The 72,089-nt window shown below is 46.2% G+C and overlaps 1 protein-coding gene across 1 annotated transcript; it reads right to left on the reverse strand.

The window, feature by feature from the left end:
* Positions 1-5,041: 5,041 nt before the first annotated feature.
* Positions 5,042-39,516, reverse strand: ENDOD1 (endonuclease domain containing 1). The gene is made up of 2 exons (XM_004016534.5): positions 39,149-39,516; positions 5,042-9,179 (listed from the first exon to the last, which is right to left on the reverse strand). The coding sequence occupies exons 1-2, from the start codon at positions 39,446-39,448 to the stop codon at positions 7,977-7,979; spliced, it is 1,503 nt and encodes a 500-aa protein (XP_004016583.3). The 5' UTR covers positions 39,449-39,516; the 3' UTR covers positions 5,042-7,976.
* Between the last annotated feature and the right edge of the window lie 32,573 nt (positions 39,517-72,089).

A 72,089-nucleotide genomic window follows, 5' to 3' on the forward strand; every position in this document is an offset into this window, starting at 1 on the left:
TATCACATGGCTGTTAAGCAGTGAAGCCTGGACTGGAGCCTCAGTCACTGACTCTGGGGCCTGGGCTCTTACATTAGGCAACACACCCTCCAGGAATGACCTTGTTCCTCTGCTGAGAGCGTCTCATCATGAACACCGACTGAATGGCACACAATCAACAAAGACAAGTGGTCTCAGTGTTTTCTGTGTTGAAATTTAAGCTTAAAAATAATGTTTTATTTGAAATGGGTTACCAGCGAGGACCTACTGCATAGCACAGGGAACTCTGCTCAGTGGTACATGACGACCTGGATGGGAGGGGAGTTTAGGGGAGAATGGATACGGGTACATGTATGGCTGAGTCCCTTTGCTGACCTCCTGAAACTATCACCACACGGTTATATATGTATAATCTATTTACTTGATTGTTTTCGGCTGTGCTGGGTCTTCGTTGCTGTGAGGGCTTTTGTCTAGTTGCAGCAGCAGGGGCTCCCCTCTAGTTGCGGTGTGCAAGCTTCTCATCATGGTGGCTTTTCCCGGTGCAGAGTACAGGCTCTAGGGCGAGGGTGCTTTGGTAGTTGCAGCATGTCGGCTCAGTAGTTGCGGTTCCTGGGCTCTAGAGTGCAGGCTAAGTAGTTGTGGAGCACAGGATTAGTCGCTCCCTGGCATGTGGGATCTTCCCAGATCAGGGATTAAATTCACATCCCTTGCATTGGCAGGTGGATTCTTCACCACTGAGCCAGCAGGCAAGCCCCCTATCACAACATTATTAATGAGCTACGACAGTTCAGTTCAGTCGCTCAGTCGTGTCGACTCTTTGTGACCCCATGAATTGCAGCACTCCAGGCCTCCCTGCCTGTCCATCACCATCTCCCGGAGTTCACTCAGACTCACGTCCATCGAGTCAGTGATGCCATCCAGTCATCTCATCCTTTGTCGTCTCCTTCTCCTCCTGCCCCCAATCCCTCCCTGCATCAGAGTCATTTCCAATGAGTCAACTCTTCGCATGAGGTGGCCAAAGTACTGGAGTTTCAGCCTTAGCATCATTCCTTCCAAAGAACACCCAGGGCTGATCTCCTTGCAGTCCAAGGGTCTCTCAAGAGTCTTCTCTAATAACACAGTTCAAAAGCATCAATTCTTCGGCGCTCAGCCTTCTTCACAGTCTAACTCTCACATCCATACATGACCACGGGAAAAACCATAGCCTTGACTAGACAGACCTTAGTCAGCAAAGTAATGTCTCTGCTTTTTAACATGCTAACTAGGTTCGTCATAACTTTTCTTCCAAGGAGTAAGCATCTTTTAATTTCATGGCTGCAGTCACCATCTGCAGTGATTTTGGAGCCCAAAAAACAGTCTGACACTGTTTCCACTGTTTCCCCATCTATTTCCCATGAAGTGATGGGACCGGATGCCATGATCTTTGTTTTCTGAATGTTGAGTTTTAAGCCAACTTTTTCACTCTCCTCTTTCACTTTCATCAAGAGGCTTTTTAGCTCCTCTTCACTGTCTGCCATAAGGGTGGTGTCATCTGCATATCCGAGGTTATTGATAATTCCCCCGGCAATCTTGATTCCAGCTTGTGTTTCTTCCAGTCCAGCGTTTCTCATGATGTACTGTGCATATAAGTTAAATAAGCAGGGTGATAATATACAGCCTTGACATACTCCTTTTCCTATTTGGAACCAGTCTGTTGTTCCATGTCCAGTTCTAACTCTTGCTTCCTGACCTGCATACAGATTTCTCAAGCGACTGGTCAGGTGGTCTGGTATTCCCATCTCTTTCAGAATTTTCCACAGTTAATTGTGATCCACACAGTCAAAGGCTTTGGCATAGTAAATAAAGCAGAAATAGATGTTTTTCTGGAACTCTCTTGCTTTTTCCATGATCCAGTGGATGTTGGCAATTTGATCTCTGGTTCCTCTGCCTTTTCTAAAACCAGCTTGAACATCAGGAAGTTCTCAGTTCACGTATTGCTGAAGCCTGGCTTGGAGAATTTTGAGCATTACTGTACTAGCATGTGAGATGAGTGCAATTGTGCGGTAGTGTGAGCATTCTTTGGCATTGCCTTTCTTTGGGATTGGAATGAAAACTGACCTTTTCCAGTCCTGTGGCCACTGCTGAGTTTTCCAAATTTGCTGGCATATTGAGTGCAGGACTTTCACTGCATCATCTTTTAGGATTTGAAATAGCTCCACCGGAATTCCATCACCTCCACTAGCTTTGTTCATAGTGATGCGTTCTAAGGCCCACTTGACTGCACATCCAAGATGTCTGGCTCTAGATGAGTGATCACACCATCGTGATTATCCGGGTCATGAAGATCTTTTTTGTACAGTTCTTCCATGTATTCTTGCCACCTCTTAATATCTTCTGCTTCTGTTAGGTCAATACCATTTCTGTCCTTTATCGAGCCCATCTTTGCATGAAATGGTTCCCTTGGTATCTCTAATTTTCTTGAAGAGATCGCTAGTCTTTCCCATTCTGTTGTTTTCCTCTACTTCTTTGCATTGATCACTGAAGAAGGCTTTCTTATCTCTTCTTGCTATTCTTTGGAACTCTGCATTCAGATGCTTATATCTTTCCTTTTCTCCTTTGCTTTTCGCTGCTCTTCTTTGCACAGCTATTTGTAAGGCCTCCCCAGACAGCCATTTTGCTTTTTTTGCATTTCTTTTCCGTGGGGATGGTCTTGATCCCTGTCTCCTGTACAATGTCACGAACCTCATTCCATAGTTCATCAGGCACTCTATCTATCAGATCTAGGCCCTTAAATCTATTTCTCACTTCCACTGTATAATCATAAGGGATTTGATTTAGATCGTACCTCAATGGTCTAGCGGTTTTCCCTAGTTTCTTCAATTTAAGTCTGAATTTGGCAATAAGGAGTTCATGATCTGAGCCACAGTCAGCTCCTGGTCTTGTTTTTGCTGACTGTATAGAGCCTCTCCATCTTTGGCTGCAAAGAAATATAATCAATCTGATTTCGGTGTTGACCATCTGGTGATGTCCATGTGTAGAGTCTTCTCTTGTGTTGTTGGAAGAGGCTGTTTGCTATCACCAGTGCATTTTCTTGGCAAAACTCTATTAGTCTTTACCCTGCTTCATTCTGCATTCCAAGGCCAAATTTGCCTGTTACTCCAGGTGTTTCTTGACTTTCTACTTTTGCATTCCAGTCCCCTATAATGAAAAGGACATCTTTTTTGGGTGTTAGTTCTAAAAGGTCTTGTAGGTCTTCATAGAACCATTCAACTTCAGCTTCTTCAGCGTTACTGGTTGGGGCATAGACTTGGATTACCATGATATTGAATGGTTTGCCTTGGAGACAAACAGAGATCATTCTGTCGTTTTTGAGATTGCATCCAAGTACTGCATTTCAGACTCTTTTGTTGACCATGATGGCTACTCCATTTCTTCTGAGGGATTCCTGCCCACAGTAGTAGATATAATGGTCATCTGAGTTAAATTCACCCATTCCAGTCCATTTTAGTTTGCTGATTCCTAGAATGTCGACGTTCACTCTTGCCATCTCCTGTTTGACCACTTCCGATTTGCCTTGATTCATGGACCTGACATTCCAGGTTCCTATGCAATACTGCTCTTACAGCATTAGACCTCGCTTCTATCACCAGTCCCATCCACAGTTGGGTATTGTTTTTGCTTTGGCTCCATCCCTTCATTCTTTCTGGAGTTATTTCTCCACTGATCTCCAGTAGCATATTGGGCACGTACTGACCTGGGGAGTTCCTCTTTCAGTATCATATCATTTTGCCTTTTCATACTGTTCATGGGGTTCTCAAGGCAAGAATACTGAAGTGGTTTGCCATTCCCTTCTCCAGTGGACCACATTCTGTCAGACCTCTCCACCACGACCTGCCCGCCTTGGGTTGCCCCAAGAGCATGGCTTAGTTTCATTGAGTTAGACAAGGCTGTGGTCCTAGTGTGATTAGATTAGATTGACTAGTTTTCTGTGAGTATGGTTTCAGTGTGTCTGCCCTCTGATGCCCTCATGCAACACCTACCATCTTACTTGGGTTTCTCTTACCTTGGGCGTGGGGTGTCTCTCCACGGCTACTCCAGGAAATCGCAGCCGCTGCTCCTTACCTTGGATGAGGGGTATCTCCTCACCGCTGCCCTTCCTGACCTTCAACGTGGTATAGTTCCTCTAGGCCCTCCTGCGCCCGTGCAGCCACCGCTCCTTGGGTGTGTGGTTGCTCCTCCCAGCCGCTGCCCCTGGCCTCGGACATGGGGTAACTCCTCTTGGCCGCCACCCTTCGGGCATGGGGTCCTCCTGGCTTCTGCCCCTGACCTCGGACTTGGGGTAGATCCTCTCAGCCACGCTTAGTGTGCGGGTCACAGCCACCTGAGCTATTAATGAGCTATACTCAAAATTTAAAAAAAAAATGGTTTGGAATGTAATTATTAGAAATCAAGCCATGATCTGGGAGAAAATACTTAGAGAGAGAAACAACGAGAATTCTGAGAGCCCATTTACGAAGGCCAAGGAGTCCACACTACATGGCTTCTAGTGTTCACATTTTGAAACCTCAGTGGGTGACAAGTTTAGGTGAAATGCTGAACAAGACATCAAATCACACATAAGACCCGGCCCACACTGGGAAGGCAAGAGCTAATGCCATCTCCACCCCAGGGCTGAGTGCCCCACTAAAGGCCACAGAAGACTACCTCCCTCCGGAGACTGTGTGTCATATCTCACACTGGGGAGGGCGGGGGTGTTCCTAAGGAATAAAAAGTTAGAATGTTCCTATAACTTCCTACGTGATTCAGAAGCAGTGAAGCAGTAGGTTCCTGGGTGCTTCAAATATTTCATGTCCCAAATAGCTTTTCAGAGAAATAACGTGGAAAAGAAGGTTCAGGGCCTGTTTCACTGATCTAACCTGTTTTCTCATATATGATTAAAAAATTAAAACAAAAAATCCAGATGGGAGTGGAAATGGCTTGAGTTAATGTCAATCAAGAAGAAAATGGAAAAAAAAAAATCAAAGATAACCCTCCAAACCTCATTCCAAGATTCTCCCCTTTATATATTTTCCAGAACAGCTGATGAGTTGTCAACAGTTATTTTATTGAGCATTGCAAGGTGCACAGCATTGTACATAGCTTGAAAATGTCAGATTGACTCATCACATCCTTTATAAAGGCTTCCCCAACGTCCATGTTTTGTGGGTTTTCCTGCTGTGCTCCAGGGATGCTAGTACCATTGCAGGCTTACCACGATGTGGTCCATGGATCAGCTCACCACATCCTCCCCACTAGATATCTGAACTCCTCAAAGATGGGATGCACGTGTTGTCAGTCTCTGCAACTTAGATGTTCAAATGCACGTTGGATGGATGAATGACCAGTGTTTCGCTCTAGCTCCTTCTTCAGATCCCTTCGTCTGCATTTAGGGGCAAGTGCTGATGCTGAAGTGAACACTCACAAGGCACAGTGGAACAGAGGAGTGTCCACAGGCGTGGCTGATCCAGACTAGAAAGTCAGCTCTGCAGTGATGAAGAGCTGGCTGACCTCTCCAAGGGCCTGAGAACATAGCAGAGCCACAGAAAAACCTTCCAGCCAGAGACGGGGCTCATCAACTCAAACTTCCACCCCAAAGGCCAACGTGGCTCACTGGGGTGGGCCAGCGGTCTGGCCACCTTCTGGGGCTGGTGAGCCACAGGCACAAAGACCCACAGTCCAGAGTGGAGGCTCTCAGCCACCCAACCTTGGGGATTCGTTTTCCCTTTATTATCCCTTTCCAGATTTCAAAAAAGGCCACACCATAATAAATAAATAAGACACTAAACAACTAGAACTGAAAAGGAAGACATTTTTGAATGGTTCTCGAGAAAAGTTTAGATGCCCTGCTTCTTGCATGGTGCCAAGGGGCTCAAGCTGCCATGGATGGCCCCCGTGGGCCTTTCGGTATGCAGATAGGTACTCTGAGGGGACATTAATTCCACGGGAGGCAGCAAGCTTACTGGTGTGCATGGACGGCTAGTTGCCTCATCACATGGGCCAAACCCATTTAATTCATCAGAGTCCAGTTTGTTCGATGGATGATGGAGAAAAACTGGCCCTAGACCAGGGAGGCACAGATCTGACATCCAAGGTGTGGGATGTCACCTCGGATAGGACCCGAGCAGAAGACCTTGGCTCCCGGTCTACCATCAGTTGGCATCAGGCGTCAGCTTTCTCATCAGAGGCGGCTTTGGTCAGGCTGAGCTTGTCTCTGGCCAGACCATCTCTCTGGTCCCCTCTGAAATTCCCTTACTTTCATCTGCCAGGATTCTACCTGACCCATCAGTACAAAGGCACACTCTTCTCCTTCATGGCTCCTCACGCTACTGAAATGAAGGAAAGCCTGACTACAGATTTTTACGGTCACCAGCAGAAGTGTTGGTAAAATACTGCCTAAGAGTCTTAGATAATCTAGTGTATTACTTCCTATGACAGGTTCATGGTCTGGTGTCCCACTATCCTACCTCACGTAAGAAATTGGTCAGGATGGCAGCTTGCCGGCTGCCCTGGTACTTCGGGTCCAATTCCATTATTCTTCTGCAAAAAAAGTAACTCTCATCACACTCACATTTCTTGGGCATCAACTTGATGCCAATGGTTCGCCCATCCTTCTCTCCTCGTTGCCTTTCTGGACCCAGGTCTCTGCACTAAACTTTCAGATGCATGGTGGCCTGCACCCCCAAATCAGCAGTTTACACTGGGTCCTACTCTACCTCACAGGAACTCTTTAGAACACTCAGAAAAATCCAGATGATTCCCCCTCGGCGCTAGAAGGCAGAGCAAAGTTTGGGAGCTTCAGCTTCTTCCTGTTATCATTTTTCAGTGCAAGAATTAAAATGACAAGTGCTTGATCAATAAATTGGAGATTAGCTCTCATAAATAACTTGCTTTAATGGGAGAGTTATGTTTTCTAGCATCAAACACACTATAAAAATAATTTCCTGAGATAATGATTCTGAATCAAGACTATATACATATAAACTTAGATATATGTGTCTATGAATTTTTTTTCCAAGATGGCCAGAAGAGTTATAATTTTCTGACTATTTTTTTATACCTTTATACTAAAACCACCATTTAAGGACAGAGTCAGAACATTTTACTCTATTGGGTACTTGCTGGAAGTTTAAGAAAGACTGATCTAGTATTTTGCAGAATATGAATTTTTGTATCTTCTCAGCCAGAGATTTAATATATGTTGTTAATCCAAGCTTGGTTAAGGATATCCTCAGACCTACGGCACCTATTCAGAGCAGAGGTCTGATCTTTGCACTCCCTTTTTAATATCTGGGTAGCGTTCAAGGGGCAAACAATCTTAGCCCTTGCATTCAGAATTTGTTATGCCATATTTGCATATAATGCTTACCATTAACTCAAAGGAAAAATGCAGCAAAATTCAACTTTGGAGAAACAAAACAACCTTACAGATCCTTGGGAGTCATGGAAAGCTAAGGGACATAACAGATTCTATATCCTAAGAGAGCTGTTTCAACAAGGAAGTGGTCTGTACCTCACCAAGTCAGCTGAGCTGGGGAGAAAGAGAAGCAAAATGATAACAAATTGGCCAGGAATACTTACATCAGTTTTGTCTTGAGTCTCAGAGAGTAATAGCAGGAATAAATTCCTTTCTACTTTTCTCAGAGACAGTTTGGTTTAAAGTGGTCCTCTTCCAGATTCTTCTTCTGTAATTTTTACTGATCACAAATGAACACTAGCATATATCACAAGGTCTCCTGTATCAGAGGGACTAACTGAAGGGGACGGCTTGGAAGTTCACCCACATCCCAACAGGCAACCTACACATAATCCCACCCTGAACACGTCTCTTGGGTTAGGTTGGAACAGGCAGACACCCCCACCAAAGGCCAAAATATAATTGACAGTGAACAGAAAACCATAGTATAGACAAAATATTCCAGCTTTCTCTATTATAAAAAAAATCAAATTCACTGGGGCCGGGCACTCATTATTTTTTTTTTCTATAACTCCCCAGGATTGTCAAAAGTAATCTTGTAGCCAACCCGCTTGCAGACAGTAAAGATGACCTGAAATAGACCACCCATGGTGCCAAAAGCCGTGTCAAAGAGCAGAGAGAGGATGCCACCAAGGCCCATGGCAATGTCCCTGCAGACAATCGGAACTGCGCCTATGGTGTACACGGGGAACGTGGCCACGTCCACAAGCACCCGGACAGGGACACCCACGACGCGGCAGACCACCTTCAGCAGGCAACAAAGGATCCGGAGCACGGCCCTGGTGATCCTGACCGTGACTTTGAGGACCTTCCAGGGAATGCTGCCCAGTTCCTCCCCGATGGTCAAGAAGTAGGTGATGGTGGCTGACCCCAGGCGATAAAGGCAACTTTCTAGACCGTTAATCACCTGCTTGGTGACATACCAGAGGAAATACACAGTGTACTTCAGGATCCCAAAGGCAAGGTAATAAATTAACTGGCAGAGCTTGATCAACGGGGTAACGACAAAGCCCAGGAGTCTTCCCAGAAGACTACTCCCTTCCCCAGATGTCTCCGGAGGAGGCAGGGCAGACCTGGTTCCCCTCACGCTGGAGAGCATCTCGGAGCCGCCCTCAGAGTCCAGCCTCCGCTCCTCGTCCTGGACTTGGTTAACCACCTCCAGGATTTTTTTCATCTTCTCTGTGTCTTGGTCAGTTTCCCCACAGTTGTTCTGGAACAGCTGAAGGTGGAATGGAAGCAGCTTCTCCAGGTCCCTCAGCATCACATCCTCGATGACCTCCCGGTCACGGGTGTGCTTGACAAAGCCCATGGCCCAGCCTCCAGCAGGGACCGCGCAGCAGGCCGCCAGCCAAACAAACTCCGGGACGCTCACTCTGTCGCTGACCCTGAGGTCCGAGGGCACGGCACCTGTGATGATGTAGAGCTCGTCCCCACTGCCACACTGTGGGGTCAGAGCTCGCTCCATCAGGCTGTTGAGATTCATGTACCACCTTTCCTGGAAGGACGGGGTCATCGGAGCTGCGTTTGTGAGAGTGAAGGTGGCCGAGTGGGGGTCAGTGCTGAGAGAGAACGGGTAGAGCTGCCCGGTCCGGTAATCAGAACCCAGGAAATCTGCATTCAAGGCTTGGTTGCTTCCCAGCTTGCTCACAGACCTGACGGCCTCGGCCTCATCCGTCACCTCCTCCAGGCTGCTATTGGGGTCATCAATCTGAAAGGAGAGAGCGAGGTTGAGATGCGTCCCTGTTCACAGCAGACTGGGGGTCCTCGGACCATTCTGCCCAGACTCTAGTGAAGTCCCTACTATACAGACACTTCCAACGCTTTGGTCTGGAAGTACACACACACTTCGTCCTAATACCCCACAACCCTAGTGTCTGAAAGCATCTTTCAAGTTGGCTATATCCTCTTCCACTCTCTGTGTCTATTCCACTCTTGACCTACAGTAATGACCTATCCCACACTCACACAAATACACCATCAGAACACCAGTTTTCAATCTGCTGCGGTTTTATAAACGTCATGCCCTTTTCCGGGAATGTTTTTCCATGAGATTCAAACTGACTGCAAAAACGAAAGCAAGGGGAAAAGTAAATCTCAGCAGGCCTGTAAAAATCAGAACTTGAATTCAGATAATCAGCCACCAATGTGAGCTGCAATTTAAAGAACGTAGTCTTAAGTGAATTTTGCATATTTGGGGATATACAAAGAGCAATCAACTCTAATCAGAGAATTTAAATCAAATAGAGGGACATGTATAGATTATTGTCAGTTATATTAGATACTTCCCAGGCCAAGATAGAATTTGACCAGCTGCTCTTCGAACTTCATCTCCTCATAATATTTGCAATTATTAACAATGCATTTTCTGTCTAGGCCTATTGAGCTATTTGCTAAATATCAATAACTATATATATCTCCCTCTTAGTTCTGCTCTATTCATTTTAAATTCAGCAGTATAATATATATGTCACTTTGCCAATCTGAAAAGATGAAAGGAAAGAGCTCAGGACTGACCCCAAACTCTGTTTTTAGCTCCCAAATTAGACTATAAATTTCTTGACACCATGGATCCTGTACAAAGGACCCAGTCAAGGACTGACACATACTAGAATCTCAACTTGTTTTTTAGTCACTAAGTCATGTCCAACTCTTTGTGACTCATGGACTGTAGCCTGCCCAGCTCCTCTGTCCATGGGATTTTCCAGGAAAGAATACTGGAATAAGTTTCCATTTCCTTTTCCAGGGAATCTTCCCAACCCAGGAATCGAACTCATGTGTCCTGCATTGGCAGGGAGATTCGTTACCACTTGAGAATCTCAAGGCACTCTTGTTAATCTGAGATCAGTATTAACTGATCACTGCAGTATTTATAATGGCAGGAAGCTGAACCAACCTACATTTTCAAAAACCGGCAACAGTTAAATAAATGGTGTTATATCCATCAAGGAAATATCTCAAAGCCATTAAAAAGCACTTGTAGTGACAGGGAAATATGTGCTATAATTTTGAAAGGAAAAGGCAGATTATAAAATTAAATGATAACAATTTTTTAAGCCTAAAAATGAGCAAGAAAAAAGTTTGAAACACATGAAAATGTCCATTATGGCTGATCGACTCCTAAGGATACAAGCGATACATTTTTTCCCTTGTTTTCTTGTTTCTCTTGGTTCAGCTCTTACCTACATCAACCCACAGATGATTTATATGTTAGTTTCAAAAGGAAAAAAAGAAATGAATTAAAAGAAGTAAATTCTGACTAATTGATTCCCTAGAGTTGGTGCTACTCGCTAAACCCAAGAGGGCCAAGGCCATGTGGATTGCTGTACCTCACGTGGGAGGGCAACCCACTCTACATTTCTCCAGCTCTGCAACAGCAAAAGTAGGCATGCTCATGCACACACGTGTAGCATTAGTGAGGGCAACGAATGAGCAAGTTGGTGTGAAAGCAGGAATAGTCATGAAAGCTAATGGAGTATTCCATAGCCTCACCTTTCAAGGTCGTTCCATCCCTGCCCCCAGACTCAAATTAGAAATGATCCTGGATGGTCCCCACTCCCACCACACCCCTAGAGGACAGCGATAAGACGCTCACCCATTTTGTAAAGCTGCCCTTGCTCTCCTATAGCCAGAAGATACAACTCATGGAAATATCTGCCTCATTCCTGAATCATGAGATCAAGGTACGGCAGAGCCAAGATTGTAGAGTCTTGGGTGGAAGGCCAGGAATTTTAGGGTGCCTGTTTATTCTCCCTGCTTACTAGGGTACTGTGTCTGCATTTAGCTTGGTGTGGCTTCTTTATCCCATCTAGAGGAAACCTGGAGCTGGGTTTTGGGTTTTTTTTGTTCTTTTTTTTTACTGGTAGCCAGTGACAGAGCATAGGGCAACACACTGGTTCATCTTCTTTCCAAGAGCCACCCAGGGATGAAATAATGCCTGCAAGGACAGAAGGCAGGCTGGAACACAAACAGAGAAAAGAGATTCTTAGATAAAGAAGGGGAAGGAACCAAAAAGGGCCAGGCAGGGAAAGAAAAGGGGAGGGATAAAAGAGAGGGAGGAGAAAAGAAGAGAGTGAGATTGGGTGTGTGTGTGTGCATATGTGTGAGAGACAGCCTACAACATCCTGCTCTTAGAAACCAGAACTGTGGGTTGATTTACTCCCAAACTTCAGAGCGTGGTCTCCCGTGGCTAAGGTCAGAGGAGACTAAGGCAGGGGCTTCCACGTCCTCTCAGGCCACTTGAGTTCAATGGGCTCCAGGTATCTGCCATAATGGAGTCTCTCCTGCCCACAGCTCGCAGGTACATGGGAACCGGCCAGGATGAACCGAGGTGACTGCGGAGGTCGGGACCTAATTCCGCAGTGGGCCCTGTGCACCTCCCTGCCCTGAGCCTCTGCAGGCAAAGCAGAGACTAGACGATGTGGTCCAGATGCACAGGCAGGAGAGAGCACGTCTTCCTTTCCCTTTTCCTGGCCTTCTTCAGAACCTCACATCCATGTATTGTTATGAACCCCAAATTGGCCCTATGGTTTGATGACAGGGTAGAATATAGTGTTGGAAGTGAAGATAGAATGTCTGTATCCGGTACCTATATAGCAATACAGCAGGAGGTCAAGGACTAATTTTTCTTAACTACCAGTTAAATGATTTCAATATAATGTTACAGAAGGTCTTTTTTTTCTACCTGATTCTACAGGTGGGGAAACTAAAACACAGAAAGGTGAATTTTTCCAAAGTCATCCAAAAATTAGCAGGACAGAATTTGAACTGAGGTCAGTCATTTTATTCCTAAGGTACACATTCTTTATGACTAAGCCATGCTTTCCGCATATTAACGGACACTGCTGTACCAGTTTTCTATGCCAGAGAGTAGAAAACCAAACAGAAAAAGAAATCACAGTCTCCTTTTCTCTCTATGACACAGAATAAATGAAATTCCTTAAATGTACAGGGAGAGAAGCCGGTCTGAGCGCCCTGGGGTTGCAATCCCCAGAAAGAAGGGAGAGTGGAAAGGGGAAGGTGAATGGGCACACATGCAGACCAGCCCTCAGGCTTCCTTTCTGCCTTTGCCCAGAGCACACAGAAGCTCAGCCACCAGCTTCACAAGCCAAGGAAGGTGGCAGCTCAGGCAGGAGCAACCAGCCAGAGTAGTTTCCAGCTTGCACTTAGTCGCTCAGTCATGTCCGACTCTTGCGACTCTATACACTGTAGCCTGCCAGGCTCCTCTGTCCATGGGATTCTCCAGGCCAGAATACTGGAGTGGGCTGCCATTTCCTTCTGCAGGGGATCTTCCTGACCCAGGGATCGAACCCACGTCTCTTGCATTGCAGTCAGACTCTTTACCGACTGCGCTATGGAGGAAGCATACTACTACCCTTAAAAAGTGGGCAGCTGGCTGGTTTCCCGGAGACGTTGGTTCTATTAGCACCTTACTTGGCTACTTGCTTTCTTTCTCTACACCAGCAGCTATAACAGAGAACAGTAAGCACAGTGAAACGTCATGGAGAAAAACTGTCAGGCATTCTAGGATTGTCTTGTCTGGTCACAGTTCAATACAGTGATGTATATACTGTACATAAATCAGTGTGGATGCTACCAGTCAAAATCAAAATAGAAAATAATAGATTTCTCAAGGCTTACCTAACACAGTCTTACGAGGGAAGTTGCTCAGTCTGTCTCTTTGCAACCCCATGGACCATAGCCCACCAGGCTCCTCTGTCCATGGGATTTTCCAGGCAAGAGTACTGGAGTGGGGTGCCATTTCCTTCTCCAGGTGATATTCCCAACCCAGGGATCAAACCCAGGTGTTCCACATTGCAGGGTGATGCTTTACTGTCTGAGCCACCAGGGAACACAGTCTTAAATCTCTGACCAAAATACCAAAGAACGTTTTATGAGACCATATACTGATCTTCAATGAACTCTCTATTCTCTCCTCCGAGGATCCAATCACATCAAAGCCTCTCTTTCTGTCCTTTTTTTGTGACTTACGTTCTTTTTCATAGTGTTGTGCATTAGTCGTTCTGCCAGGTCTGACTCTGAGACCCCATGCACTGTAGCCCTCCAGGCTCCTCTATCTGTGGATGCCTCCAGGCAAAAAGACTGCAGTGGGTAGCCACTCCCTTCTCCAGAGGATCTTTCCAACCCAGGGACTGAAGCTGGGTCTCTTGCATTGCAGGCAGATTCTTTACCATATGAGCCATTTATATCTTATTAACTCTCTATATTGCCCTCCAGGTGAGTCCTTAGATCTATCTTCCAAGTCACTAAGTCTCTCCTTAGGTATGTTTAGTTTAATACCTACTTTGTTGAGGTGTTTTTCTTTTTTCCTTTTTGTTTCTCATTTCAATGACTCTTCTTTCTTTCCTAGCATTTCTATTTGGTTCTATTGAAAATTCTGTTGTTGTTTTTTTTTTCTCTTGAGAAATTTTTTTAATCTTTCTTAGATATTCTTAAATTCCCTTTAAGATCTGTCTATTTTATTTGGCTTCTCAGTTTATTTTGTTGCTCCTATTGCTTGACTTTAGGGTCATGTGTATACTTAAGTGCTCTGCAATTTTTGCCCATGAGCTTGTCTTCATAAAAGGTCCATGATGGTCTGTTGAAAACAAAAAAGACAAAAAATGGAAACAAAAACAAATCTAATAAGACTGCATTTGCAGTTGCTTCTTCTGTAGCTCTAAAGAGTTCAATGAATCTGGACTAGCTTCTGAGTTTTTTCATAGGTTAGGGTTTCCACATGGAGAAAGCAGTGCACATTTGGACCCATACAAAGGAAAAATAACAGCTTCAGGCTTACTTCTGGAGGTTGACTGTTTCCACTAATGACATGGTGTAGGCAGCTACTTCCTATAACAACTTACAAGTACCTTTCCTGCCTGGTTCACCAAAGCTGCAACAGTTTGCCAGCCCCTAGCTTTACCTGGAGAGCTCAGCTCCAGACCCACGGCATGGATAGGTTATGTAACCTTGACGTCTGTCCACAGGCAGTTTAGAGCCCTAGCCCCTAGCTTCCACGTGTCCTCCCACACACAGCTTTGGCTATTGATTTCTCATATATTTCTGGCACCTGAAAATTTCTTTTTTGCTGAAATATGAATTTAATTTAAATATATAGATAATTTTAAAATTCAATATTTCTATGTGGTTGCAGTGGAAGGTGAGGAACTGCACACCTGCCCAGGAACTTTGTCTAAGGTTATAAAGTTTCTGCTAAAACATGCCTTGTTTACTTTTATAACTCACTATAGATTTATCATCCCCAAATTTATTTACTTTGCTTAAATCTCCTTCTTTTCTATTTAGGCCACCTCCTGTGTGGTGTAAGCAGAACAGTACCTTCCCAGACCTTTCTCTGATGTGTCAAGAACTTTACAGGCTGAACTCTCTCACTAAGAATAAGACAGAAGGACTCCCAGCCCTTTGCCAAAACACACCAGCCAGCTTACAAACAACCTGTTTGGGTTTTGTTTATTTTTTACTAGTTCCTTTGCTTTATCTATTAGCTATAATTCTCTCATCTCTTCATATAGGTGTTTCTGTCTTATTCAAATTCATTTTCATTGATTTTGTATTTGCAATTTGGAGTCATTAAAAATGGATATTCCATTATGAAATCACTCTACCATCTCATCATAAAACATATTAAAACCCAGGGCCTTAAAACGGTCTGCTAACTGATCTCTACTGTAGTAGAGACATCGATCACGATTTCTACTTCCTGTCTTAAAGCTGCTTTAACTTATGACAAAAGTTGACCTGTCTTTGAATTATGACAAAACTTTGTTTTGATCTCAAGATAACTGTGGTTCTAATGTCATTTGTTAAAGAATCATCTGAAAGTCTAAATAAAATCAGTTCTAACAGCTTCCCCCATCATCATGCTTACTAAACTCTATGAAACAACCACTGTATCTTAGTAGGCTCTCACTTTCTGAAGGAACAGCCAAGTGTGTGTGTAACTAAAATCTCTGACTCATGTATGGGAAACTGTACTGAAAACAATAAGAATATTTGATTTAAAAGTCGAATGCATTCTTTGAGACACTGTCCCATAAAGGGCAGGTGTTTTTTGTTTTTTCCAGGCTCTCTGCAGACACAGTTTAATGAGCTGGTTACTGCAATTACAGTAAATTACCAACAACACTGCTCCCTAAAGACAAAAATACACCTATGATGTAAGAGGTAATTTCAGATTACAGTTTTTGGGCTGCCCTCGCCCTTTTGCAAGCACCACTAACCTTTCTCTTCGGTTTCTCAGCAGACTCCCTGGATGAAGGGACAGGTACAAAGCTCTCTGTGTAATCTACCTCCCTATTGACCTAGTCCTCCTGGGCTGCCAGTGTTATTTGATACAGCTTCTGGGTTTAATGGAATTTTTTTTTCCCTAATCACAACATGTTAGGTAAGTTTTAGAAGAATGAGCACTCCCCATCCACCAGCATCCTGCCCCATAAACAACTTTATAATAAATTCCTTTTCAAATTTAATGCCAAGAAAAAAACCTGTTTCTCTCAATGAGTTGGTCTGTTTGCTTTAGCAGACAGCCAAAGCTACTTAAACCCATGGGATTTTTTTTCCCCTCCTTTGGAATTAAATAAAAGGAGACTTTCAATTTTCCTGCTAATAGGCATGGAAGAAAAATAGATTAGGAGAAAATTGAGAAGGAGAACTGGAGGGGAAATAGACACCCATTCAACAATATGTATTGAGGCTATTTATGTGTGACTGCTACTGTAGGAGAAAACAGGAGGAATTTAATAACAATAATAACCAGCAACACTTAGTGAGCACCACATGGCAGGCGCTATTCTAAGAATTTCACATGTACTAAATCAGTAAGTAGCTGCACCAAGTACTCACTCATCTAAACCCACAAAAACTAGGTACTATTATTATCATTTTTTGACAGGTGGAGAAACTGAGGCACATCCAGATTAAGTAGCATACTCAAGGTCACACAGTTGGTGAGTGATGATGTCACAGCTGCTGCTCTGAATCCCTGCTTCACATACCTCCAAATGGCATCAAGAAACTCACCATCTACTTAGAGAAGCAAGACACAGACACATACAAAACTAAATAGGAAACCAAGGAAAAACCAGATAAAGTTAAGTGCCAAATAAATGTTATGAAGAAAAAGAGCAATCAGATTCCAGAGGAAGGAAGGACACCATAAACAGTCAGAGAAGATAAGATATCTTTAGCTTTTGGAGAAAACAAAAGTTAAGGCAGGGTTAGAAGGATATGCAAGGTTTTGATAAACCTAGAGAAACAGAAAGGTCAGTATGGCTTAAGGAGACATCTGCACAAAGGCTTGAGAGATGGGGAGTCTGTGAAAATGGGACTCTGAGAAAGGAAAAGCTTTAATTGGGAGCGATAGCAGGGGACCAGATTATAAATGATCTGATATACAGATAACTCCTCATAGAATAATTACAACTAAAGCTCACCAAGCACTCTCTAGGTAGTGAGCACCATGTAAGTGTGTTACAGGACACACCTTCTTAATCCTAACAGGATCCCTACTGCCTCCTCTGTAGAACGTGTAACGCAGGCTCAGTCACTGAGTAGCGTGTGGATATCACGCTGTCGGTGGGGGAGGCTGAGTTTGCAAACCCACGTGGTCTGACTTCAGCAACTATAAAGTGCTCCAGCTCCTCTCTGCTCTCTAGGTCCTTTCAATGCTGCGTTTCCGAGTCTGGACTTGATCTGTACATTCCCTAAGGCCAGAGCATCAGTCAGTTCAGTCACTCAGTCGTGTCCGATTCTTTGTAACCCCATGAACCGCAGCACGCCAGGCCTCTGTCTATCACCCACTCCCGGAGTTCACTCAGACTCGCGTCCATCAAGTCTGTGATGCCATCCAGCCATCTCATCCTCTGTCGTCCCCTTCTCCTCCTGCTCCCAATCTCTCCCAGCATCAGGGTCTTTTGCAATGAGTCAACTCTTCACATGAGGTGGCCAAAGTACTGGAGTTTCAGCTTTAGCATCATTCTTTCCAAAGAAATCCCAGGGTTGATCTTCAGAATGGACTGGTTGGATCTCCTTGCAGTCCAAGGGACTCTCAAGAGTCTTCTCCAATTCCACAGTTCAAAAGCATCAATTCTTCGGTGCTCAGCTTTCTTCACAGTCCAACTCTCACATCCATACATGACCACAGGAAAAACCATAGCCTTGACTAGACAGACCTTTGTTGGCAAAGTAATGTCTCTGCTTTTCAATATGCTATCTAGGTTGGTCATAACTTTCCTTCCAAGGAGTAAGCGTCTTTTAATTTCATGGCTGCAGTCACCATCTGCAGTGATTTTGGAGCCCCCCAAAATAAAGTCTGACACTGTTTCCACTGTTTCTCCATCTATTTGTCATGAAGTGATGGGACCAGATGCCATGATCTTCATTTTCTGAATGTTGAGCTTTAAGCCAACTTTTTCACTCTCCTCTTTCACTTTCATCAAGAGGCTTTTTAGTTCCTCTTCACTCTCTGCCATAAGGGTAGTGTCATCTGCATATCTGAGGTTATTGATATTTCTCCAGGCAGTGTTGATTCCAGCTTGTGCTTCTTCCAGCCCAGCGTTTCTCATGATATACTCTGCATATAAGCTAAGTAAGCAGGGTGACAATATACAGCCTTGACATACTCCTTTTCCTATTTGGAACCAGTCTGTTGTTCCATGTCCAGTTCTAACTGTTGCTTCGTTAGGAACATGTAATTCCAGGGAAATATACACTTACCCACACTGGGCAGGAAAGACCGCGAGGTAGCTGAGGAAATGGAAAGGAAAGGACATGTGCGTAACTCTGGAAGGAAGGTGCCCCAGGACGTGGAGGCAGACCCGGCAGGGTCCCTGGAAGGTGAAAGATGATGTCCAACTCTGGAGCCCAGGTCTCCCGAAAATGAAGGGCAATGGAGGGAAAGTGAACAGGCCGACCTCTAAAAGGGACCAAGCTGACAGGCAGAAACATTTTCTAGCAGGTGGAGATACAGAACTGGAGCTTGGGCATGAAAGCAAGGTTGGCCACAGAGAGATAAAGGTTCATCCTGGTGCACATGCATCCTGGGGTCGGAGTACTGGGGCATAACTCACGTGAGATTTGAAGGACAGTGCATGTAACTCTGTGGACAGCGAGAAGTGAACCAACAGATGCTTCTATTTTAATAGCTATGCATTAGTGTTTAATTTCTCCTGGGAAGATATAACCAGTAATTCCTACACACAATTTCACGATATGATTATTTAGGATAAGACTAAATTTGTTTTCCAATGATTTTATTTAAAGTCAATGTAAAGACCAGATCTCAAGTAAATAGCAGTACAAGCGGGACTCTGGCGAAGCAGGGGTGCAAATGACTATCATTTAGAAAACACTGCAGTGCAACAACCCATTGAGTTCAGTCCAGTCGCTCAGTCGTGTCCGACTCTTTGCAACCCCATGAACCGCAGCACGCCAGGCCTCCCTGTCCATCACCAACTCCCGGAGTCCACCCATACCTATGTCCATTGAGTCGGTGATGCCATTGAACCAGCTCATCTTCTGTCGTCCCCTTCTCCTCCTCCCCTCAATCTTTCCCAGCATCAGGGTTTTTTCAAATGAGTCATCAACCCATTGACTCTTGACAAAACCCCACCAGGTAACTAGTAGCATCATGTCCACTTTACACACAGAAAAACTAAAACTTGGGTAAGGGGCAGGTACAAGGCCACTCAATTTGTCAATGGCACAGCCAAGGCCATGCTGGGCATTCTCAGATTCAAAAGGTCCTAGCCCCACCCATCAGCAGCCCAGCCTCTAGGTGAGCAAGAGCAGTGAGGAAGGAGGCACTGGAGGATGGGATGGAGGGTGGACAGGAGGGGCAACTGGGAAACTGATGGAGCCACGGGGGAATCAACTGTCCAGTATCACATCGAAGTCAAGAGAGGACAGAGCTTTGGCTAGAGGAGGATCAGCCGTGCACGCCACCTGCACAGAGAGGAAAAGGAAGGATGGAGACAAGGGCCGAGGGCTGTGATGATGAGAGTCATTCATGAGGCTTCAGAGGGCAATTTCCCCAGTGGGCTCAGGAAGGAAGACAGGTGGTGGACGTGGCTGGGTTTGGGCAAGAAGAGGCTGCAGACAGACCTGCATTCGAGCAGTCTTCCCTCGTGGCTCAGAGGGTAAAGCAACTTCCTGCAATGCAGGAGACCTAGGTTCGATCCCTGGGTCGGGAAGACCCCCTGGAGAAGGAAATGGCAACCCACTCCAATATTCTTGCCTGGAGAATCCCATGGACAGAGGAGCCTGGTGGACCACAGTCCACGGGGTCACAAAGAGTCGGACACGACTGAGTGACTTTACTTTACATAAAGGCAGGGGAGGAACATGGCCTCAGCAGGAGAAGCAGGGCCCACAGGGGTGAGAAAAGATATTCCACCAGCCCCCTACAAACTCCCAAGGAAGAAAGGGCACTGGGAGTATGGGACAGCCTAGGTCTCCAGACATGCAGCACTGGGGAGCATCTCAGGGAGACGATAACAAAGCGATGGGCTAGAGGGGCAGAGGTTCCCTAAGCAGGGGCCCTGTCCCAGAGGGCTCCTGGGCTGTGAAGTCCAGGCAAGCTTCAGGGCACCGCTGCTGGGAGCACACAGAGCAGGAGCAGAGAGGAGTAGGGTGGGCTCAGGGACGGGGCAGGTGGGCCCATGGCTGATGGGGGCTGGCCAGAGTACAGACAGGGCTGAGGGGTGCGGGACACGAGGGAATCCGGTGCTGGGCAGGCTGACCCCAAGGACAACGTGGGGAACGGTCAGCCCAGGACACCAGGGAGACAGTTTCAACACGATGAAAGAATGATCTCCCGTGTGAGCCACAAATGCGCATAGGATGTCCTCGCAGACAAGGAAGGAGGGGCTCCAGGAAGAACGGATGGGCCTCTATCTCTGCTCCAGAATTTCTCTCTGGGAAAGCTGGTCGTGGAGAAGGATGATCAAAGGGGTGCTGGAGCTCCGCACTGATGCACCCTAGGAAGGCTGGAGTCTCCTTCCCCCACTCAGTCTCCATAAGCACACGCTGATAATGATTCACACCAGACTCTGGTCGCAAGCAACCTCGCCAACTCCTATCGAACTGTGGCCACAGGGACAGGACGTTTCCTCTGGGGGTTGTTTTGCTTTTCAACCAACGTTAGGTCCATGGATGAGCTGAACAGCACGAACTATGATACACGGACACAGATATTAAAGAAACGCGGTCACCCCACGGTCCATCAGCAGGTGGGTGGGAGGGCCCCCCCTCGCAAGAAACCGAGAGTGTAGCTGACCATCGGAACATCAGATAACCTTATCAGAGCTGGAGGCTGCTGACCGAGCCTCTGCACGCTCCCAGCGTCAGAATGAACTAGATCTGAGGACTCACCACGGAAAACACCCAGCTGGAGTTTCAGAAAAGCCGTGTTTCAAAAAAGAAGTGGAGGCCAGTGGGGCCACAAGAGGTGAGAAAGGATTTTTGAGGAGGAGTAAACCGCCAGGCCTTTCAGCTCCTCAGGAAAGGCATAAACAGCTGTGACCCACCCACTGCAGGAAAAAAAGAAATCCTCCCTGCTTGGCATCAAAAATCTTTATCCTCTTGGGAGTAGAAACAGCTTTAGAAGAATGAGAAGGATGCTTTTTCCTTTTTTTTTTTAGGGGATGAGAAATGCAGGGTTTTTCATTTCCTGAACAGCCTTCCTGCCCTGAGTCACCCTTCCTCCAGGCTGCCCACACTCCCCCCTGCCTTCGGGAAGAGCTGCCCCGGCACTGGGCACACTGTAGGCGCCTGGCACGCATCTGCGTCGGGGAAGCCGCGCAGACGCAAAGACATGCGCGACCTAGGAGTTCTACACTCCTAGGTCAGAAGACGGTGGGACAGGAGAGGGGAGGAAAGGATGGCGCCCTTGCATGTAAGACCTTCCTTTGTCTTCAAAATCTGAACAAATGCAAATAAAAGGGGCGGGGTGAAAAAAATGATCCAATCCTGAATTTGCTGTATGACTCAGGGAACTCAAATGGGGGGCTCTGTAATAATCTATAGGGGCAGGAGAGGGTGGAAGTCAGAAGAGAGATTCAAGAGGGAGGGGACCTAGGTATATTTGTGGTGAATTCATGTTGATGTGTGACAGAGATCAAACCAATATTGTAATCATTAATCAATTAAAAATAATTTTTTTTAAAAAGGAAAGAAAGTGGAAGAAAAAAAAGAGAAAGTGGAAGAAAAAGAAAAAAAGACCCAATCCTAAATTGGCACGGGGTGCAGGCAAGGGAGGCCTTGAGGGAAACTCCCGTGGGACGTCTCCCACCCCTTCCCTGGGAGCCTGAGACAGCCCCCTGCGCCTTTAAGGCCTCTCTAGACCTGTGGTACCTTCTCAGATTACAACACCCCTGGTCCTATTCCTCCTTACTCGATGAAGCCAGTTTTCCACTCCACTGTTGCTTTCTTTTCCAGCGCAATTATTTTTAGCATTTGACTATGTGCTACAGAATTCAGAAAAGTCAGTTAAATTGAGACATCCCCATTTCTCATTTTTTCCACCTTCGATGTGCAGACAAGATCAGAGGTTCTTAGAATCACCTGTGTGTGTGCTCCTTTCAATCCCAAGGACTGTAGCCCACCAGGCTCCTCTGCCCATGGGACTTCCCAGGCAAGAAGACTGGAGTGGGTTGCCATTTCCACCTCTGTCTCCAGAGGATCCTGTGACCCCAAGTTCAAACCCGCATCTTCGGTATTGGCAAGCAGATTCTTTACCACTAGCGCCACCTGGAAGCTTCAAAAAGCTTGAGTGGGGGGTGGTGCTTGGAGATTGGTTCAGGATTTTTTTTTTTTTAAGTTCTCCAGGTGATTCCGAACGGAGAATCCCTGTGCGAGATCACTATCAGATTCACGTTTGCTCTTTAATGGAAATAAGCCCCTCTCTATACAGCTTCTATAGGAAATTAGTGATGTTTCCTTAAATCAATACTTCTCAAAATTCAGCCTGTATTAGAAGCAACTTAAATCTTGTTTAAAATGCAGATTTCTGGGCTCCACACTGGAGATGCTTTCAGAAGGCCTCTGGTGGTTTCAGGATTGCATTTTTAACCACCACCCCCAGTAAGGCTGATGCCAGGACAGGGGTCCATGGACAACTCTGAGACACAAACGCTGACGAGGTCAGCTCTGGTGGTGGCCCAGCTGGGCTTGATTTTTTCACACCCTATTAATACTCTGTGAGAGGTGTTATCCTCAAATTGCAAGAGCTGGGATGGTAAAGCCGAGAAAGAGAATAAGTACTACAGGGCCATTCGGATCCTCCACTCATCAGAGCAGCTAATGTTCTGATCACAAAACCGGGTACACATGGATTTTGCGCCTTACTCACGTGTGAGGTGAGAAGCCTCTTTTTGCTATTTGTACTTTTTGGATCATGTCTCACTACTCTTTCTAACATCTTCTAGAGCATCCTGTACTTGCAGGTTAAATGACAAACTGACATAGTCATGACCACCCGCCCCCTCCAATGCCTCCTGCCAAATCTTCTCATACATCAACCAGAAAAGTACACTCACGTCCCCCAGCTGAGTCAGTTACGTGGTTAGGATGGAATCGCGGCCCTGCTTACCTCTGTGCTGCGGCCCCTGTCAGCACTGGCTGGGGTGCCTTCACCACTCCTCTCTGCTACCTATGTCCTATCTGGGGGCCCAGGCCCGGCTCTAACCTCACAGCTCCCGTGTGGGGTGCTCTTCTTTGGCCTCCAAGATCCATTCTCCACTCTCTTCCATGCCCTGTACCGTGTCCCAGGGACCTGATTTCTAGGGACCACATCATCTGTGCTCTCCTGCCCTCTGGCTTCTGACTGGAGCAGCCAATGGGAGGAGAGAAGACATGATTTATTCCCTTGCTCCCTCTAAACTCCAGGAGACAGTGAAGGACAGGGAAGCCTGGCTTGCTGCAGTCCATGGGGATGCAAGGAGCTGGACACAACTGAGTGACTGAACAACAACAACCTCCCCACCTGGCTGTTGCAGTTCTGACTCTAGCTGAGTTTCTCTGCAGTCACAGCTCTTACCAGGCCGCCTGCAGACCCCATAGGCCTGGGATGGTGAAAGCTTCCTGCAATAACCAGGCCCTGGGTACTTGATCGTATCTTAACGGCTTCCTTGTGTACATGCATGCATGCTTAGTTGCTCAGTCGTGTCTTACTCTGTGATCCACAGACTGTAGCCTTCCAGGCTCATCTGTCCAGGGGATTTCCCAGGCACAGATACTGGAGTGTGTAGCCATTGCCTTCTCCAGGGGATCTTCCTGACTCAGGGATTGAACCCAGGTCTCCTGAATTGCAGGCAGATTCTTTACCACGAGGGAGCCACAAGCCACCCTGTTGACTCCCTTAATTCTCTGCAGTTTCTTCATTCAATTCTTGCACTTAAACTACTTTGAAAGTTCTGTCTGTTTCCTTCCCAGACCCTGGCTGATACAGCCTCAGTAAGATCTTTCCCAAGAGCCCAACTCATGCAGTCCTAGGGGATCACACCCACCTCAAGGTCTTCTGGAGCATGGTTGGTACACAGGCCAGGCTGTGTTGAGTAACGAGGGGCCCTCAAGTAGGCACTCTCCCAGGCAACCTCTAGCTCTGCCAACCGTGTCAGCCAACATGCCACACTCAACTCTTAAGTCTAACTTAACCTAGTACTTATTTCTCATCACATGACCTCTCCCGCCCACCTCTTTACCAGGCATAACTAAACGATAGCCAATCTGGCTGGCAGCCTACCAGATGGCTTTCTTGGATTCTCGAGCCAAGAAGCTCAGAGCCCAACATCATCAGGGTGGGGAGGTTGCTAGATGGCCTTCAGGAAGGCCAGGCTGACCCACGGGAAAATGGAAGAGCTGGTTAAGAGAGAAAAGACAGAGGAGGGTGGGAGAGAGATCCTGAAGGCTCTGTGGGACCGCTGACTTTCCAGAAGTTTCCCGGCTCTGGATCCTTTGAAGTCTGTGTGTATCTCTGTTCCTGTACCTGTGAATTTACCAGTGATTTCTTACGACAGTCCTACCCTTCCCGCACATAAGCTTGGATAAGTTTGTGATTCATGCACCAACAAGCCTGAAACCTCGGGAGTCCTACTCTTACGAGAACCCTAGAGAATCAAGGCAGGGAGCTTGCAGACCAGGAACTTTCTAGATACCTGGATTAAGTCTTGGGCACAAAGGAAGAGACATGCCTTGGTTGCAGAAGTCTGGGAACAGATAAGAGGGGTACCCGGGGGACTGAGAGAAGGCACTCCTACTAAATTCTTCAACAGAGGAGAGCATCAGTGGGCAGAGGAATACAGAGGACAGAGCAGAAGAAGCTGAACCCAGAGGAAAAGCTGAGACCAGTCACTGGCAAGATGGCAATGAAGCAGGGCAGAGGGAGAAAAGGCATTTCAGCAGGAACATGGAGAGACGTGTTTCTGAAATGTCTGACCTCAGGGTCAGACCTAAGGACATGGGAACCCCCATCCCGGTTGTCTCCAAGGAAGGCATGGTCTGGGAAGCTAAGGTTCCTTATTCATCCCGCACGCTTAACATATGTGTACTGAGTATGCAGACACAACGCAGAGTCATCCTGAACCTTCCTAACTCACCCACAGGGTGGGAGTCTTAGTTGTTCAGTCGTGTCTGACTCTGTGACCTCATAACTGGCCAGGCTCCTCTGTCCATGAGATTCCCCAGGCAAGAATACTGGAGTGTGTTGCCATTTCCTTCTCCAGGGGATCTTCCCCACCCAGGGATCGAACCCTGGTCTCTTGCACTGCAGGCAGATCTTGACTGACTGAGCTACCAGGGAGGCCCTCATCCATAGGGTAGGGGTGATTTATGAGCTCTAGGCCACAGATGGGGACCCGGGCTCTCTGAGATCCAGTCACCCAGTCAGTAACTAACAGAGTCAGTTGTTGTTAAGCTGTGTTGTTCAGTCATGTCCGACTCTTTGCCACCCCCTGGATGGCAGCACGCCAGGCCTCGCTGTCCCTGCCATCTCCTGGACTTTGCCCAAGTTCATGTCCACTGAGTTGGTGACACTGGGACAGAGTTGGGACTCAGCCCAAATCATCTCACTACAAAACCCATCTTCTGAATGACTCCATATGCCCAGTCCTTGCCCCTTCCAGTGGGGCATTTCTTGCCTCTGATCCACCTTCTTCACTAGGTAAAAAGACGCCTGAGGGCAGGGACTAAGTCTCGTCCCAGGCCCACGTCATGGACTCCTATTTCTGGGCTTAGACCCCAAAACTCAATAAATGGTTGTGATGCGAACGATAATAAAGACACTACTAGGGTAATCAATCAGCAGCCTGATGTCTGGGGACTCTTCCTTCAAGACGCTAACATTCTCCCCCTGCTGCCCAGGAATGAAGAGATGAAGGTACAGATAACAAACAGGGTGAGCCTGTTTCTGCCACTGAAAGAAAGTGAAAGTGAACTCACTCAGTCCTGTCTGATTCTTTGTGACCTCATGGACTGTAGCCTACCAGGTTCCTCCGTCCATGGGATTTTCTAGGCAAGAGTACTGGAGTGGGTTGTCATGTCCTTCTCCAGGGGATCTTCCCGATCCTGGTCTCCCCCATTGTCCATATACACCCCAATTCATTCACAGGAAACAAACTGAAGATAATCTTTCATCCGTGATTGGCTGTGACCACATTTATTATATAAATGAGTGAGAGGAAACTCCCAGGCTCTGACTGGCCTGGGACAGGAATGGAGGAGCAGAAGGCCATCTCCAATATTGAGAGCAGAAAAGCAAGAGCAGCGATTAGCTGGGTCAGTGAGCTCCCCGGTGCAGAATTGCAGCCTGCAAGGTCCCACTGTCAACTCAATAATGTGTCACCTTCATCTGAAAACTGGGGAAGGCTCACAGCCAGTCTCCACACAAGACTATAACTATGAGATGGCCCCGCTCCAAAGCTAACAGGCAAAGTGCTATCTTTATCTTCAAGTTCATGAGGGAGGGGGACCTTGGGCCCTTTGCTCTCACATCAGTTCAATTCTGTCACTCAGTCGTGTCCGACTCTTTGGTACCCCATGGACTGCAGTATGCCAGGCCTCCTTGTCCATCACCAACTCCCAGAGTTCACTCAGACTCATGTCCATTGAGTCAGTGATGCCATCCAACCATCTCATCCTCTGTTGTCCCCTTCTCCTCCCGCCCTCAATCTTTCCTAGCATCAGGGTCTTTTCAAATGAGTCAGTTCTTCACATCAGGTGGCCAAAGTATTGGACTTTCAGCTTCACCATCACTCCTTCCAGTGAATATTCAGGACAGATTTCCTTTAGGATGGACTGGTTGGATCTCCTTGCTGTCCAAGGGACTCTCAAGAGTCTTCTCCAACACCACAGTTCAAACGCATCAATTCTTCAGTGCTCAGCCTTCTTCACAGTCCAACTCTCACATCCATACATGACTACAGGAAAAACCATAGCCTTGACTAGACGGACCTTTGTTGGTAAAGTAATGTCTCTGATTTTTAATATGCTGTATAGGTTGGTCATGCCTTTTCTTCCAAGGAGCAAGAGTCTTTTAATTTCATGGCTGCAGTCACCATCTGCAGTGATTTGGGAGCCCCCCAAAATAAAATCTCTCACTGTTTCCAGTGTTTCCCCATCTATTTGCCATGAAGTGATGGGACCAGATGCCATGATCTTCGTTTTCTGAATGTTGAATTTTAAGCCAACATTTTGACTCTCCTCTTTCACTTTCATCAAGAAGCTCTTTAGTTCTTCTTCACTTTCTGCCATGAAGTTGGTGTCATCTGCATATTTGAGGTTATTGATATTTCTCCCGGCAATCTTGATTCCAGCTTGTGTTTCCTCCAGTCCAGCATTTCTCATGATGTACTCTACATATAAATTAAATAAGCAAGGTGACAATACACATCCTTGACATACTACTTTCCTGATTTGGAACCAGTCTGTTGTTCCATGTCTAGTTCTAACTGTTGCTTCTTGACCTGCATACAGATTTCTCAGGAGGCAAGTTAGATGGACTGGTATTCCCATCTCTTTAAGAATTTTCCATAGTTTGTTCTGATCCACACAGTCAAAGGCTTTGGCATAGTCAATTAAGCAGAAACAGATGTTTTTCTGGAACTCTTGCTTTTTTGATGATCCAACGGATGTTGACAATTTGATCTCTGGTTCCTCTGCCTTTTCTAAAACCAGCTTGAACATCTGGAAGTTCACGTACTGCTGAAGCCTGGCTTGGACAATTTTGAGCATTACTTTGCAAGCATGTGAGATGAGTGCAATTGTGCAGTAGTTTGAGCATTCTTTGGTATTGCCTTTCTTTGGGATTGGAATGAAAACTGACCTTTTCCAGTCCTGTGGCCACTACTGAGTTTTCCAAATTTGCTGGCATATTGAGTGCAGCACCTTCACAGCATCATCTTTTAGGATTTGAAATAGCTCAACTGGAATTCCATCACCTCCACTAGCTTTGTTCATAGAGATGCTTCCTAAGGCTCACTTCGCTTTGCATTCTAGGATGTCTGGCTCTAGGTCTCATATCAGGAAATGATTTATTTGCATCCGATCTCAATCCTCCTCATGGAGAAGGAAATGGCAACCCACTCCAGTGTCCTTGCCTGGAAAATCTCATGGACAGAAGAGCCTGGTGGGCTGCAGTCCATGGGGTCGCACAGAGTCGGACACGACTGAAGTGACTTAGCAACAGCAGTAGGCAAAATCATTTCCCTTTCTTTGCCCTCTCCTCCAGGCTTTTGTGGGATTCCCTGGTGGCTCAGACAGTGAAGTGTCTGCCCACAATGCAGGAGACTGGGGTTCAAACCCTGAGTTGGGAAGATCCCCTGGAGAAGGAAATGGCAGCGCACTCCAGTACTCTTGCCTAGAAAATTCCATGGATGGAGGAGCCTGGTGGGCTAAAGTCCATGGGGTCACAAAGAGTCGGATATGACTTCACTTTCTTTTCTTTCCAGGCTTTTGTGAATGTGCTTTGCTTCAAGTTCCTCTAAAGGTGAGACTGTTCGGCAGCAGTGACGGAACACCGGGTTGGAAACGAGATCCCTTCAGCTCTGCACCTTACTGGCCTTGTGACTTCAGGCAGCCCAGGGTCGCCCCAGGCCCACTCTCTTCTTAATGTAGAGGATAACACTTCATCTACTCAGCAGGGCAAAGAAGGCATTATTTCAGGCCATCTGTCAGTTATACATGACTTTAAAGCTGTGAAAGAAGGCGATGAAATAGACTCTGCATTTCGAGTCCCCAGGCCTTCTAAATATTTATTACATGAAAGTGCTTCATGAGACAAACTGTTTATGCTTCTGTGCAAATTTGCTCAACAAAAGTCCCTTCTCTCTCCCACTCCATGGGGGTGCTGATTGTTTGAGAGGCTAGTTAAACGTGGCTTCACAGAATCCAAAAGGATGCTAATGCTTGACCAGAAGAAAGGATGTGAGAGTGCACACGTCTCTCTGTATGTGATGGAAATTTCTGGAATGTTACACACACACACTCATACACACAACCCATACACACAGACTATGAAGACTGGCTATCTGTTAGAAGAGGGATCTTTTTCTTTATATACTTCCAAAATGCTCAGAAATTTTTTTTTTACCCAGAAGCACATGATTACTTTTATCATCCCGCTGCTGCTGCTAAGTCGCTTCAGTTGTGTCTGACTCTGTGTGACCCCACAGATGGCAGCCCACCAGCCTCCACCATCCCTGGGATTCTCCAGGCAAGAACACTGGAGTGGGTTGCCATTTCCTTTTCCAATGAATGAAAGTGAAAAGTGAAAGTGAAGTCTCTCAGTCCTAAAAAGGCCTAACATAAAGAACCACCACCAGCACCACATTAAAAAAGTTCCTGGAAATTGACTGTACGTCTCAATCTAGGGCTGCCATGCCCTAAGAGGAATAAGGCTGCACAGTTTTCAGATTTCACTGCCAAGGCTCAACCCGTACCTGCTTAGTGCTCGATATTCAACAACATTGACTAGTAAGCACATACTCAGGGCTGGCATCGTGCTAGACCAGGAGTTGGCCAGCCACAGTCTGTGCGCCAAATCCAGCCCACCACCTGTTTCATAAATTTTTCTTGGAACATAGCCACGCTTACTCATTTATGCATTGTCTGTGGCTGCTTTGTGCTAGAAAAGCCAAGTTGAATAGTTGCAATAGAGACCAAATGGCCCCAAAGTCTGAACTATTTACTCTGTGGCCCTTTACAGAAAAGGTTACCAGCCCCTGTGTTAGGATGGTGAGCGTGACAGCCCTGTATCCTGCATGCATGGAACTCGGAGTCTAGTCAGGGGCACTTAGTCATACAAATAAATGTACATTTGTACCACACTAGCAAAGAAAGGTGTGTTTGGTGCCTTTAGAGAGTATTATTGGCAGCTGACGGCTTCCCTGGTGGCTCGGATGGTAACGAATCTGCTTGCAATGCAGGAGATCTGGGTTCAATCCCTGGGGTGAGAAGATTCCCCTGGAGAAGGAAATGGCAACCCACTCCAGTATTCTTGCCTGGAGAATCCCAAGGACAGAGGAGCCTGGCGGGCTACAGTCCATGGGGTCACAAAGAATTGGGCATGACTGAGTGACTAGCATCTCATTAGCAGCTGACATAGTTGGGAACATCATGGAAGACAAAAATGTCCAGTAGGTACAAAGTCTCTATGATGGGAGAGAACACAGAAATTAAAAACAACAACAAAAACAAAACAGCAAGAAGCCAAAGCGGACAGAGGTTAAGGCCTGGCAACGTGTGACAGCAGATAAGGCTGGGAGGGGACTGGGAGGCCGACCACACAGGACTCTGGAGACCCCGATAAGGACTGTGTCTGACGAGAAATGGGGACCCCTTGAAGGGTTTCCAGTGAGGTTGCTGGAGACAGGATGAATGTTATGAAAGACTTTCTCTGACTTTCTGGTGGAGGAAGGCTAAAGGAGACCCAGGTGGGATGGGTCAGCCAGTTGGGCAGCTGTTTTGCAGAGGCCTGGATGAAGATGGTGGCAGCTTGAACCTCGGGGTACAGATGGTAGGGCTTAGAGGGATGAAGTCTGTCAGGTGACGCACAGAAGCAAGGCCATCAACCATCCCAAACGGTCCCACCTGCCTGTGAAGGAGGCATCTGATGTCATCACGGGTTCCATGGTTTCAGATACAATAGAAATATTCAATAATGAGAAAAGATCTTTCTATAGTTCATAAGCCCAGTTTGCCTTTCTCTGTGCTTCCTGCATATTCTGAGACTGTGGTGGATGCCGAGCCTTTCAGATGCATAAATAGTGGCCATCTCCTCACATGGTCCCTGTTCCATCATGCCTCCTGGTCAATTCAATCACCCCTAAAATGAAGGTGCAAGCCAACTGGAACATGTAATTTATGTCTTCATACCCTAGTTCAGTCTATCTATTCACTGTGAAAAAGGAGAAGTACTCGTTTTTCAATTTTGATTAAAAATATAAAATGCCCTCATTTGACCTCCTTTGAATGAGCCACATGTCTGTCAGGCACTGGGTCAATAAAAGCATGACTGGAATACTAAATGGTGCTTCTATTTTGGGTTCACTCGAAGACTTGCTTTCTTTCCTATGTCTCCTGCCTTTCAATGGCCAAATCGCTATGTTAGTAGGCAATGAATTACTGCCACATATGTGTCAAGTTCTGTGGAAGCAACAGGCTACGGGACCACTCAGAAGATATGATACACAGTTGAAGGAAAAGACACTGTTGACCAAACAGGAATTCTGGGAGCAAGACCAGATCCCTGGCAATGAATACTACTGGCAAGTGGGAGTATTTATCTTCTCATATTTCCACTTGTAGAGTTGTCAGTTTGAAAGGAAGAGGAATTTGAAACCCAACAAATAAAATCTTTATTCCTCAAGGCAAGCTCCATTCAATCACCATGAATTGTAACTGAGATTTCCAGAACAGTGTGTTAGAAGCCCAGCCAGACAACATCCAAAGAACTGGATTAATTCAGTAAAATGAAAATAACACATCAGTCCATTGAAAATCTGGAGAGAAAATACTGACATTGTCATTGAAAGCAGCATGACAGAGCAAAAAGAGAGCTAAGAGCTTTGGAGTGAGGCAGCATAAGCAGCTGGCAAATTTAACCTTGGATAAGCTATTTAATGCTTCTGAACGTCAGTTTCCTAAACCACAAACCATGGATCATAAGACCTAGAGTTGTTCTATGAATGAGCTAATTTGTGAAGATCCTTGCACATAGTAGGGGATTAATAAATGATAGTTCCTTTCCCTAAACTGCCCAAATTCAATTCTGGACTGAAAGAATGGTATACAGATCCATCACACTGGACAATTCCAGGACAAAGAGTCACTCAAGTGTTCTGCCAGTTCAGGGCAAGCACCCTAACTTGCTCCTGAGAGCAACCACGAATCCGATGGAGACCCTAGATTCAAAGATGAAGAAAAAGCCAGAAAAGGAGAAAAAGGCAGCAAAGGGGAGAATGTGTGACTCCTGTTTTTACTACCTGCTAAGAAGAAATTGTGAGCAACTGACTGTGGAACCAGCCCTGTGAGTCAGGCGCTGCCCGGCACTCCTCGGGCTCGGCACAGGAGCCTGGAATGCAATTGCTCACTGTTTGCTTTATGACAATACATCTTCTGGTTGCTCAGGACAGGGAGGGTGGAGGCATCTCTGGACTCTGTTTTGTTTTGATTTTTCCAATCATCTATATCCATCCACCCATCCATCTATCTTCCATTCACTGTCTCTCACCGTATACCTTCTGAGCACCTATTATGTGACTGTGGGACACATACCAAGCATTTGAGAAGATACACAGGTGGATGTTTTAGGACAGACATGCAGGGTTGCGGGAGTTACCTATCTAATCCAGCATTCCATTCGTGTGCGTGTGCGTGTCTAACACCCATTAGAGGAAGACCTTAATAGTGTACACATTACTATTAAGACCTCACCATATTACAGGTTCTGTGCTACACGCTTATATGTGTTATCTTGTTTGTCATAACTACTTTATGAAGTCAACATTGTTATTATCTTTAATGGACAGATCAGAAAAATAGGACTGGAAGAATTTGATTACACAGCTTATAAATGGTAGAGCAAGGATCCAAAGTCAGGTTTCGTAATGAGGAAGAAAGAATCAGCAATGTCCCGTTTGCTGAGCCCCTTACCCAGAGATGTCAGTGTATATCTTCTTTGTATCTGTTCTCTGACACAATAAAAAGAGGGCTGGTGTTAGAATAAACAAAACAGTGCATCTAACAGCTTCAGAAGATATAAGCAAAAAGGTACTGATGGAAATGAAAGATTAAAGACTTAACTGAGGTTCTAGCTGTGACTGTTCATGTACATTTACTAAGATCTGAACCGTGACTTCACTGGGCCCTTTAGGAAAATACTTTTGCCACTGACCAAAATATCTTCTTTACTCTGGAGTCACTGACACCTAAACAACATTCACATGGCCACATACGTGCTCCCACTTGTCCTGTGATGGTGGGGAAAGAGAAGTGGGGTAGAAATTAAGATTCCCATGTGAAAGATGCACTGGCAGCTCAAGACAATAAAGAATCTGCCTGCAATGCAGGAGACCCAGGTTTGACCCCTGGGCCAGGAAGTTCCCCTGGAGAAGGGTATGGCTACCCACTCCAGTATTCTTGCCTGCACAATCCCACGGACAGAGGGGCCTGGTGGGCTACAGTCCACGGGGTCGCAGGAGTCGAACACAACTGAGCAACCACACTTCCACCTTTCATGGAAGATGAGAGTTAAAGTCATATGACCACTAAAGCAGTGGAACCACGGGAGGTCAAAAATCTCCACAGGAAAACAAAAGTGCTCCGGACTAGGAGCAACTAGTCATGAGTTTGAATCCAAGCTATGTGTCCTTGGGCACAACAGTTAATGAGCCCCTCTGGGCCAGTTGCCTCATATCTACAATGAAGAGAATAAGATCTACCTCACAGTATTTTTGTAAGTCTAAATAACTTTAGGCAGACCATAAAGCCAATTCCTTCCAACAGTCACATTTGTAAAATGACAAGGACTTCGGGACTTCCCTGCTGATCCAGTGGTTACTCTGGGCTCCCACTGCAGGGGCATGGGTTCGATCCCTGGTCAGGGAACTAAGATCCCACATGTTGCATGTCAAAAAAAAAATGTTTTAAAAAGAAAATGACAGGATCTTATACATTGGCTTCTACTGTAAATTGACAAGATCCTTTGCAAAGACATCACTAGTACGTTATCCAAAAATTCTTCCATTAAACGGAAATAAGTTGAGTGGCTAAAAGGTCGAGGCTCCCTGTGCTAAACCAGAACCCAGTCCTCAGTTTTGACTGCAAACCCTTCAGATCGTTTCCATCCTGCTAATAGGCACACACGCTATCCCGTCTCTTTCTTGCCCCTCCCCATTCTCAATTTAAAGGTGACCACATTCTACATAATACCCGCAACACCCCTCTGTCTTCTGTGCTTCATTCTGAAGTCCTCATTATGTCCCTCAGAAGGCCCCTCAAATGTGGGGCCCTGTTATATGACACCTGGTCGTGGTGGTTTAGTTGCTAAGTCTTGTCCCAGTCACTGGGACCCCATCGACTGTAGTCTGCCAGGCTCCTCTCTGTACCTGGGATATCCCAGGCAAGAATACTGGAGTGGGTTGCCATTTCCTTCTCCAGTTAGATGATGTTAAAGAGAGCTAAATCTTTTGAGGTAGTTCCAAACATCAGAGCTAGAACTGGTGGGGTGGATTTAGAGGAAGGTTCCAGCTCTGTGAAGGGAATATGCTTGGAACAGTGGTGGCTGGCCAGCTCGGAGGCAAGCTTCTAAAGCAGGCAGCTCTCCACCAAGAAAGCTCAGCAGAATATCTCACCTCCTGCTGCTTGACTGAACCTCCAAACATCACATGATTTTATCCAGAACTTACTGAGTGCTTTCTAATGTTCTAGGCATTAGAAATGCAAGTATGAGTAAAATGCAGCCCTCGGCTCTCAAAAGCTCACTGGAGAGACAAACTCATAAGCAGGTAGTTATAAAGCAATATGTATATGTGTGTGTGTGTGTCTGTGTGTGTGTCTGTGTGTGTGTGTGCACGCGCACGCATGCAGGCATGCTCAGCCATGTCCAACTCTTTGCAACCCTAAGGACTGCAGCCCCTCGGGCTCCTCTGTCCATGGGATTCTCTAGGCAAGAATACTGAGTGGGTTGCCATTTCCTTCTCCAAGGGATCTTCCCAACCCAGGGATCGAACCTGTGTCTGCTACGTTAGCAGGTGAATTCCTTCCCACCGAGCCACCAGGGAAAGTGAATGTCCCTCAGTCATGTCTTACTCTTTGAGACCCCATGGACTGTATAGTCCATGGAATTCTCCAGGCCAGAATACTGGAGTGGGTAGCCTTTCCCTTCTCCAGGGGATCTTCCTAACCCAGGGATTGAACCCAGGTCTCCTGCACTGCAGGTAATTCTTTACCAGCTGAGCCACAAGGGAAGCCCGAGCCACCCAGGAAGCCCTTTATAAAACAATGAGGTAAGTACAAAAATAGAGAAATTAGAGGGAATGCTGCGGGGTGGCCTAACTCAGGAGGTGGCCCTCACTCAGGTGGGCTGTTCTTTCTGGAGGAGGTGACACCAAACAGCCTTAAAGGATGGAGTAGGGGAAGCAGTGAAGGGTGAGATGGGGACAGTGTAGGATGGGTGTTCAGGGTGAAAGACTGAGCGTGAGCAAAGGAACAACCGTGACCAACAGAATGGTGTAGGAGAGGTCCTCCAGGCAGTTGGATAATGCTAGAACAGTCCACGGGAGTGGGGAGGGGTGGGAGACAGGCTGGAGCTGCAGACAGGAGCCTGGGGAACGGGGGCCTTGTAACGCGCATTCTGCAGCGTGAACTTTGTCCTAGAGGCAATGGGCAGCCCACACCCTAAAGGTTCTAAGCACACGGGTGACTAAGTTTCCATTACCTTGGATTTAGGAGGTTTTCTTTTCTTTTCCCAAAGGGAGACTGTAGGACAGCTTTGAGAACTGCTGCCTTGAACTCTGGGAGCCCCAGGGTCAGAACAGCCCTGCTTGACTCACCCGAAGGCAAACACCCAGTTCCTTTGGTCCTTGCCTCTTCCTCTTCTGTCTCCTGAGCCTCTTGGTAATGCTGACCTCACAAAAAAGTGACACGGGCACTAGGTGACTCAGCGTTACAGAGGGCTTGGAAGCGGCCGAAGTCCACGTTGAACCCTGAGCATCTTTCTGCAGCAGGCACGCTGGCGGGGAGGTAGGCTCGGGGAGGCAGGTTTGCTGCAGTGAGCTCCAGGGCCCGCCAGCCTTGTGATCTGGCAGCTTCTCCCCGCCTCTTGCCTTTCTTGCCTTCCACTTAATACCCGCTGGCTCCTGGCTGACTTGGCCAGACACCGGGGTGGGAAGGGACGGGCAGTACAAGCCCGCCTTGCAGATGAAAGCATCCTTCTGGCTGGGCTCTACCACCAGACCACTCCTACCTCCCCAGGAGGGGACCCTGGCCTCCTGGGCTTTTCTGAACTGCTGCACCTCCTACCTCTCAAGCTGCCCCCTCCCCAACCCTGGGCTTCCCTGATGGCTCGGCAGGTAAAGAATCTGCCTGCCAATGCAGGAGATGCAGGTTCGATCCCTCGGTCCGGCAGATCCCCCTGGAGAAGAGAATGGCAACCCACTCCAATATTCTTGCCTGGGAAATCCCAAGGACAGAGGACCCCAATGGGCTCTAGTTCACGGAGCTGCTAAGAGTTGGACACAACTTCATGACTAAACAACAACAACAACCTCCCACCCCACTGGCTCCTTCTTCCTTCCCCATCCTATTTCATCCCCCAGATCTATTCCTCACTTCCCAGGGCCCAGTGTCTCCACCGCCTCCCTGAAAATCCTGTCCATTTCTTCTCTCCTGAATGAGTCATGCTCCTTTGGGCTCCTTTATTAAGCGCCTAAATGCCCCCCGCCCCTCAAACTTCCTTGATCACTCCATTCCCAGCCCCTCCCTTCTACCACTCCCCTTCAGCCTGAGCACAGGCTGCCCCCTGGTACTGGTTCAGCTGCTCTGACCACTCCCTTCACACAAATCCCTGAATCAGCCACAGCTTCCCACTAAGCATATTCCCTCTGCTGGGAATGGCCTCATCCCTGTCTCCCTTCTGAATATCCTTCTGGGCACAGCACAAATGTCACTCTGACCCAAAGGCTTTCTCCTCTCATCTCCAAGACAGATTAAATCTAACAAGACTTTGCTTACCTTTTTAAACAGAGGGTGTTTGGCTTATGTTATAATAACAGCTAGGGCTGATGTATCAGGCACTTCTCAGAGAACCCTGTATAGAGTAATTCACTTAATTCTCAGATTCACCCTGTTATTACCTTCAAGTCAACCTGCCCGAGTTTACAGTGAGCCAGTGGGAGAACTGAGGCTTAAACTGAGGCTCTAATGAGAAGCAAAGCCACCTCTCCCACCCAGGAAGCCTTTGAATCTTGGAGTCTCACTCTGTTCCCCTGGCACACAGTGGGTGACTACTAAATGTGAGCGTTCTGGGTTTAACTGAACTTTGCTCAGCATGCATCCTGGTACCTTCCTCGCATGTATGTTCTGGCTCCCCAAGCAGTCCACGAGATCCTCAGGGAGACAGGACCAGGTCATCTATTTTCTTCACAGGCCTGCCATCACAAGCATAATGGGGAGCTGGGGGATCCTCAGAGAGCTCTAGGGGTGAAGATGGGGGCAAACTAACTTTGGATTAAGGCATGCCTTGAAGGGTGAAAGTGTTAGTCACTCAGTCGTGTCTGACTCTTTGTGACCCATGGACTGGAGCCTGCCAGGCTCCTCTGTGCATGGAATTCTCCAGGCAAGAATACTGCAATGGGTAGCTATTCCCTTCTCCAGGGGATCTTCCCGACCCAGGGATTGAACCCAGGTCTCCTGCCTTGCAGGCAGATTCTTTACCATCTGAGTCATCAGGGAAGCCCCAGTGTATGCCTTAGAGTATCTAATTTACCAAGGCTTTTTCACACGCCTGAGCTCATCAGCTGGATGTGGAGAAGGTAAAGAGGACAGAGGTGCAGATGGCCTGAGATTTGGTCAAGGTCTTAGAGCTAGAAATAGCTGAGTGAGATGATAGAAATTACAACCCAGGACTCTGAATAAAACAACAGAAACCCTGCTCATGGTGTGGTCCTGGGCAGCTGTGGCCATCAAGAAGGGGCAGGCTGATGTAAATCAACTATACTTCAATGAAAACATTGGAAAAAAAAAAAAAAAGATCAAGGTCAGCCAATTCTTTAAAAGAAAAAAAAATGGGTGGACTGCGTATTCAGCTACCCCCTCCCCCCATGGATGAAGTACCCTTGGTTGTTGGGAAGGGGAGCCTGACCCAGACTTCTAGACAGAGGCTGGCTGAGCTGATTAGGGCAGAATGTGTTAAGGCAGGTTCAGCAGGACCTCTGGGGACCTCTCGGAATGTTTGGTCACTCTCACCAGACAGAACTCAAACAAACCCCCTGAGAGACCACCTGATTTTCCAAGCGGTCTGATGATATATCAATAGAGACAAATAAAGAGTCAAGAAAAACTGGTTTGTCCCTCCCATTAGCTGGAGGCAGTAGGCAACCATTGGACTTTAGCCCACCAGGCTCCTCCATCCATGGAATTTTCTAGGCAAGAGTACTGGAGTGGGCTGCCATTTTCTTCTCCAGGGGATCTTCCCAACCCAGGGATCGAACCCCGGTCTCCCGCATTGTGGGCAGACGCTTTACTGTCTGAGCCACCAGGGAATCCGATAATATATCAATAGATATAAATAAAGAGTCAAGAAAAACTGGTTTGTCCCTCCCATTAGCTGGAGGCAGTCAATGGATGCCTACTACTTGTAACTCTCCCATCCCATTTCTAAAACATCTGTATCTTTATTTCACTGTCCTAAGCTCAGCAGGTGAAGAATACGCCTGCATTGCAGGCGGCACAGGTGACGCGGGTTCCATCCCTGGGTCGGGAAGATCCCCTAGCGAAGGAAATGACAACCCACTCCAGTATTTCTGTCTGGGAAAATTCCATGGACAGAGGAGCCTGGAGGGCTACAGTCCATGGGGTCGCAGAGTCGGACACGACTGCGCGCATGGCACAAGCCAACACAACTTCAGATGGGATTTACTCGATGTCTTGGGCAGAAGGGAAGGCTTTTCCGGCTCAGGTGGCTTCTGCAGAAGAAAAGCTTTTCCCTAGAAGGAAGACCGACCCCATCTTTCCGCCAGTTTGGCTGCCTCTCTGAGCCTTCATCTACCCACCCATCCCGCAGAATCGTGGCAACAACTTGTAAGCTCCCAGCCCCCGCGTCCTGCAGATCCGACTGATCTCCTGGGTCACCGTCTCACGCTCCTCACAGTTCAGGAAATGAATGAGACACTGCAGATGTCTACGCTGTAGAGCCACCGCCTACCGGGAACCTCGGACCCTTGTAGCTTCATATCAGGCTCGCAGATGGCCGAGCTCCGGCCCGAGGGGTCGACAGGGGACTAGGCAGGCTGTAATTCCGGGGGCGCGGCGGGGAAGGTCGGAAACGCGGGTCTCCGGACCCCGGCATCGAAGCCCGGGGTCGCCGTTCCCCTCCCGACCGCTCGCGGGAGCTGCCAAGCGCCCCGCGAAGCCAGTCCGGCCACCCGGCTCGGGAAGCGCCTGGCTTACCTGCGGCTCCACCAGCCAGCGCGGCTCCGCGCCCAGGGGCGCCGGGCGCGCGGCGCGGAACGCCGAGTACACGGGGATGCGGTGCTGGGTGCTGTACAGGGTGGCGAAGCGCTCGGCGCCCTCGGAACGCTGACAGATCCTCACGTGGGCAGCGGCCGCCGGCCCCGCGGGCGGGGTCCCGGCGTAGAAGAAGCGGTCGCACTCGCCGAAGCCGGCCTCCTCCCGGCGCACCAGCCGGCCTTCCAGCAGCCCGGCCAGGGCGAGCAGGCCGCCCAGCGCCAGGCAGCGCTCGGGGCCCATGGCGCGTCTGCGGGCCGGGCGGGCGGAGCGCGAGGCCGCACAGCCTCGCAGCCGGGAAGTCGGAAGCCAGGCGCGGCGCGGGTGGGGCGCGCTCGGCCGGCCGGGGTGGGCGGCCCCGGCGGCGGGGGCGGGCCCGCGTCCCGAAGCCGCGCCCCCCTCGCGCCCGCCTCTCCCAAGACGCCGGCGCCCGCCCGCCTCTGGCTGGGCGCGCGGGTTCGGGGATGCTAGCCGCGTCCCCCCCGCACGGAGGGCCCGCACTTGGCACCGCCTGGACTCTGCCGTCCGAGTTCACAGGCTCCGGGACGCGTGCTGCCCCGGCGGAAAGGGCTGAGCCAGGCCGGCTTCAGCCGGGGGTGCGGGGACCGTCCCCGGGGCGCGAGCCTAGAAGCCTCCGGAGACAGCGCGCCCCAGGGATCCTCAAGGATGCCAAAAGGCGGCGTGAGATGCCCACAGCAACTGTGGGTCTTTGGGGCGGATGGGCAGAGACCGCCCCCCGGTGAAATCCGACTCAAATCAGTCTCTCGCCTTCCCAGTGGAAGTCTTCCCATCCGCCCGCACATGGACATGACTCAGAGATGAAGTTTTAGCAGGTCAGAAGCGGGGACACCCAAGTTAAGATCTCCTGTTGTAGGAAATTCCTAACCTAGGTAGACAGTTCAGCTCCGGGGTTTACTTGGAATCAAAACCAAAACCAAGAAAGGAACAAGGCCGGCTGATTTCACTGGTTGGTAGGTCGGTTGGTTCATTATTCTCTTTTGAGTGTCTCTGTGCCAAGCTGGGTTCGGTGACAGCGTACAGTGGTAAACAAGAATAGGATCCCTGCGGTCTGGATGACGAAAGCTAGTGGGAAAGCTTGTCGTTAATCAAAGAAGCAGTCTATAAAAAGAATAATGAAACACGGAGCGTGGAGCTGTGAGAAACTGCCCCTCCGGGAGTGAGGGTGCGTTTGCCTGAAGAGTGTTGTCTGAAGTGAGATCAAGAGGATGTTAGGAGCTAGGCAAAGATGAAAGTACCATGTGCTAAGGGAGTCTCCCAGCAGAAAGGATATGTTGGAGTTATTTAAGGAGGGTAGAGAACACTCCCACTATGCCCACTGGGGTAGAGAACAGTGAACTAGATTATGAGAAATAGGGTTAAAGGAGGCAGGGGACATAGCATTCAGTGTCATAGGCTGGAGGCTGTCAACCATTTTCCAACAGGACTCATACTGAGAAAAATAAAAGCTGGGACTTCCCTGGTGGCTCAGATGGTAAAGAATGTGCTTCCAGTGCAGGAAACCTGGGTTCGATCTCTGGGTCAGGAAGATCCCCTGGAGGAGGGCGTGCAGTATCCTTGGCTGGAGAATCCCCATGGACAGCAGAGCCTGGCGTGCTGCAGTCCGTGGGGTCACAAAGAGTCGGACATGACTGAGTGAGTAAGCACACAGATGAGAGATGGTAGCTGGGACTGGGGTGGTTCTAGAGACAGTCAGAATGCCTACTAAGGCGCCTTCAGTCACATCTTACTGTTTAATTTGAGTTCTTAAGTGTGACACATGGGGAACTGGACCAGAGTGTTCTAATGCTTGCCTATGATGCCTGTGAGTGTGGAGACAGGTTTAATCCAGGCCTGTTTGCTTCCTAAGCCTGGCCTTTTCCTCGGCACATTGGTAAAGTGAGCCTGTAAAATAGGAGACAGATTGTCAGAACACATTTTGAAGCATCTTAACTGTTGTTCTTAACAAATTCCTATGGGCTTCAATATCTCAAAATGTTAGCTAGGTTTGGTCCCTGAAATGAAACCTAAACTTGTTTCTTACTTAAAAAAAAAAAAGACAAACACCTATAATGTGATGTCACAGAAATGGCTAGACTCAAAATCCCCTTTGATATGGAGTTGATGACGCTGGTCAAATGGGGCTTGTCCCTCAGCTAGGTCGTCTCCCCCTTGTACACCTCTACCATGCCCTCCATGGGAGGCTGTGAGAATAGGCTTCGTGGGATTTTTTAATATTTATATTAGTATACCGGATTATACATGTTCCCCAGTGGCGATTCGTGTTGTCAACTCTAACCACAATTAAACAACTAGAAATCAGTCCCTCTCCTCTCTGGGTTCTCTGTACCTGCTCACTATGCTGCTTAATCACATTAGACCAGCTGTCCCTAACCTTTTGGCACCAGGGACCAGTTTTGTGGAAGACAATGTTTCCATGGGGTTGGGGCGTTAGTTTCAGGATGATTCAAGTGCATTACTTTTATTGTACGTGCATGCCTCCGAAGTCGCTTTAGTCACATGTGACTCTTTGTGACCCTATGGACTGTAGTCCATTAGGCCCCTCTGTTCATGGGATTCTCCAGGCAAGAATACTGGAGTGGGTTGCCATGCCCTCTCCATGGGATCTTCCTGACCCAGGGATCAAGCCCGCATCTCTTACATCTCCTGCATTGGCAAGCGGATTCTATTCTCATTACATCAGCTCCACCTCTGATCATCAGGGATTAGATCCCAGCGGTTGGGGACCCCAGATTTTAGGGTATTAATCGTTCCCATGTCTGTCTTCTCTACTAGTCAGGTACTCCTGGGGACAGGCTTGTCCCTTCTTAGTCTCTTGGTCTCACTGGCTACCAGAGTCTGGAATAATAGATGTAATATGCAATTTTGTTGTATTTGAATAAATGCAGAATATAAAAATAAATTCTCAGTTTTATGACTAAGGCATTTATATGACCTTAATTCACTGTTTCTCAAACTTTCTTGATCCTTCCCCCCACCCCTCCAAGCATAACTATCTCTGCCACTACTCCTCCCCACCCTACAACAGATTCTAGTTTTCCTCCAGGCCCCGGTCAGGAACCAGCACACATAATACACAGAATATTTGCATATCCCACAGCTGGGGTAATTCTGTCTACTTTAGTATCTTTTAGTTTTATAGCATAAATAAGAGAGCTTCTTTTTCTTTGCCTGTTTTCCAAAGATAAAGTATACTATGGTATTGAATTTACTTTTGCAAATTACAAATGTCCACATGCCAAGATTCTGGAACATACTACATCGTGGGAGTACCTTGGTCTAATCGAAGTTTTTGCTGACAGCACATTCCAAGGGAAGACTGTCTTTCACAGCATCTTTATGAGTGATAATTCATTCTGTCCACTGGAGGTCCCTTTTCTTTGCCACTGACTCTTCTCACTGGGGTGAGGTTTCACAGCAGATTGTCTTAGAGCTCAACACTCACACCAGTGCCAATCCAGCATCTGTCAATGCGTGTTAGTTGCTCAGTCATGTCCGACTTTTTACAACTCCATGGACTATAGCCCTCCAGGTTCTTTAGTCCAGGCAAGAATACTGGAGTGGGTTGCCATGCCCTTCTCCAGGGGATCTTCCCAACCCAGGGATTGAACCTGGGTCTCCTGCATTGCAGGCAGGTTCTTTACCATGTGAGCCACCAGGGAAGCCCTGTCAATATCCTCCAGAAAGGCCCAAAGAGGAAAAGTAATGGTTGATGTGGAATAAAACGACATGCTACTTGACTTCAGTGATTCGGTTGATTCTGTTCCAGGCTGTCTGAAAACGTAAGCCACACTAGACCCTTCTCCAACTTTGCAGCCCCTACCACCTCACCTCTCATACCCAGTCTTTAATCTCTTCGCCTCCTCCAATTCATTCTGCAGCTGGAGTGGCTTCCTAAAAATAAACCTGATGATGTTATCCCACTCTCAAAGCCCATCAATCACTCTCCATCTGCCTTGGGGTAAAGCCTGACTCCCTACCTGACAACTGAGACCTGCCCCCCTTGGGTCTCACCTCTGACAGGTGCCACCTGGCCCTCTGTGCTCTGAGCAGTACTATTCAGCTTCTTGCAGTTTCTACAGCAGAGTTCCTATCTCTTCTCCCTGAGACTCTGCATCATAAAATACTTCCCTTGGCCTGGAATTCTCACCTTGTATTCCCATCCCTTCATCTCTTTCATTTAGCTTCTTTTAAAACACACTCCAGCTAAACATTACTTCCTCAAGTCATCCATCTAACAAGCATGTGCTCACCCCTTGCCCTCCTCCTGCACTATGCCCAGTTACAGGCCCTTTCTTTTCTTTTCTTTCTTTTTTTTTACAGGCCCTTTCTGATTGTGCCTTTTCTTTTTTTGGCCACACCACACAGCTTGTAGAATCTTAGTTCCCAACCAGGGACTGAACCCTGCAGTGGAAGCTCAGAATCCTAACCACTGGACCACCAGGAAATTCCCTGATTGTGCCTCTTCAACCTAGTTTTTCCCCCATATCTAATTGCTACCTCCCCACTCAGACATAAATACAGTGCCTGCTGTACAGTAGGTATTCAATACAATAAGTGAGTAAATGAAAGAGGAAAAATCCCTCCATGAAATTCCATTTGAAGTCTCGTGGCTCTAATTCATTCATTCATTTTCAAACTGGTTTTGAAATATCTGCCATGAAGATGAATGGATAAGGAAGCCGTAGTACATACACACGACGGAATATTACTCAGCTGTCAAAAGGAACGTATTTGAGTCAGTTCTAATGAGGTGGATGAACCTATTAGAGCCTATTGTATGGAATGAAGTAAGTCAGAAAGAGAAAGACAAACACCATATATTAACACATACAAATGGAATCTAGAAAGATGGTGCTGACTATCCTAAGGGCAAAGCAGCAAAGGAAACAAAGATGTAAAGAAGACACAGGCTTCTGGACTCAGTGGGAGAAGGAGAGGGTGGGATGATTTGAGAGAATAGCATTGAAACGTATATACTGCCATATGTGAAACAGATGAGCAGTGTGAAGATGATATATGACCTGGGGCGCGCAAAGCTGGTGCTCTGTGACCACCCGGAGGGGCAGGGCAGGGAGGGAGCTGGGAGGAGGGCTTAGGAGGAGGGGACACATGTCTACCTATGGCTAGTTCATACTGATGTATGGCAAAAGCCATCACAATACTGTAAAGTAATTATCTTCCAAGTAAAATAATTAACTTTTAAAAAATCTGCCTCGAGAACTGGCTTGATGCCGAGAATTCATGGAGGAACAAACTTAACCTTGGTCCCTGCTCTCACACCAGAACCACACAGGGCTCCATGGGTAATCAGAGCAGAAGGTAAAGGGTAAGTGATGCTCTGCTTTAGACAGGGAAGGCAGTGTTGGGGACCTTTCATGCCACTAATGAGTTCTGTAATGTAGACTTCACGCTGGGTCAGCTCTAGTCCAGGGCAAGACTGACACAGATCTTTGCACCACAGAACTCAAAGTAGGTAGGGAAGACAGACAGACAGACACACGAGCAATTACAATACAGTGTGAGAGTTGCTCTTTAAGGGAGCTGTGTGCTATGAGGGCAGAGAAGGGTTACTGAAGCTAATCTGGGAGAAGCACCTCCGTAAAGACAGTAGCAATGGTGTAAAATCTTACTTGACAAGATGTGTTGAAGCCGTGGCTCATAAATTAGAATAGTAACTAAATTTCTGGTTCCCTGAAGCTGCTTCTTCAACTCTCATCTCTGCTGATTGTCTAACACATATATGAAATTGACAAGTAATAAGAAAATTAATCCTACTTGGATTGCAAACAGAGGTGAGGAGGCTGAGGAGTAGCTCCTATTTGGGTGAGAATACATGAGTTATTTTCCTAAAAATCACTAAACCTAAGAAAGCATTCCCCACTCAACCCTCAAGTTGAGAGTCAGAAGGACTCAGAGTCAAAAGTGGTTAACACCCAAGCCAGTCAGAGGCTGAGTCATGCTCTCCTGAAACTGTGGGAAGAACAGTCTTCTTTCTAGCAAAGTTAAACCTTGGATGAGGTCTAGAAATAACACTAGACAACTTTATGGAAGAAGCCATGTGTTCACATGCATGCTCTCAACCCATGAGCCTGCAGTAAAAAAAGACTCATGGTCCATAGAACTCAGATTGCTTAGCCATCTTTTGGATACTAGAATAGAAAATTAGAGATACCAAGGGAATATTTCAAGCAAAGATGAGCATAATAAAGGACAGAAATGGTATAGACCATTGATGGACGTATAGCAGAGACAGTATGGAAGATATTAAGAAGACATGGGAAAAATACACTGAGGAACAATACAAAAAAGTTCATCAGGACCAAAATAATCACAATAGTGTGATCACTCACCTAGAGCCAGATATCTTGGAGTGCAAAGTCAAGAGGGCCTTAGGAAGCTTCACTATGAGCAAAGTTCACTGGAAAAGACTCTGATGCTGGGAGGGATTGGGGGCAGGAGGAGAAGGGGACGACCGAGGATGAGATGGCTGGATGGCATCACAGACTCGATGGACGTGAGTCTGAGTGAACTCTGGGAGATGGTGATGGACAGGGAGGCCTGGCGTGCTGCGATTCATGGGGTCGCGAAGAGTCGGACACGACTGAGCGACTGAACTGAACTGAGTGGAGGTGATGGAATTCCAGTTGAGCTACGTCAATCCTAAAAGATGATGCTGTGAAAGTGCTGCACTTAATATGCCAGCAAATTTAGAAAACTTAGCAGTGGCCACAGGACTGGAAAAGGTCAGTTTTCATTCCAATCCCAAAGAAAAGCAATGTCAAAGAATGCTCAAGTTCAGTTCAGTTCAGTTCAGTTGTTCAGTCGTGTCCGACTCTTTGCGACCCCATGAATCGTAGCACCCCAGGCCTCCCTGGTCATTACCATCTCCCGGAGTTCACTCAGACTCACGTCCATCGAGTCCATGATGCCATCCAACCATCTCATCCTCAGTCGCCCCCTTCTCCTCCTTCCCCCAATCCCTCCCAGCATCAGAGTCTTTTCCAATAAGTCAACTCTTCTCATGAGGTAGTCAAAGTACTGGAGTTTCAGCTTCAGCATCATTCCTTCCAAAGAAATCCCAGGGTTGATCTCCTTCAGAATGGACTGGTTGGATCTCCTTGCAGTCCAAGGGACTCTCAAGAGTCTTCTCCAACACCACAGTTTAAAAGCATCAATTCTTCGGTGCCCAGCCTTCTTCACAGTCCAACTCTCACATCCATACATGACAACAGGAAAAACCATAGCCTTGACTAGACGGACCTTAGTCAACAAAGTAATGTCTCTGCTTTTGAATATGCTATCTAGGTTGGTCATAACTTTTCTTCCAAGGAGTAAGCGTCTTTTAATTTCATGGCTGCAGTCACCATCTGCAGTGATTCTGGAGCCCAAAAAAATAGTCTGACACCGTTTCCAGTATTTCCCCATCTATTTCCCATGAAGTGATGGGACCGGATGCCGTGATCTTCGTTTTGTGAATTTTGAGCTTTAGGCCAACTTTTTCGCTCTCCTCTTTCACTTTCATCAAGAGGCTTTTAGTTCCTCTTCACTTTCTGCCATAAGGGTGGTGTCATCTGCATATCTGAGGTGATTGATATTTCTTCCGGCAATCTTGATTTCAGCCTGTGCTTCTTCCAGCCCAGCTTTTCTCATAATGTACTCTGCATATAAGTTAAATAAGCAGGGTGACATTATACAGCCTTGATGTACTCCTTTTCCTATTTGGAACCAGTCTTTTGTTCCATGTCCAGTTCTAACTGTTGCTTCCTGACCTGCATACAGATTTCTCAAGAGGCAGGTCAGGTGGTCTGTATTCCCATCTCTTTCAGAATTTTCCACAGTTTATTGTGATCCACACAGTCAAAGGCTTTGGCATAGTCAATAAAGAAGAAACTACCACACAATTGCACTCATCTCACACACCAGCAAAGTAATGTTCAAAATTCTCCAAGCCAGGCTTCAGCAATACGTGAACCATGAACTTCCAGATGTTCAAACTGGATTTAGAAAAGGCAGAGGAACCAAAGATCAAATTGCCAAAACCTGCTGGATCATTGAAAAAGCAAGAGAGTTTCTGAAAAATATCTACTTCTGCTTTATTGGCGATGCCAAAGGCTTTGACTGTGTGGATCACAATGAACTGTGGAAAATTCTGAAAGAGTTGGGAATACTAGACCACCTGACCTGCCTCTTGAGAAATTGGTATGCAGGTCAAGAAGCAACAGTTAGAACTGGACATGGAACAACAGACTGGTTCCAAATCAGAAAAGGAGTACTTCAAGTCTGTATACTGTCACCCTGCTTATTTAACTTCTATGCAGAGTATATCATGAGAAATGCTGGGCTGGATGAAACACAAACTGGAATCAAGATTGCCGGGAGAAATACCAATAACCTCAGATATGCAGATGATACCAGCCTTATGGCGGAAAGTGAAGAGGAACTAAAAAGCCTCTTGATGAAAGTGAAAGACGAGAGTAAAAAAGTTGGCTTAAAGCTCAACATTCAGAAAACAAAGATCATGGCATCTGGTCCCATCACTTCATGGGAAATAGATGGGAAACAGTGGAAACAGTGTCAGACTTTATTTTGGGGGGCTCCAAAATCACTGCAGATGGTGATTACAGCCATGAAATTAAAAGACACTTACTCCTTGGAAGGAAAGTTATGACCAACCTAGATAGCATGTTGAAAAGCAGAGACATTACTTTGCCAACAAAGGTCCATCTAGTTAAGGCTATGGTTTTTCCAGCGGTCATGTATGGATGTGAGAGTTGGACTGTGAAGAAAGCTGAGTGCCAAAGAATTGATGCTTTTAAACTGTGGTGTTGGAGAAGACTCTTGAGAGTCCCTTGGACTGCAAGGAGATCCAACCAGTCCATCCTAAAGGAGATCACTCTTGGGTGTTCATTGGAAGGACTGATGTTGAAGCTGAAACTCCAGTACTTTGGCCACCTCATGCGAAGAATTGACTCATTGGAAAAGACTCTGATGCTGGGAGGGATTGGGGGCAGGAGGAGAAGGGGACGACAGAGGAGGAGAAGGGGACGACAGAGGAGGAGATGCCTGGAGGGCATCACCAACTCGATGGACGTGAGTCTGAGTGAACTCCAGGAGTTGGTGATGGACAGGGAGGCCTGACGTGCTGCCTTTCATGGGGTGGCAAAGAGTCAGACATGACTGAGCAACTAAACTAAACTGGACTGAACTGAGACAGTACTAAATTAGTATTTACTAGATGATATAGAGATAATATACATATATAGCTCTTCTGACCTCATCAATGCCAACATTAAGCTCATTTTTAAACAAATGTCCAAATAGCAATGGTAAATAGTAACATGACTGACCCATTTCCAAGAAAAGAGAGAAGCTGCTCTTAATATCGGGCTTGGAGTTGGAGGAGGCCTTCCCTTTATCTTAGCCAAGATCAGAAAGGTGATATAACTGAGACCCACTGAGATGTGGGTACTTTGGGCAGGTTAAAAATTTGATGCCTCTTTAAATGGTTATTCTTCTCCTACTCATTTATTAGAGACAGTGCTACTCTGGACATAGCAGAGAAATAGGACCTCTGATGATGAAGCTCAGAAATCCAGTTCTCACCCCGAGCCTGCATACACCAGGGAGCAAATCCAACGCCCTAGATTAACCAATCACTCTTCTTAGGAGGACAGTGACTATTGGGCTACACTTCCCCAGGAGGCTAATGAAAGTCTTGCTTTCCAATCACAGACTACACTATATCAAAGAAAAGATTCACTATACATTTTTTTAAAAAAATCATCAAGTTTCCAGTGATGCTCTAATGAACCTTGGAGACTAGTTCTATAAGCAACCAGTCTCCTAAGTTGCTTTTGTTGTTTAGTCGCTAAGCCATGTCCAACTCTTTTGTGACCCCATAGACTATAACCTGACAGGTTTCTCTGTCCTCGAAATTCCCCAGGTAAGAATGGTCATTGGAGCAGGTTGCCAGGGGATCTTCCCAACCCGGGGACTGAACCCACATCCTGCATTGGCAGGCAGATCTTTCATCACTGAGCCACCAGGGAAGTCCCCTAAATTGCTTAGAGAACCTTAATTCAGTTCCATTTATGGGCTACAAAAGGAGTTTATTCAGATGAGAGACACACAGACATGAGTGAATTTTATATATTTAGACAGGGGATCAAAAGGAGCTTCCCTGGATTTTCGTTTCTTGCTGAGTACATGTTCCCTTTTAAAATGTATTCAACTGTAAATGGGAGAAAGCAGAACATTCTGGTTTAAACTTCCACATTTTACATTTTCGTCATTTTGAATAATCCGTGTATTTTTTGCCTGTACTGTTTTATTCAACTATAACAAATATGTATATTGCCTTTGTATTATGAAAGGCTTTTTTAATTTCCAGGAAAAATGGAGAATTAAGTTCTACTAATATATTTATAATATAAAGAATAATTAGAAAAGTAGAATAAAAATATTATGCATGGTATGATCATAGTGTGTGAACATATGCAAAGGCTCATAAAAGACTGAGAAAAGCTCAATAATTGCCTTTGCATAAGAGGTAAATAAAATTATTTTTTGTGTATTTAAAATTTTAAACAGAGAAACTATCTTATAAGAGAAAAAATGAAATTCTTCTTTAAAGCAAATGATGTTAAATTCAGTTGAAATTTGGAAACCACTGTAGATTTATTCTGTGTACATTTTAGAAAAACTCACAAGGGTATTTCATTTTCATTGGTTGTTCATAGATCACCAAGGCACAGAGTCATTCTTCCTCATAATCAGTCAGTCAGTTCAGTAGCTCAGTCGTGTTCGACTCTTTGCGACCCTGTGGACTGCAGCCCGTGAGGCCTCCTTGTCCATCACCAACTCCCAGAGTTTACTTAAACTCATGTCCATTGAGTCAGTGATGCCATCCAACCATCTCATCCCCTACTGTCCCCTTCTCCTCCCACCTTCAATCTTTTCCAGTTGAGCTATTTCAGATCCTAAAAGATGATGCTGTGAAAGTCCTGCACTCAATAAGTCAGCAAATTTGGAAAACTCAGCAGTGGCCACAGGACTGGCAAAGGTCTGTTTTCTTTCCAATCCCAAAGAAAGGCAATGCCAAAGACTGCTCAAACTACCACACGATTGCACTTACCTCACATGCTAGCAAAGTAATGCTCAAAATTGTCCAAGCTAGGCTTCAACAGTACACGAACCATGAACTTCCTCATAATACAAACAGGAAAAGGAGGTTCTGACGAAGTAAGATGACCAAAATCCACCTTTTTCAGATATGGATAAACTGCTTGGCTTGGCTTTCTTGCCTACCTTGTAATATCATTTAGTATTTGTCGTAGTCCTTTCAGGATGATATACAAAATACAATTGTGGTTTAGAAACAAACATTTATTTTTCACTATTCTAGAGGCTAGGAAGCCCGAGATCAAGGGTTCAGCAGAGTCTGGTGAGAACCAACCTCCTGGCTCCTGTGGTTGTATTTTTGCCGTGTACCCACATGGCAGGAGGAACAGAAAGCTCATGTGGTCTTTGGATAAGGGCAGTAATCTGTTTCATGAGGACTCCACTCTCACGACCTAATCACCCCCCAAAGGCTCCCCCTTGTCCAGATACCATCACTCAAGTTTCACTGCATGAACTTTGGAGGGACACAGACATTCCGTCTATGGCTGTATTGCTGAAGGCAACGGTCTGCTCAGTATGTGAAGGAGGTCCATTTAAATTATGTAGATGGTCTCTTTTTTTCCAAGTACTGATGTGGATAGAGGAAACACTTACTTAGTCATTCAGCAAACACCGAGTGCCTTTCTCCCCACTATAGGCAAAGCTCAGTGCTAATTGCTGGGGACACGACGTACAAGGGGCTTCCCAGGTGACACTAACGGTAAAGAGTCTGCCTGCCAGTGCAGGAGATGAGGGCTCGATCCCTGGGTTGGGAAGATCCCCTGGAGTACGAAATAGCAACCCATTCCAGTATTCTTGCCTGGAAAATTCCATGGGGAGGAGCCTGGTGGGCCACAGTCCATGAGGTCGCAAAGAGTCAGACACAACTGAACGACTGAGCTCAGAGTGTATAAAACATGGTCTCAGCTGTCCTGGAGATCACAATCTCCGCTTTCTACCAGGGCATCTCGATTTTTAACATGGAACTTTAAACTTTCATTTCAGAAATCTATGTGTCTAAATATCTATTCCATTGTAACTACTTATATATCTAAAATAATTGCTGTTTATTTTTTTCACTGCAGAAAATATTAAGAAAAACATGCAGTCCTCTCTCTGTCCATGTGTGTCTGTCTTAGTCTGAAGGTAACAGCATCTGGCAATTGCAAAAGAACTCCAGAAGTGCAGATAAATGGAGAGAGCAGAGGTTTGGGTATGAGGAGACTTTGATTTTAAATCTAAGCTCTGCCATTTATAAGCTGCTTGAGCGCCTTGAGCCTTAAATCCCTCATCTGTAAAATGGGAATAATAATACCTACCTCATATTTTTGACGTGAGATTGAAAGGAACTAAACAATGTGATACACTTAACCTAGAGCAAAACTCAACAAACTCGAGTTCATTTCTTCCATATTGTTTCACTATAGGTAGGTAGCCAGTCCTTCATTTAGGGGGAAAAAAAATGCAATTACAAAAATTTGAAATTTACAAGACAGTTATTTTTAGGGCTCTGGTTTTCCTTACAGAAAGATTAAACTCAGATTATAAACAGTTTAACTGCAGGATTCAACTTGATAATCCAATTTTCCAAATCAAGATAGCACCCTTAGAGCACAGAGCTTTCTAGCACAACACTCCTGAGATCAAAAAACACTCGAGCGACTGGCTTTGACCATGTTTCAGGAAGCCTTCCCCGGCACTAGCGCTGGGATCACTGTGGGCAGAAGAGGCTCATCAGGACAATGGCTGCGAGTGTGTGAGTCTGTGTGGCAGGCAAGAGGGTCACATGAAATCTCCACCCCACTGTGCGACAGTGATTCCCTAAGGGTTCGGGCAACTAACTAAAAATCTTGAGGGGAAAAAAGCACATTCAGTAAATATTAAAAAAATACAACGCAAGATAAGGGAGAGATGGATTGGGAGTTTGGGACTAGCAGATGGTAACTTTATATACAGAATGGGTCAACAGCAAGGTCCTACTGTATAGCACAGGGAACTGTATGCAACTTCCTGGGATAAACCATGATTGAAAAGAACACGAAAAGGAATGTATATATAACTGGATCCCTTTGCTGTACAACAGAAATTAGCACAACATTGTAAGCCAACTGTGCTTCAATAAAATAAATTAAAATGAAAAACCAACAACACAAATTATCTTTCAATAAAAAGATAGGGACAGAGAAAAGAAAGTCCCAGGAGTCCATGCTAAGCCCAGGAGGTGCGTGGTAGGTAACCACCCTCCTCTGATTTGTCCTGAAAGTGTTATTGAGAACAATGAAAGAAGCAAGAAGAAAAACCTTCAGTTCAGTTCCATTCAGTCACTCAGTCGTGTCCAACTCTTTGCCACCCCATGAATTGCAGCATGCCAGGCCTCCTTGTCCATCACCAACACCCAGAGTTTACTCAAACTCATGTCCATCGAGTCAGTGATGCCATCCAGCCATCTCATCCTCTGTCATCCCCTTCTCCTCCTGCCCCCAATCCCTCCCAGCATCAGTCTTTTCCAATAAGTCAACTCTTCGCATGAGGTGGCCAAAGTATTGGAGTTTCAGCTTTAGCATCAGTCCCTCCAATGAACACCAAGGACTGATCTCCTTTATGATGGACTGGTTGGATCTCCTTGCAGTCCAAGGGACTCTCAAGAGTCTTCTCCAACACCACAGTTCAAAAGTATCAATTCTTTGGCACTCAGCTTTCTTCACAGTCCAACTCTCACATCCATACATGACTGCTGGAAAAACCATAGCCTTAACTAGATGGACCTTTGTTGGCAAAGTGATATCTCTGCTTTTGAATATGCTGTCTAGATTGGTCATAACTTTCCTTCCAAGGAGTAAGCGTCTTTTAATTTCATGGCTGCAATCACCATCTGCAGTGGTTTTGGTACCCCAAAAAATAAAGTCTGACACTGTTTCCACTGTTTCCCCATCTATTTCCCATGAAGTGATGGGATCGGATGCCATGATCTTCGTTTTCTGAATGTTGAGCTTTAAGCCAACTTTTTCGCTCTCTTCTTTCACTTTCATCAAGAGGCTTTTTAGTTCCTCTTCACTTTCTGCCATAAGGGTGGTGTCATCTGCATATCTGAGCTTATTGACATTTCTCCTGGCAATCTTGATTCCAGCTTGTGTTTCTTCCAGCCCAGCATGTCTCATGATATACTCTGCATAGAAGTTAAATAAGCAGGGTGACAATATACAGCCTAGACGTACTCCTTTTCCTATTTGGAGGCATTCTGTTGTTCCATGTCCAATTCTAACTGTTGCTTCCTGACCCGCATATATGTTTCTCAAGAGGCAGATCAGGTGGTCTGGTATTCCCATCTCTTTCAGAATTTTCCACCATTTATTGTGATCCATACAAAGGCTTTGGCATAGTCAATAAAGCAGAAATAGATGTTTTTCTGGAACTCTCTTGCTTTTTCCATGATCCACCGAATGTTGGCAATTTGATCTCTGGTTCCTCTGCCATTTCTAAAACCAGCTTGAACATCTGGAAGTTCATGGTTCACGTATTGCTGAAGCCTGGCTTGGAGTATTTTGAGCATTACTTTACTAGCGTGTGAAATGAGTGCAATTGTGCGGTAGTTTGAGCACTCTTTATTGCCTTTCTTTGGGATTGGAATGAAGACTGACCTTTTCCAGTCCTGTGGCCACTGCTGAGTTTTCCAAATTTGCTGGCATATTGAGTGCAGGACTTTCACAGCATCATCTTCCAGGATTTGAAATAGCGCAACTGGAATTCCATCACCTCCACTAGCTTTGTTCCTAGTGATGCTTCCTAGGGCCCACTTAACCTCGGATTCCAGGATGTCTGGCTCTAGGTGAGTGATCAGACCATCGTGATTATCTTGGTCGTGAAGATCTTTTTTGTACAGTTCTTCTGTGTATTCTTGCCACCTCTTCTTAATATCTTCTGCTTCTGTTAGGTCCATACCATTTTTCTCCTTTATCGAGCCCATCTTTGCATGAAATGTTCCCTTGGTATCTCTAATTTTCTTGAAGAGATCTCTAGTCTTTCCCATTCTGTTGTTGTCCTCTATTTCTTTGCATTGATCGCTGAAGCAGGCTTCCTTATCTCTCCTTGTCATGTTCAAATGAACTATCTACTGTTTCCCTGGAGCTGCTATTAATGTTTGCTTCCCCTGGCTCTTCATTCTGTTAATCAATGGTGACTAGATGACACGTCATTTCAACCACCTTACTCTCTGTCTCCACATGAAGATACCACCTCTGGATGCTTTATGCCCCCTACCCGTTTTCCCCCAGAGCTCTGCCTGCAGTTCTCATGGTATCTGGACTGTGGTCCTAATTCCTGGGACTCTCACAGACCTATCCCCTCACACAGTATGAGCCCCTCATCTTGGTAGCAAATCCTGCTCTTAAAGTCACTGAGCATTTGAGGCTTTGTCTTTGCCTTATCAATGTGCTCCACATGGACCCGAGGCACAACAATGAAGGCGTCTGTTGCAGATCTAATATTAGCAGCCAACACAAGTCACATCATCTTGTATAAAGAGAATATTGAGGGAGAAACAGTCACTGGCAGAGGAACGGCAGCATCAAACAAGGGGCCCTGTCACACGCTGGGGCTGCCTCTCACTCGGCGAGGGCGGGGCAGGCAAGAGAAAAGATCCGAGCGCGTAAACCGCGCTGCTTTCCTTCTGTTCTGCTGTCCGAAGGGAATACAAACACCCTGAGCAACTCCTCCCCTATCTGGCCCCAGGTCAGGCAGAGAGGTCCCTTCTGCCCCTCGAGGACACACGGGGTCTCAGAGGATGAGTGTCAGACCGCCATGCTCGGGCCTATGGAAGGTGTGACTTCAGCAGCGTGCGTGCCCAGTTGCTCAGTCGTGTCTGACATTTTGCGACCCCGTGGACTGTAGCCCACCAAGGTGCCTCTGTCCATGGGATTCTCCAGGCAAGAACACTGGAGTGGGTTGCCATGCCCTCCTCCAGAGGAGCTTTCGCACCCAGGAATCGAACCCTCATCTCCTGCAATGCAGGTGGATTCTTTACCCACGGAGCCACTTGGGAACCCAGGCTTCAGCAGAGGGGCCACCAAACTAATAAGTCATCAAATTAAAAACCTTTGGCCACACGGCCTAGGCGACTCCCAAGCACCTCCCCTTTTCTACCAGCTTCAAAGGTACAGCAAGATCATTTGGATTAGTCACCAGGGACTGTGGAATCTTCATGACCCAAATGAACTGCTTGGAACAGGAGGCAACTCTGAGCTCTGGAAATGTTTTATGTGGCCATCAGCACTTTCAAGTCAACATGTAAATTTTTTTCGTAAAATTGCAAGTTTTGGGTCTTCTGGAAAATTCCAAAAATGAAAACCCTGTGCCCCTCATTTCCACAAAACAATAGTAGACTGGCCCCCAGGAGTCCTTGGCCTTATGGTGGGGCATGAGCCACCCTCCTGACAGTAAGAGTCACTTAGGTAACCAGGCTGAGCCTGGTGGGAATGCGACTTTTCCACCAGGCATCAAGGGGCTCAGAGGAAAGGTCAGCATCCTCTGGGGGCTAGGCCGGAGTGGCCGAAGGAAGGAGATGAAACCTGTTTCAGGGAAATGCAAATTCCCACCACCAAAAAGGCAAATCCCAGGCACACAGGGCTGAGAGAGGGAGAGACTGCCAACCAGCCCAGCCTGGACAAATCGACCCACAACTAGAGAAACAGAAACACGAGCCAAGAAGCCTGCTCAGAGCCTTGTCACGTGGCCTTAGCTGGAATGAAAACTGGGAATGGCGGAGGCGGGGCAGAAGAATGTGTCCCTCCGTGTCCCTCCGTCCTTCCACTGGGCTTGGCAAGAGAGAAAGGAAAGCTGAATTCTCACAGGCGCTTGCTGAAGAAACTAAACTCCCATCCACCCTTGCAGCCTAACTCCCCATGGACCAAAAGCTAGATGGGTGGGTGTCAATCAGGACTGCACATCAGTTTTAACATTTGTATTTCAGCCAAGGGAACTGGAATTTGGGGGATGGTGGGAGAGGGGAGGAGGATCTAGGCATCCATATGTTCCAGATGTGATTCTGGGGGTGGAGGACCAGGGGACAGTGCTCCTCCACGCTGTGTGTGCCCCTGTCTCACCTGGATCTAGTTAACAATGAAGATTCTGAGTTGCAGGTCTGTGCTGAAGTCTGAGCTATCACACTTCACCAAGGTCCAAAGAGATGTCTGTGCCGAGGATCCTGGTCACTCTTTGAGTCCCAAGAAGCTACAGCCTTTCCCAAGAGGCTCTTGAAAAGATGTTCAACATCATTAATTACTAGAGAAAAGCAAATCAAAACTGTAACAAGATATCACCTTACACCAGTCAGAATAGCTATCATCAAAAAGTCCACAAACAGTAAATGCTGGAGAGGGTGTAGGGGAAAGGGAACCCTCCTACACTGTTGGTAGGAATGTAAATTGGTACCACCACTGCGGAGAACAGTATGGAGGTTCCTGAAAAAACTAAAAATAAAGCGACCATATGATCCTGCAGTCCCACTCCTGGGAGTATATCCAGAAAAAAAACAAACAAACAAACAAACAACATGGTTTAAAAGGACACATGCACTCCAATGCTCATTGCAGTGCCATTTACAACAGCCAAGACATGGAAGCAACCTAAATATCCATCAGCAGAGGAGTGGATAAAAACGTGGTACATACACACAATGGAATCTTACTCAGCAGTCAAAAAGAATGAAATCATGCCATTAGCAGCAACACGGATGAACCTAGAGATGATCATACTGAGTAAAGTAAGTCAGAAAGAGAAGAAGATACATTACAGCCTTATATGTGGAATCAAAAAAGACATGATGTAAGTGAGCTTATTTACAAAACAGAAATAAACTCACAGATTTAGAGAATGAACTTATGGTTACCAAGGGGGAAGGAGAGGGAGAGGGTTTGGGATCGACACATACATACTGCTGTATTTAAAATGAATAACTAACATAAATTTTTTAAAAGCAAAAAGAAAAATCTAAAATACACAGCCATCAGAGACCTGCTTTATATCACAGAGAACTCTGCTCAATATTGTGTAGCAACCTAAATGGGAAAAGAATTTGAAAAAGAATAAATACCTGTGTGTGTGTGTGTGTGTGTATATAACTGAATCACTTTGCTGTACACAGTGCTGTGAATCACCTGTACTCTAATATAAATGAAAAGTATTTTTTTAAAGGGACCTCCCTGGTGGTCCAATGGCTAAGACTGCACTCCCAGTGCAGAGGATCCGGGTTCAATCCCTGGTTAAGAAACTAGATCTCACATGTTGCAACTAAGATCAAAGATCCTGCAGGCTGCACCTAGGATCTGGTGCAGCCAAATAAATAAACCAATACTTTAAAAGAAGGAGAAGCAGCAGTATAGCCTTTTCCTTCGTCATTCTCCTTTCAAGTACTTCAGCAGGGACAACCCCAGGTCTGTTACCCCTAAGTCCAAAAGTAGTAACTGTAATGAATAATGTAATTAAAGTAATGTGAAGTAAATAATAATAGTAGTATCAATAATAGCTAGATTTTGTTATGTGCTTCTCACCACTGTGCTAAAATCACACTTTTTTAAAAATATTCAACCAGATGTGAAATAAGAGCTTATTTTCACTTCACACCGGTTACTACTCCGAGTTTCTTATTTATATTGAGTCAGCTGAGCTTCCACAACCACCTGCTGTTGTGAGTACTGTTGTTATCATGCCCAGGAGCAGCTCACAAGCTCACGTGGTGTATGAGCGCAAGGCTAGTGTGTGACTCGGGGTGTGTGCTGGCCCCTGCTGGCTCTCCCTGGAGCTGGGGCCTCTGTGTGCTGAGTCACTTGCCAGTCACCCTAGCAAAAGGCATTGCTGGGCTTCCAGTCTCCCCCGGCTGACTCCGCAGACGGAGCCGCTGGAAGGAAAGTGAACGATGCGTGTAAACTGAAGTCAGGATTGTTGGCGCGTTGTAGACTCTCCTGGCATGGTAACGTGTTTCCTGTCTCTAGCCTCCTTGCTTCCTCCTTACTCCTAGAACAACCAGTGTGAACTATAGACAAGCTGTTAGGGCCGTGTCCTTGTGCATTTGCGCTGCTATTACAAAATACTAAAAACTGGGGGGCTTAAACAGTACTTCTTTTCATAGCTGTGGAGGCAGGAAGTTCAAGACTAGGGTGTCAGCACTATCAAGTCCTCGGTTAGGGCTCTTTTCCTGGTGTATAAACAGCCACCTTCTTGCTGCATTCTCATGTGGTGAAGAGAGTAATCATCTCTTTTTTTGAAGGGCATTAATCTCATTCACCCCACTCCAGTACTCTTGCCTGGAGAATCCCATGGACAGAGGAGCCTGGCGGGCTGCAGTCCATGGGGTCGCGAAGAGCTGGACACGACTGAGCGACTTCACTTTCACTTTTCACGTTCATGCATTGGAGAAGGAAATGGCAACCCACTCCAGTGTTCTTGCCTGGAGAATCCCAGGGACAGGGGAGCCTGGTGGGCTGCCGTCTATGGGGTTGCACAGAGTCGGATACAACTGAAGCGACTTAGTAGCAGCAGCAGTAATCTCATTCATGAAGGCTCCACCCTCGTGATCTAATTACTTCGCAAAGGCCCCACCTGCAAATCCATAATTGGAGATTATGGTGTCAACATATGAATTTTAGGAGGACATATTCAGTCCATTGGAGAAGAAAATGGCAACCCACTCCAGTATTCTTGCCTGGAGAATCCCATGGACATAGGAGCCTGGCGGGCTGCAGTCCACAGGGTCGTAACTGAGTGACTAAGCACAGCACAGCACAGCAAGGGGGAGAGAGAGTGGGAAGACAGAAGAGAACACAGGAGATGGAATTTAAGTGACCCAGCTCCCTAAAGGAGCCAGCGAATGTCAATGTCATGGGTGGAGGAAGGGAGGAATTTGACAAAAGCCACACGCATTTCCTAGAGTGAACAGTGAGGACATTCAAAGCCAGCCCCAGCCTCCTGCAGACTTGGCAGGAAAGGAATGCCTGAGCAGCCATCACACTCCCAAAAAGGTGACCTGTGTCCATTTGTCAGATGTGATTGAGAAAAGTGATCAAAAGACCTGCCATGAGCCAGAGAACAGACTGAAACAACTCTGAGAGCCTCTTTGGGCTTGGCCTTGAACTTGAGGCTGAATGTTTCCAATAAAAGATACACTTCTTCAGGCATTCTAAAACCTGCAGTTTGGGGAAGAACCTGGCTATGATTATGGTTGCTGGGAAGAAACTGTGGCATGGTGAAGCTGCCTAATTGCTTGTGTGTCTCCAAGCAGATCATAAACTTCGTATTATGTTTCTTTAGTACGTAGTACTAGCCTGGCACAGTGAGGGAGCTTAACAACATTTGTTGAGTCAATGAATGAAGGTCTTGTATGGAATAGGAGAAATAGAGGTTATTCTTTGGGTCTGTAAGTTATGTCAACCCACAGCTTAGAACTGGATGTCTTATTTTAAAAGACAATTAACATATAAGCAATAATGCTATAACAGGAACTATTCATTTATTTTAGCTGTTTCTTATGATGAAAATTCTTTTATTTGTTTCTATTAGTGGTTCCAAGTCATTCACTCAATTGACAATATTCATTGAGTCCTCACTATACAGAGAAAGCCAAGAGAGATAATTACCAAGTGTACTAATCTGGTTCAATCCATGAGGTAACCACAAGTCAACAAAGTACTCAGGGTCCCAGAAGGTCATGGTGATAAGTGTAGTCAAGGTGATAAACCACAAGAGAGGTGAAATTAGGACACCTGGTTACTAAGGAGTTTCTCAGGAAAAAAACACTTAAGCAGCAAACCCTTGACTTCACAGAGATTGGACTCTGAACTCTTTCTTTGCACATTCTCAGTCCTGCTGCTGGTGCTAAGCCGCTTCAGTTGTGTCCGACTCTGTGCTACCCCATAGACAGCAGCCCACCAGGCTCTGCCATCCCTGGGATTATCCAGGCAAGAACACTGGAGTGGGTTGCCATTTCCTTCTCCAATGCATGAATGTGAAAAGTGAAAGTGAAGTCACTCAGTCATGTCTGACTCTTCGCGACCTCATGGACTGCAGCCTCCCAGGCTCCTCTGTCCATGGGATTTTCCAGGCAAGAGTACTGGAATGGGGTGCCATTGCCTTCTCCATTCTCAATCCAAGCCCTTTCCTAAAAATGATCCTTTCCTGAAACCAGGATTTCCCATGCATATCCACAAACTCTGAATCTACTACTGCCTGTTCAACTTTCACCCCTGATCTCTCACCTGACAGCTGTTTTTCCAGAGAATTTCTCCTGAGGTCTCCTGAGGAGCTTCTTTCATAGCCCTAACCTTCATATTATCCACGTATGGGCCTCAGCACAGTTCTAAAATACTGACCAGATGCCACTGCTTTGGGGTCTCTCATAAACAGCCCAAATGGCTGCTGTCAACTTTGGATGTCAGAGAGCTGCTGGGTCTGTTCGAGTCCCATCCCGTTCTATGTGAGTCAACACGTGCCACGCCAGCTGATAGAGCAGGAAACAGAACATCCAGACCTCCTGCTTCCGAGATTTGCATCTGGGAGGAAAAACAGAGCGGTGTTCAGAGGCGGGTGTAAATGGTGAGTGCTTTCAAAAGCTCTGGGCCCCAAGCTCCTCCCACCCCAGCTCACCTAAAACACCAACGGCCCCAGTCACTCAGTGGCAGGAGTTTTCATGAACTGAGTTAAGACGTTTGGTTTTCCCACCAACCAGACCCCTGTCTCAGCTCCCACTGCCTCTCCCACAGCCTCTCTGCTAACCTGGGGGCACCTGAGGGTGCCCCCGCCAAGGGTGTTTGCACATGCGGCCCCTCGGACTGGAATGATGCCCCTACTCCCGTGTCCACAGGCCGCACTCGAAAACCATACCTTCAAGAGCCCACTGTCCCTAGGACAGCCGCCCTGTCACTCTCAAACTCTGCTTTATTTTTTTCTCATAGTTCTTATGACTACTTGACTTTCTATGTCTCTCTCTATAATGAGAATAGAAGCTCCGGCAGAACTGGAATGTTGTCTTTTTCACGGTGTGTCTCCAGCTCCAAGAACAGTGCCTGGTACATGGTGCTCAGTAAAGCACATGCTGAATAAATGAATGAGTGAATGAGCCCTGAAATACAAAGACTCCACATGAATCCTTTGAGAAGAGGCACTGAGAGATTGGACAGAGAAAAGATGCTCCCTGAGGTCTACAGCATGGATTTAGCCCCTTTTCAGTTCAGTTCAGTTCAGTTCAGTTGCTCAGTCGTGTCCGACTCTTTGCGACCCCATGAGTTGCAGCACCCCAGGCCTCGCTGTCCATCACCGACTCCTGGAGTTCACTCAGATTCACGTCCATCGAGTCAGTGATGCCATCCAGCCATCTCATCCTCTGTCGTCCCCTTCTCCTCCTGCCCTCAATCCTTTCCAGCATCACAGTCTTTTCCAATGAGTCAACTCTTCGCATGAGGTGGCCAAAGTACTGGAGTTTCAGCTTTAGCATCATTCCTTCCAAAGAACACCCAGGGCTGATCTCCTTCAGAATGGACTGGTTGGATCTCCTTGCAGTCCAAGGGACCCTCAAGAGTCTTCTCCAACACCACAGTTCAAAAGCATCAATTCTTCGGCACTCAGCCTTCTTCACAGTCTAACTCTCACATCCATACATGACCACTGGAAAACTATAGCCTTGACTAGATGGACCTTAGTCGGCAAAGTAATGTCTCTGCTTTTCAATATGCTATCTAGGTTGGTCATAACTTTCCTTCCAAGGAGTAAGTGTCTTTTAATTTCATGGCTGCAGTCACCATCTGCAGTGATTTTGGAGCCCCCCAAAAATAAAGTCTGACACTGTTTCCACTGTTTCCCCATCTATTTCTCATGAAGTGATTGAACCGGATGCCATGATCTTTGTTTTCTGAATGTTGAGCTTTAAGTTAACTTTTTCACTCTCCTCTTTCACTTTCATCAAGAGGCTTTCTAGTTCCTCTTCACTTTCTGCCATAAAGGTGGTGTCATCTGCATATCTGAGGTTATTGATATTTCTCCCAGCAATCTTGATTCCAGCTTGTGTTTCTTCCAGTCCAGCGTTTCTCATGATGTACTCTGCATATAAGTTAAATAAGCAGGGTGATAATATACAGCCTTGACGTACTCCTTAGCTCTCCATAATAGGGAGAAAGTGAAAGTGAAAGTTGCTCAGTCGTGTCCAACTCTTTGCAACTCCATGGACTATACAGCCCACAGAATTCTCCAGGCCAGAATACTGGAGTGGGTAGCCTTTCCCTTCTCCAGGGGATCTTTCCAACCCAGGAATCGAACTCAGGTGTCCCACATTGCAGGCAGATTCTTTACCAGCTGAACCAACAGGGAAACCCAAGAATACTGGAGTGGGTAGCCTATCCCTTCTCTAGAAGATCTTCCCAACCCAGGAATCGAACCGGGGTCTCCTGCATTGCAGGTGGATTCTTTACCAACTGAGCTATCAGGGAAGCCCTCTAATAGGCAGAGGGGGGCTGACAATTAGGGCTCAAGGATGCTGAATGCCAGGGACCAAATCCAGAAACCAAGCCACACAAATACTCCTTTTTAGTAGGGTGGCACCTCCAACATGCTCCCCATGCCTAGCAGGGCTCAGCTCTGCCATCCTCTGTCCTCCCCATAACACCCACCACTCACTGAGGACCAGTGAGAAGGGTCTGTCTATCACCCTGTAGTCCCAGCAGGTCGGTGACAAGGAGCTTGTGAGACATTTCACTTTGAGAAGCTGGTGAAAAGAGAGCGATGGGAAGGAGCTGTCCTCACCAGAGTCTGTTCAGTTCAGATCAGTATCCTTTCCACTTATCTCTGAAGCCAATTCCTAGCAACGGTTTGCAGTTTCCTATTTAAAGTGGTGAAAGGTAACACAAACCCTGGGGGGAATGGTAACTTCAAAACCCACATATGGCCACAGTCTCATGACAAATATCAAGGTGAAGTTATTTCTAAATATCTGGAAAGGATTCCTTACACACAGAGAAACTGAATTGGTATAACAGTCAATCTCTATGAACAATTCAGTATAGCCGGATAGTCAGACAAATCCATGACTGAGGCTTTTTATAAATCTTAGAGCCCCAAGAACTGACGCCAACCTCTGTAAGTTACATTTAAGTACAGGTTCTAACGTCTGTCTTACAAGTTTCAGCTTCTAAGTAACAATGATACTAGCTAATATTTATTTAGCACAAATTATGTTTGCCCTGGTCTGAACCTGTTACATGCAAACTTTAGCACAGGTGCAGTGTGGTTAAGAGCTCTTTTTGCCTAAACTGAGAAGTGGAGAGCCAGCGCAGACCCGATTTGTTGAAAGACTACCCGACAAATCAGTGTAGGAGTCTGAAAAAAGGCTGGCTCCTCTGGCTGTTGACTGACTGTGAAACCTTGACCTTGCCTTGGGACCACAACAAAGACACACATGACGAGGAGTGGAAATTGCCAACGCGAATGTGTGACCTTTAGTCCAAACAAGTGGTAGATCATGAAAGAAAAAAAAAAAAACAACAGTTTTCTACTGGTAACAATCATTTGTATTTGTGGCTCAGCTGGTAAAGAATCTGCCTGCAATGCGGGAGACCTGGGTTCCACCCCTGGGTTGGGAAGATCCCCTGGAGAAGGGAAAGGCTACCCACCCCAGTATTCTGGCCTGGAGAATACTATACAGTCCATGGAGTTGCAAAGAGTCAGACACAGCTGGGTGACTTTCACTTTCACAAAACTAAATATAGTCTTACCATACAATCCAGCAATTGTCCTCTCTGGTATTTACTCAGATGAGTTGAAACTTATATTCACACCAAAACCTGCAAACAAATGTTTGTAGCAGTTTTACTCATAACTGCAAAAAAAAAAAAAAAAAGCTTGGAAGCAATTAGGAGAGTAAACTGTGGTACATCATGCAATGGAATATTATTCAGCAATAAAAAGGAAACCACAAGGACATGGAGGAAACTTAAAACCATATGACTCACTGAAAGAAGCCATTCAGAAAAGGCCACAGACTGTAGGAGTCCAGTTAATGACATTCTGGAAAAAACCAAACGATGGTGATGTAAAAAAGATCAGAGATTGTCAGGGGCTTGAGAGGAGGGCGAGATGAACAGGCAGAGCACAGAGGATTTTTAGCTCATGAAACTATTCTGTATGGTACTCTAAGCGTAGATACTATACATGTTATTTACAATTGTCAGATCTGCAGAACAGACAACACCAAGAGCTGAACCATAAATTAACCTATGACTCTGGGTGATAATGAGGTGTCAGCACAGCTTTCTCGGTTGTAACAAATGTGGATGCTGGTGGAGGAGCCTGGGGAGGAGCACATGGAAATTCTCTGCAGTTTCCACCAATTTTGCTGTGAATGACTCTGAAAACTGAAGTCTATTCATTAAAAGGAAAGCAATAGGTCAGCCTGTGTGGATGGTGAGGAAAACAGCAGTAGAACTGAGGATCAGAGAAGAATATGAGCATATGTCCTTGGCCTCGGGCTTGCTTGAGGTTGGGAGAGTGCGTGAGGATACGCAAGCCTCCACTCCCGTCACGTTCACATGCTCCAGTATCTTCACAAACTCTTGCGCTGTAATTTGGCCTCAGAGAGAATCAATGATTTCTTGCTGAAGGTCCCACAACTACAAAGTGGCAAAGTGCCAGTCTGAATGCCCTTCTGCTGGCTCTAGTCCAGCTCTCCCCTCTAAGTAACTGCTGGAAAGGTCAAAGCAGCGACTACAGAAAGAAAGATTTGCTTTACTAAATATGTTTCAGAATCACCTTTGCACATAGGCGTACAGAGCAAGTCGTCGACGGACTGAGTCTGCAGATACAAGGAACACACAAAACCACACCACCAGCATCGCGTTTATTGACTTCACCATTCAAAGGAAAGAAGAGGCTGCGGGGGAGGAGACAGGGAAGGAATAATGAATAGAGAACCATTATTACAGGCCATGGGGTCGCGAAGAGTCAGACATGACTGAGCGACTTCACTTTCACTTTTCACTTTCATGCACTGGAGAAGGAAATGGCAACCCACTCCAGAGTTCTTGCCTGGAGAATCCCAGGGATGGGGTCGCACAGACATCGGTCATGACTCAAGCGACTTGGCAGCAGCAGCAGCAGCATTGCTCTCCAGAGTAACAGCTTTTCTGGAATTTCCCACACCAAGGACAAAAATTCCTAAAGGACAGAGTCAGGCTCTCCCGGGAGTCACCCTCTCTGCCTTGGTGAGGAAGGAAGAAAAGCTTCAGCAGCTCTGGTAAGGAGCTAGGAGAGGTGGCCACGCAGCCTGGTGACAAGGCAGGCCTCCCCAAATCTTGCTGTCTACACTGCGTCCCTGACGCCCCACCCACCTCTCTCACCTCTGCATGGACACACTCATTCTTGTACCGCCAGGTCTAGCTGGAAAGTAAGACAAACTCTCCCATCTCCCAACTTCCTTGCTGCACCAAGAAAACAAAGTTGTTATCCCTTATTGCTGCTGGAAAACAGAAGGCACTCTTCCCCCCACCACACCCCCTACCCTACCTCCATCCCGGCCAGGCACTTTCAGCTCAGTTCAGTTCAGTCTCTCAGTTGTGTCCAACTCTTTGTGACCCCATGGACTGCAGCACACCAGGCCTCCCTGTCCATCACCAACTCCTGGAGTTTACTCAAACCCATGTCCATCAAGTCGGTGATGCCATCTCCCCATCTCATCGTCTGTCATCCCCTTCTCTTCCCACCTTCAATCTTTCCCAGCATCAGGGTCTTTTCAAATGAGTCAGCTCTTCGCATCAGGTGGCCGAAGTATTGGAGTTTCAGTTTCAACATCAGTCCTTTCAATGAACACTTAGGATTGATCCCCTTTAGGATGGACTAGTTGGATGTCCTTGCAGTCCAAGGGATTCTCAAGAGTCTTCTCCAACACCACAGTTCAAAAGCAGCAATTCTTCAGCACCCATCTTTCTTTATAGTCCAACTCTCACATCCATACATGACCACTGGAAAAAACCATAGCCTTGACTAGACGGACCTTTGTTGGCAAGTTATGTCTCTGCTTTTAATATGCTGTCTAGGTTGATCATAACTTCCCTTGTAAGTGTCTTTTAATTTCATGGGCGCAGTTACCATCTGCAGTGATTTTGGAGCTCCCCAAAATAAAGGCTGCCACTGTTTTTACTGTTTCCCCATCAGGAGCTTTCAGTACCTTACAAAGTTCTGGTGTTAACGTTACTAGCATAACTTCGGACTCCCTTCCCAGCTGGTAATTGCAGGTTTGCATCTGACTTTCGCCTCGATTTTTAATCTCTTAAAGGTGCTGGCCTGAAATCGTCCTTATTCTGACCCAGATTTTCCCCTAAGGTCATGCAGAGTCCCATTTCCAGGCCGCTTTGCCGTAATCGATCCAGCGCGCGGTGGCGAAATTGATGGCCTCGGCGCAGTTGAAGCCGTGGTTGAAGCCCGAGTGGTAGCCGTAGGGGAAGGTCACCATGAACTCGCCCGCCTCCTGCGTGACCCGACCGAAGGGGATGCCGTTGTCCCGGAGCACCGTGGGCGAGATGAGCGCCGCCTTGTGGCGCAGGAAGGCGTCGCAGCCCCGCGAGCTGCCCGGGAAGAGCGCGCCGGCCAGGCGTTCCAGGCGCCGGCCGTGCTCGGGCGGCACCGCGTACCACGTCTTGGGCTCCCCGAAGTGCAGGAAGTTGATGCTGTAAAGGTCCATGTCCTCCGTGTGCCAGGCGAAGGCGGTCTTCCACATGCCGAAGTACAGGTAGGGGGTGCTGACGCCCTCGATGACCACCCCGCACTCCTGCTCCAGCAGGTCCCCAGCCCTTGTTCTCATAGACGGACTCATCGGTTTTAACACCATAACGGAGTCATACGTGTGTGTTTCTTCAAATGTTATCCCTCCAAATTTTCAAAATCCACGTCTGCCCGAGTCGGATACTTTCAGCTCTTCCCTAAATCTGGCGATGCTCGCTCACTGCCAGGGCTCTGCTTTCTCGCTTTTAGCAGACACACCTCCCTCCCTCTCACCCTCTGCTGGACGGACGGGCAATTACAATTCCTATCAGACACCCTGATTTTTCCCTTTCCTCCCCGGGCCTGTCCTGTGCCTATCTTAGGATTCCTTGTAAGCAATATATTTGTGAAATACTTTTTTTTTCCCCAAGACGAGGATATGTCGTTATTTGAAAATTTAGATTCTAGATGTCACGTTCCTCACATGCTATGGATTTAAATTAATAAGCCTCAAACTCCCCAATCCTAAATTCTATTCTGCATGTATTCTGACTCATTTGAAAAGACCCTGATGCTGGAAAAGATTGAAGGTGGGAGGAGAAGGGGATGGTAGAGGATGAGATGGTTGGATGGCATCGCTGACTCGATGGACGTGAGTTTGAGTAAACTCTGGGGGTTGGTGATGGACAGGGAGGCCTGGTGTGCTGCAGTCCATGGGGTTGCAAAGAGTCAGACACGACTGAGTGACTGAACTGAGCTGATTCTGCATATAGCTGGAGTTGCTAGAGATCCTTGTGAATCATCATAGAAAACATAAGCATTAAGTGCTACAACAGTTGTTGTTTTGCTTAGTTGCTAAGTCATGTTCATCTCTTTGGGGACTCCAAGGACTATAGCCCAGCAGGCTCCTGTGTCCATGGGATATCCCAGGCGAGAATACTGGAGTGGGTTGCCATTTCCTTCTCTAGCGCATCTTCCCAACCCAGAGATGGAACTCTTGTCTCCTGTATTGGCAGGCAGATTCTTTATCGCTGAGCCACCAGGGAAACCCCACAATAACAGCAAAACCTCCCAATATGTCACTCACCACCAACAGTTCTCACCTGAACTCCGAGGAACTAAAATTATAAAAATATCTCCCAACTTTCCGGTTCATTCAGGAACTGAATCCTAGAGTCAGCGGTTTCTCTCACAAAGGAAACAAGATTTCAGTTTAAAAAAAAAAATTAGTGAAGATTTTATATTATGGATATGACTGAGGGAATAATTTCATTCAGTCAGCTCTGATATAATTCCATTGTCAGCAGAGCAATCACAGACTCAAAACTCTTCTTTACAGTTTAGTCACTCAGTCGTGTCTGACTCTTTGAGACCCCATGGACTGCAGCACACCCGGCCTCCCGGTCCATCACCAACACCTGGAGTTTACTCAAACTCATGTCCATTGAGTTTGATGGCATTGATGCCATCCCCTCATCTCATCCTCCATCATCCCCTTCTCCTCCTGCCTTCAATCTTTTCCAGCATCAGGGTCTTTTCAAATGAGTCAGCTCTTTGCATCAGGTGGCCAAATATTGGAGTTTCAGCTTCAGCATCAGTCCTTCAGAACTGATTTCCTTTAGGGTGGACTGGTTGTATCTCCTTGCAGTCCAAGGGACTCCCGAGAGTCTTCTCCAACACCACAGTTCAAAAGCATCACTTCTTTGGCACTCAGCTTTCTTCACAGTCCAACTCTCACATCCATACATGACCACTGGAAAAACCATAGCTTTGACTAGATGGACATTTGTTGGCAAAGTAATGTCTTTGCTTTTTAATATGCTGTCTAGATTGGTCATAACTTTTCTTCTAAAGAGCAAACATCTTTTAATTTCATGGCTGCAGTCACCATCTGCAGTGATTTTGGAGCCCCCCAAAATCAAGTCTGACACTGTTTCCACTATTTCCCCATCTATTTGCCATGAAGTGATGGGACCAGGTTCCATAATCTTTGTTTTCTGAATGTTGAGTTTTAAGCCAACTTTTTCACTCTCCTCTTTCACTTTCATCAAGAGGCTCTTTAGTTCTTCTTCACTTTCTGCCATGAGGATGGTGTCATCTGCATATCTGAGGTTGTTGATAATTCTCCCAGAAATTTTGATTCCAGCTTGTGCTTCATCCAGCCCAGCATTTCTCATGATGTACTCTGCACGTAAGTTAAATAAGCAGGGTGACAATATACAGCCTTGATGTACTGCTTTCCTTATTTGGAACCAGTCTGTTGTTCCATGTCCAGTTCTAACTGTTGCTTCTTGACCTGCATACAGATTTCTCAAGAGGCAGCTAAGGTGGTCTGGTATGCCCATCTCTTGAAGAATTTTCCAGTTTATTGTGGTCCACACAATCAAAGGCTTTGGCATAGCTGATCAAGCAGAAGTAGATGTTTTTTTGGAATTCTCGTGCTTTTTCGATGATCCAACAGATATTGACAATTTGATCTCTGATTCCTCTGCCTTCCCTAGAACCAGCTTGAACATCTGGAAGTTCACGATTCACTTACCATTGAAGTCTGGCTTGGAGAATTTTGAGCATTATTTTACTAGTGTGTGAGATGAGTGCAATTTTGTGGTAGTTTGAGCATTCTCTGGCGTTGCCTATCTTTGGGATTGGAATGAAAACTGACCTTTTCCAGTCCTGTGGCCACTGCTGAGTTTTCCAAATTTGCTGGCATATTGAGTGCAGCACTTTCCACTGCTAGCAAACCTCAGTTTGTTATCATTTCACTAAAAGAAAATATTTTGATTGAAAATATTTCTTTGAAACTGGAACATGAAAAGATCACTTGATAAAACTTATAAAAATTTAATCACCAAAATAAAAACTAAAGATTTAAAAAAATTTTAATGGCACCATGAACTCAATAGACATGAGTTTAAGCAAACTCCAGAGGGTTGCAAAGAGTAGGACATGAACATCAACAACAGTGAAAGTGTTGGTCGTGTCCAACTCTTTGTGACCCCATGGATCATAGCCCACCAGGCTTCTCTGTCCCTGGAATTCTCCAGGCAAGAATACTGGAGTTGGTTGCCATTTCCTTCTCCAGGGGATCTTCCCAACCCAGGGATTGAGCCCATGTTTTCTGGGTCTCCTGCATTGCAGGCAGATTCTTTACTGTCTGAAACACCAGGGAAGCCCAACAACAACAACTCCATCTCAAAAGTAAATAGTTCTTGCCTTAATTTCTTTTACATACTTTTTATTTAAATAAGAAACAAGAGTGGAGGACTAAACAGGCAATTGTTCAATAAATGTGAAATCCTAACTTCACATGAACATTTTTCAAGAGCCAGAAATAGGCTTTCCCCTTTGGACTCAACCTCAAAATGAAGAAGCATGGACTGATGGCCTGGATCTGTGTCTCATCAAAAACTGGATTCTCTCAGCACCATTCCTTTCCAATTCCTCAGCATCTTCCAAAACCATTCAACTCTAACTCTGGTCCACTCCTTCAGTTTCCCATAAGAAGAAAATATTTCTGCCTGATACAAATCTGTTTTCAAAACATTTAACTTGACAACATAGCAAAACTAGCTATCACTCATGAGACAACTGTATAGTACATACATGTTTATGTATATTCATGTGTAAATAATATGTATTTGGGGTTTTCATGTATATTTATACATATATACTTTTTTTCAATCTAGGAGAAATAAGAACTCCATTTATCACAGCTTCTGATGTAGAAATCATAAAAGATATCCCCACAACTGAAAAACAAATGCTTTAAACTTTTACCATAAAAGCTTCTCCCTATCAATTTCACACATTTAACAAGAAAATAAGAATATAATTAGGCAGCAAATCTTCCACGAATCTCAAATGAGACACTCCCAACTCCATAAAATGTTTTCTCCCAGTCCCGTAAAGTGCTTTCTCAGTGGTGTTTCGTTCATGCTCAGTAACTAAGTCGTGTCTGACTCTTGGTGACCCCATGGACTGTAGCCCGCCAGGCTCCTCTGTCTGTGGGATTCCCCAGGCAAGAATACTAGAGTGGGATGCCATTTCCTTCTCCAGGGGATCTTCCTGACCCAGGGATTGAACCTGAGTCTCCTGCTCGGCAGGCAGGTTCTTTACCACTGAGCCACATTGGAGCTATCCTCAAAATAAAAGAGAATAATCTGATGGGCCAAAATATTTTAATTCAATCACATCCTAATCTACTTCCATGACTTCTCACTAAAATTTAAAATAGAATTAAACCTAAAATTGAAAGCCACAGAAAGATTGAAAGGTGGGACTCAGAGACATGTTTAGTAAGGAGAGAAAAAGATGAGAAATGTTAGCTAGATGATTTAACTTAATCATTTATTCAAATAAATATGAATCGAGTGACCAGACTGCTAGAGGTAACACAACAGGCTCAGTGGGGAATATAAAGATCAGTCAAGACTTAGACCTTCCGGAAAAGAGGTTTATTTCCATAGGGAAGATAATTCAAAAGCAGAATTAGCCTTAATCAATAAGCTGGATTTGAATATTCAGCTCAACATTTACTGCATGGAGACCTTAAGTATTTTATTCAATTTTTCTGTATTCTATATCTTCATCTCTTTAAAGAGAATATTAGTAGTTTCTGCTTCATAGAGTGAGTCTGTGTATTGTGCTGATCCTGAGGCTTGGTGTGGTGTCCGGCATATTGTCTGTGCTCAGTGGAGTAATATTATAATACCCATAGTGTGCCACACAAGATCAGAGAGGTGTGGGACAATGAGGGAATCTTGCCTGGTCAGTAGGAGTCATTATCACCTGCCAAAAGAGAAAGAAGTGATAAAGCGGAAGTTCCAGGAAAGGTAGAAAGTTTGAAGTAGTGACTATGTATGGGTAACCATTGACATAGGCAAAAAAAATGTGAAAGTTCTCTCTAGACATTTCTTACATTGTTCGGCAAGGGGACCTCTCACGCCTTCCTTAAATGATTATCCTCCTCACCCCA

Source organism: Ovis aries, chromosome 15 (genome assembly GCF_016772045.2).
Source record: "Ovis aries strain OAR_USU_Benz2616 breed Rambouillet chromosome 15, ARS-UI_Ramb_v3.0, whole genome shotgun sequence".
Taxonomy (NCBI): Eukaryota; Metazoa; Chordata; class Mammalia; order Artiodactyla; family Bovidae; genus Ovis; species Ovis aries.

Excerpts from the sequence above, each read along its gene's own strand:
- ENDOD1 (XM_004016534.5), bottom strand. The coding sequence starts at position 39,448 with ATGGGCCCCGAGCGCTGCCTGGCGCTGGGCGGCCTGCTCGCCCTGGCC. Across the intron at positions 9,180-39,148 it reads GCTGGCTGGTGGAGCCGCAG|ATTGATGACCCCAATAGCAG; the intron begins GTAAGCCAGGCG and ends CTCTCCTTTCAG.